At 43.5% G+C, this 72,089-nt stretch overlaps 17 non-coding genes across 17 annotated transcripts; all 17 read right to left on the bottom strand.

Moving 5' to 3' along the window:
- Nucleotides 1-11,687: 11,687 nt before the first annotated feature.
- Nucleotides 11,688-11,760, bottom strand: trnaf-gaa (transfer RNA phenylalanine (anticodon GAA)). Its single transcript has one exon. It is a non-coding gene; the product is annotated as a tRNA-Phe (tRNA).
- A 1,112-nt stretch (nucleotides 11,761-12,872) lies between these two features.
- Nucleotides 12,873-12,946, bottom strand: trnaf-gaa (transfer RNA phenylalanine (anticodon GAA)). The gene has a single exon. It is a non-coding gene; the product is annotated as a tRNA-Phe (tRNA).
- A 1,134-nt stretch (nucleotides 12,947-14,080) lies between these two features.
- On the bottom strand, nucleotides 14,081-14,153 carry trnaf-gaa (transfer RNA phenylalanine (anticodon GAA)). Its single transcript has one exon. It is a non-coding gene; the product is annotated as a tRNA-Phe (tRNA).
- Nucleotides 14,154-15,276: 1,123 nt separating this feature from the next.
- trnaf-gaa (transfer RNA phenylalanine (anticodon GAA)) lies at nucleotides 15,277-15,350 on the bottom strand. The gene has a single exon. It is a non-coding gene; the product is annotated as a tRNA-Phe (tRNA).
- Nucleotides 15,351-16,474: 1,124 nt separating this feature from the next.
- trnaf-gaa (transfer RNA phenylalanine (anticodon GAA)) lies at nucleotides 16,475-16,547 on the bottom strand. The gene has a single exon. It is a non-coding gene; the product is annotated as a tRNA-Phe (tRNA).
- A 1,123-nt stretch (nucleotides 16,548-17,670) lies between these two features.
- Nucleotides 17,671-17,743, bottom strand: trnaf-gaa (transfer RNA phenylalanine (anticodon GAA)). The gene has a single exon. It is a non-coding gene; the product is annotated as a tRNA-Phe (tRNA).
- Nucleotides 17,744-18,868: 1,125 nt separating this feature from the next.
- trnaf-gaa (transfer RNA phenylalanine (anticodon GAA)) lies at nucleotides 18,869-18,941 on the bottom strand. Its single transcript has one exon. It is a non-coding gene; the product is annotated as a tRNA-Phe (tRNA).
- Nucleotides 18,942-20,065: 1,124 nt separating this feature from the next.
- On the bottom strand, nucleotides 20,066-20,138 carry trnaf-gaa (transfer RNA phenylalanine (anticodon GAA)). Its single transcript has one exon. It is a non-coding gene; the product is annotated as a tRNA-Phe (tRNA).
- Nucleotides 20,139-21,261: 1,123 nt separating this feature from the next.
- On the bottom strand, nucleotides 21,262-21,334 carry trnaf-gaa (transfer RNA phenylalanine (anticodon GAA)). The gene has a single exon. It is a non-coding gene; the product is annotated as a tRNA-Phe (tRNA).
- A 1,135-nt stretch (nucleotides 21,335-22,469) lies between these two features.
- Nucleotides 22,470-22,542, bottom strand: trnaf-gaa (transfer RNA phenylalanine (anticodon GAA)). Its single transcript has one exon. It is a non-coding gene; the product is annotated as a tRNA-Phe (tRNA).
- A 1,142-nt stretch (nucleotides 22,543-23,684) lies between these two features.
- trnaf-gaa (transfer RNA phenylalanine (anticodon GAA)) lies at nucleotides 23,685-23,757 on the bottom strand. Its single transcript has one exon. It is a non-coding gene; the product is annotated as a tRNA-Phe (tRNA).
- Nucleotides 23,758-24,899: 1,142 nt separating this feature from the next.
- Nucleotides 24,900-24,972, bottom strand: trnaf-gaa (transfer RNA phenylalanine (anticodon GAA)). The gene has a single exon. It is a non-coding gene; the product is annotated as a tRNA-Phe (tRNA).
- Nucleotides 24,973-26,107: 1,135 nt separating this feature from the next.
- On the bottom strand, nucleotides 26,108-26,180 carry trnaf-gaa (transfer RNA phenylalanine (anticodon GAA)). Its single transcript has one exon. It is a non-coding gene; the product is annotated as a tRNA-Phe (tRNA).
- A 1,124-nt stretch (nucleotides 26,181-27,304) lies between these two features.
- trnaf-gaa (transfer RNA phenylalanine (anticodon GAA)) lies at nucleotides 27,305-27,377 on the bottom strand. The gene has a single exon. It is a non-coding gene; the product is annotated as a tRNA-Phe (tRNA).
- Nucleotides 27,378-29,498: 2,121 nt separating this feature from the next.
- On the bottom strand, nucleotides 29,499-29,571 carry trnaf-gaa (transfer RNA phenylalanine (anticodon GAA)). The gene has a single exon. It is a non-coding gene; the product is annotated as a tRNA-Phe (tRNA).
- A 1,135-nt stretch (nucleotides 29,572-30,706) lies between these two features.
- Nucleotides 30,707-30,779, bottom strand: trnaf-gaa (transfer RNA phenylalanine (anticodon GAA)). Its single transcript has one exon. It is a non-coding gene; the product is annotated as a tRNA-Phe (tRNA).
- Nucleotides 30,780-31,914: 1,135 nt separating this feature from the next.
- trnaf-gaa (transfer RNA phenylalanine (anticodon GAA)) lies at nucleotides 31,915-31,987 on the bottom strand. The gene has a single exon. It is a non-coding gene; the product is annotated as a tRNA-Phe (tRNA).
- Between the last annotated feature and the right edge of the window lie 40,102 nt (nucleotides 31,988-72,089).

Below are 72,089 nucleotides of genomic sequence, written 5' to 3' on the forward strand. Positions count from 1 at the left end.
TCAAATTGTATCTTTGTAAGTATTGTACATAACAGAAAAATAAATGATTTACTGTTGTCACTGAGAAGTTGTTCAAAAGTTTAAATTATAAATAATGTTTATATTATAAGTAATGAAACACATAATGTAACAAGGTTAGAAGAGTTTAAGAACACAAAGACAATAACAATTTAATATACAATTTAATAAATAACCATTTAAATAACACATAAAAAATCACTGCTGTCCACCATCCTCTCCAATGAGCTGAGGTCTGTCCATTCTTTCTCTGCTCTCTCTCTCTCCCTCTCTCCTCTCTCCCTCTCCCTCTCTCTCTGCTCTCCCTCCCTCTCCAGCCTCACGTCCTCCGTTATCCATTGTCAGATTTCATCTGTTTCCCTCTGCTCCTCAAACAAAATGACCGTTTGATTTAATAACGATAATATTGCTCCTCACTTGAACTATACTTTATACTTTACTACAGTAAACAGTCAAGAAACAACATTTAATCAAAACGTTTAGTTTACAGCGCCTCGTATCAACAGGATGTCATGTTTGTAAATATAAGCCGCTATCACTACTAGCATTTTAAAAATGAACCTTGAACTACTGCCTTTTACTTACATTTAAATGTGATTTCGGCACTACTGCCGCTCGCTTGGTCCGTCATTTTACTGTTGAAAAAAATGGGCCCGCAAAACATCTTGGGATATGTAAGGCCACGAAGGATGGTAGCGATGCATCCTCCGAATTCAGGCAAAAGGAGGATGCATTTGGAGGACGCATTTTAAGGACCCTTCAAATTTTGGCGAATTGGGACATCCTTTGTGCAGCGTTGTGATGTAAGCGGTCTTAAAATGCGCACTCCGAAGGATGCAGACCCTGAATTGGAACACAGCTATAGTGTTGTATTTGCTCAACTAAAAAGCTTGGTGGATTCTGCACACAGACACGCTCTTCAACTGAATAAATAAGGGCCATTCCTGTAAAAGGTTTCTCAAAAGGGGTGAGCATTTTTAGGTTATTGGACAAACCTGGGATTGAACAAGGAACCATTACGAACCTGGCATGCCTTTAACCAGGGACCTTCAGCCCTTAAAGCTAATGCTCTCCTAACTGAGCTATTTTAGCACATCTGCTATGTGTCGGGGTGAAAATCCCCTTGTTTCCTTCTGATTCCCCTGAATTAGTTTGTAGGGAAGGAGCAGATAAATTCTGGTCTCAAAATTATAATTTATTAAACAATGAGGCAAATTCTGAGTCGCAGAGCTCTGGGTTGTTGAGATACAAAGAACAAGGCAAGAACAACCATGAACAACAAAGAACAACTCATCAACAACCACTCTACATGGAATTCACACATTGATATACCCCATGGGCGTTCCCGCCTGCCGGCCCACAGGGGCATCTACTACCCCCCTGCAGACCCTGGGTCATACAGCAACTAGACCATTAGTGTTTACTGCCAAATAAGGTAAAACTTCAATTCCTTAAATCTCATAGGTTGGGAGGCTGATGTCCGGATGACCATAAACTGGGCACTCAGGAGAAAAACACATTCCTTTAGTATCTGGCTTTTATCAGGTCAAAGGTGCTGCTATCCTTGGTCTGAATTTATGACCATCTCGTACCAACCGGAGCTCTCTCCAGAGAGCAGAAAAACAAGAGAGACAGAGAGAGTCAGCTACAAATCTAAGTTATATGAGAAGAATAACATTCCACACTTCTTAATACATTCAGTATACTTACTTTCATTTTCTATAAAAGTTCCTAACATAAAAACTAATAAAAACACATTATTGAATAATAAACACTTACAAATACAATGCATATGTATAAAAATGAATAGAAACAAACTTCAATATATGTGAACACACGCTACATGGTAACACAGTGCAAAGTAAATACTTTCACCCTTCAACTCCCTCTTTTGAGCTCTTTAAAGAGCTCACAACGAAGCTTCCTCATCACCTGACACAGGCACCTCTGCTGCCAGCAGAGGCATCTGGTATGAAGGAGGATGAAAATCTGAATCCTTCTTTTCAATAGCTGACACAATTAACCTGTTACATAAACTACGCACACAAGGAACACAACAACAACCACATGCAGTCAAAATACCCAAAAATGTTGCAAGAGAAGTGAGTAATGACAATACTACCGCCTTCCAGGGTCCCAGCACCCTAATCAGCCAGTCGTCCAGGGGGTTATCTATCCCTGAGTGCTCATGTAACGTACTAGAAAGAGTCCTCAAACCTTCTAAAGCTTTAGTCACCTTACCATCAGGAGCAGTGTTATTGGGAATGAAAGTACAACACATTTCACCAAACATAGCACATACACCTCCTTTCTCTGCCAATAACATATCCAAAGCCATCCGGTTCTGTACTGAAATCAGAGAGGTGGGGGCGAGCTGTTCAGACAAACCTTCTACAGCATCCCTGGTTAAATTAGCCAACCTGAGGACATTATAATGCACATAATTAATTCTATCGACATTTTTATTAGGAGTTACTGGAAACAAAGCAGAGATAATAGGAATATTCTCAAACCCTGCTGCAACCTGGTCAGCCAATTTAAATTCATCAGGAACGCCTCTGGGCACCCCTATTGCATCTATGTAGGTGGGGCTGTCTAAAGATAAGTCAAAGTGACTTGTGTAACGCTTCATGATGACGTGTCGCCGCCGTCTACGAGTCAGCGCCGCGTTTCCTCCTTGTTGGGATGGCACCTTGGTAGTTTTCTCACCTACTATCTGCAAGGGAGACATCAATCTAACCATAGAGCATAAACCCGTTCCATCTAATCGCAGAGAAACAAACAAATGAGGCCCCCCACAATAATAATATAAATCTGCTCTAGCCTTTGATCCTAAAACTGAAGTATTACGCTGCAACACCGTCTCACACCATGATATGTTAATATTCCCATAATTAACCATTCCTGTGCCTGTCATGTTGAAACATGTATAATTACCAGTACCCTTCCATGGCTTGAAGGGTCCAGTTTTAGTTTGCTCACTAATTGGCGGAAATAAGGAGGACAACGTAGTACAATTTGGTGGGGAGACTTCACGAGTCATGGCCATAATACAACCAAATCCCCATGCATCATCTGGATATAATGGGGCAGGTTCAGTGTACAGGTGGGGCCTCGCTGATGCACAAGCAACACAATCTGACATATTTTGCTCCCTCACCTGTTTTACCATCCATCTGAGCCAAATATTATCATCCTCATAACCGGTAGATAATGCTAATACATCGAACGGGGTGAGCTTAGTGTAATCATGAACTACAATGTCCTTCTGAAAAGGAGGGGTCGGCGATGGGTTACTCAGTGTGGGTTTATCTAGCAAATTAATCTTAATTAATCCTACGGGATCCCTGCCTTTCACGTCTACTCCCACAACAATATAAAAATTATCAGGCTTGGTGTCCCAACATTGGCCAGGCACTCCAGAAGGTTTAACATAAGGGTTGTGGTCCAGGCCAATAATTGATAACATAATGGGATTCTGCGTGCAGCTCCAGTCTCTTTGTAAACGGAAATACCCACTTAACAAGATCCGCCCCCTTGCGGTGGTTTTAGCTGTTTTAGGTGCCCAATTTGTGTGCTGCCATACATGTTCCCATGAAGAACACCATCTCCAGGCCCCTGGCCACCCCAATCCACAAACATAGACGCCATACTGTCTCCACGACGCATTATATCCCCCGCAGTTGATTACTGTGCACAAATCAAAGATAAAAGAGGACTCTGAACCCTTATAGTAGTCTAACTCTATACCTCCCCCGTTTCTCACACATGCATCTCCTCCTGTCCCTGGTGCTCTCCTCACCCTGCGTGTGCTGGGCCCTGGATTTGACATACCATTGGATCCTGGAAGACCTACAAAATAATTATGTTCACACAAAAATAAGGTCAAAGATACAATAACTACAGACATGAAAACACAAGCTCCCAACACCCTACAGTTACCCCACAGTCCCATCTTGTCAGCCGGAGTCTTCTTGACACAGGAACTAGAACCTCTGCTCCTGAAACTTTAGACCTTCCTCTCGACAGCTGACCTTACTGATGACTGTGGTTCGTCTCCTGGTGGGGTGATGCGCTTAACTTCGCCTATCACCCTTAGTTGGAGTGATGCGCTTAACTTCGCCTATCACCCTTAGTTGGAGTGATGCGCTTAACTTCGCCTATCACTCTTAGTCCCACGCTGATCCTGATGATTGCTCATGTATGTGTATTCACCGTCTCATCCTCTTCAACCAAATAGGGTAGACTACCTACTGGTCACACTCCTGGTTTCAGGGGATTATTCTGCCCCTTTCATTTTCTCCTCCTGCTGCTGCTGCTGGATGTCGCTCAGCGTTCTCCCTGGTTCTGTAGCTGGGGTGCACTGGCTCCAGTGATACCAGGTGTCTCCTTTGCCTTTCAGCCGCACCGCGTGGGAGGTGCGCTCCACCACCTGGTAAGGACCTGTCCACCTTGGCTCCGACCACTTCCTCTTGATCACCTTCAGGAGGACCCACTCGGCTGTGTGTGGTGTGGCTCCGTCTGGACTCTCCGTCTCTCCTTTCACCTGTGATGCAAAAGCTGACACCAAAGCTTTAAGTTCATTAAAGTAAGGTTTATACTGATACCTTACTTCATACTCTTTCAGTTTCAGTGGGCCAGCTGGTCCGGGAAACTGTCGACCTGTAAGCAGCTCATAGGGTGTAAACTGTGTGACAGCATTAACAGAACATCTGACAGTCATTAGAGCAATAGGCAGTGCTTGAACCCATGTTAATTTGGTCTGTGCACAGATTTTAGCCAATTTTTGTTTTAAATTTTGATTCATCCTTTCCACTTTTCCCTGTGACTGTGGGTGATATACTGTACCATACCTGTGTTTTAGGCCTAAAGCCTGCTCCACCTTTTCCAGGTCTGAACTCTTAAAATGAGATCCATTGTCTGATCTGATCCGCTCTGGGAATCCATGCTGTGGAATGTAATAGTTAATCAAACACTTTATCACTGTAGCACTGTCCTCCTTCTTTGCAGGCCACGCTTCTGGCCACCCTGTGAATGAATCTACTGCCACCAGGAGATACTGATATCCCTGGTGCTTTTCCACCATGTCTGTATAATCAATGACTATTTCTTGTCCAGGGACAACTGGAAGTGGAAAACTTCCCATGTCTGGCTTCACTTTGGGTTTGGGATTATACTCTGTGCATATCTTGCACTCTTTTACCCAGTTCTTGGTCATCTCTGGCATAAATGGATGCCACCAGTGTACCAAGTTCCTCAACATCTGTTTGTGTCCCACATGACCAGGCCCATGTGCCTCGCTTAAAATGCTTTTCCTGAGCCCTGGTGGAAGCACAGGCTTTCCTTGTGGGGACCTCCATACATCTTGGCCTTTTACTGCCCCCCTCTGCACCCAGACTGTCTTTTCCTGTGGTGATGCTTTATTCTGGTCACCTGATATCACGTCTATAGAAAGTCTAGGGAGGAGTTCTGGCAGTATCTTTTCTGTGGTTACCATTTGAAGAGTACTTACATATCCTGCTGCTCCTTTTGCTGCCTGATCTGCAGCCTCATTTCCTCGGCCTATCAAAGTGTTCTCTCCACTATGACCTCTACACTTAATAATGGCCACTGCCTGTGGTTCTTGCAGAGCCTCTAACAGCTCTCTCATCTCCTGTTCATGTTTTATGGGCTTCTCATCTGCAGTCAGGAACCCTGTTCTCTGCCATTGGGGAAGTTCTGTGATGGCTGCTCCTACAACATAAGCTGAGTCAGTATAGATGTTCACTCTTTTACCTTTGCTCCATTTTAATGCTGCTATCATAGCTAAAACTTCTGCTCTCTGTGCTGACTGCCTCTCTGTAACCTCCTCTTGGCATACGACCTCAAACTCATTTTCCTTTCTTCTAACGACCGCATAGCCTGCCTGTAGCTCATTGTTGGGTTTCCTGAAGCAACAGCCATCTGTAAACACATCCTCAGCCTGTGGGAGGGGCTCTGTCTGAAGGTCTGGTCTGGCTTTAATCTCAACCTCAATCTTAGCTTGACATGTGTGTGGCTCTCCTTTTCCCATCTGATCTGCCATGTTGATGCCCTCATGAGTGAAGGTGAGATTACTCGCCTCCAAAATTTTACTCATTCTTCTCTGTCTCAATGATGTCATAGTGAATGCTTGGGATGTAACATAAGCCACTACGCTATGTGTTGTCAGTACTATTAGCGGATGTCCCATCACTAAATGAGCTGTTTTCTGCACCATTTTAGCCACTCCTGCTGCATGTCTGGTGCACTCTGGTTGTCTTTTCTCCATTGCATCCAAATGAAAACTCAGATACATCAACACCTGTCTCTTACCCCCTTTTTTCTGAAACAGAACACCATTCACAACTCCACCTGTTTCAGAAACATCAAGGTGAAACGGAACTGAGTAATCAGGAAGAGCCAACTCAACCGCTCTCGCCAGAGTTGCTTTAAGATCAATGAATGACTGTTCCGAAGCCGCTGTCCACTCCAGAGAAGCAGACAGGTTTCTCATTCCTTTGGCATTAACCATCCCTCTTAGAGGCGCAGTCAAGGTTACATAGTTTGGAATGTAATGTCTACTGTAACCAGTCAACCCTAAAAATGACAACATTTCCTTGACTGTACCTGGACGTGGATGATGTAAAATGTTTTCTTTATGTAATGGAGACACGCCTGATCCTTTCCCTGACAGAGTACGGCCCAGAAATGACACATGTCGTCTGGCCACTTGCAGCTTCTCTCTACTCACTTTAAAGCCTTTCTCAGCCAACCTAGTCAGAACAGAATGGGTTGCAACTAAACAATTCTCTGCAGATGTTGCTGCAATCAGAATGTCATCCACATATTGTACTACAGTTGTATCAGGAGGGAGAGCACACCCAGTCAACATGTCTTTAAGCACATGGTTAAACAGCCAGGCAGATCTGGGTTATTATTCAAGGCTTGTTGGACTGAGACTGGGAGGCCCTCCTCTACTGCCTTCCTGAACCACTGCTGTTGGACACCCTGCTGGCTTGGATTCATACCAGTTTTCCTTGTCCAATCCTCTCTGCACTTCACCAAATGCTCCCTAGGGGGCACTGCTGGGTCCCATGTATACTTAGGGGGACCTGTGGACACTGGCAATGGAAACAATTCACGCATAGCAAACCCTATACAGGTACTGTATGTAGTAAATCTCTCATTATCACCATGCCCAACTGTACCTGACTGTGTCTCTATCTCATGCAGCTCACTGCGTAACATCATCCTAGAAGCAATAGCCCTGAAATCTCCTAGAGCTAGGGTCTGTCCAGCTGTCATCTCAGCCAATTTATCCATCCATAAACCTCCACCCTCACTAGGGGGCGGCATTTTTTCCACCAGTGTGTTCACATCTCCTACTGAGTATGGCTTATAGCGCAGAAATGAGCCTGCCTGTACTAATGGAAACTGAGAAACAGTCTCAGTTGGTTGGGTTTGCTTATCTTGCTGTGTGTGAGATCTAAGTGTCATAGTATGTCGCCGTGGCAGATCAGACTTACTCATCTGGCGCTGCACCTCTACTATGGTTTGGTCTATCTGTTGCAGCAGACCAGTTGTGTTGGTGTGAGCACTACTATTACCGTTTACCATATCAACATTATCATCATCATCTGTATCTATCACCTCTCCTGCTAACTGAGAAGTCACTACCACCTGCCTTCCTCTTCCTGTTTTGTTTCTGGTGGATGACGTCTGTGGCAGAGAGGTGTATGATCCACAAGAAAGGTCTGGAGAGCTAGCTCTTGTGGTGTGTTCAGAATGTTGGGGCGTGACAGGTTTTGGAGATCCTGCCTCCTGAAGGCTTCTCCATAGAAATGCATCTTGTGGAAGGGGGGTGGATGAAAGCTGTATGGGTGAGGCCTGGGGATTACCACCAGGCCTCTGCACTGAGCCTAAAAGGGATTGGCCTGTCTGTCTGTCTGTTACTTCCACCCTCCCATCAGTAATAGTTATAATAGGGTACATCCCCAGAGATGGGGCCTGAGGTGGGGGTTGAGGTGGGGCAGCGGCTACCATAGAAGCGGGCGAATATGGAGGCGGTATCTCCGCCCCCTGAGTTCCCTCGCTCTCTACTTCCTGCTTGGTGTCAGTTGTAGTGTCCAACTCCTTACAGTCCTCATCAAGACAACACAAATATGCCTGGTATAGAATCTTACGTTTCTCCTCATCTGCCTTTGCTGCCTTCTTCCACTTAATTTTCTCCAACACACTCACTGTCCTACGCTTCTCCTCATTTTTATCTCGCTTTAATTTAATGTTATTCTCCGCTGTTGCAATTACGCTCTTCAGCGGCTTCCTATCATCTCCTTTCACTCCTTGCTCTATCAAAGCTGCACACACCGCAGCCTGCATGTCAGCAGCTGCTCTCTTCTTGTTGTCCGGACCTGCCTGTCCGCGACAACGGCTCAACATCTTACTCATCTGCTCGTCTATTGTCCTCCACGTAGACATGATTACCACTCACCAAATCCTTCTTGCGTACCTGCTGTATGTTAAAAATATACCTTCCTATATGTGCCTTCTTCTATTCCTCAATCTGACTCTGACGGCGCAGAGACACACTCTCATATACACACACAGACACTCATTCAACCTGCAACACACACACATAGGCCTACACACACACACTCAGTTCTCCGACGGCGCGGAGTAGACACCTTTCCTCGACGGCGCGAGGTCAAAACAGTTTAACACAATTTTCAATACATAAAACACAACTTAAACAATAGGCTATATATTTTCTTCTCTTTTCTCTTTTCTCTTTTCTCTTTTCTCGTGATCCTTTTTTTTGTCTTTATTATTTTGTGATCACTGTGACACTTTTCCTCTGTGTGACCCTTTTTTTTTATTTTTATTTTTTAGGCGGTCATCACTGTCGTTTCAGGGGTCATCAAATCCCACGGGCTTTCAACCGAGCTTTATCTATATTTGCGTCCAAATATAGCGGGGGATGCTACTCCCAATGACATAACGCTCATTCACGTTATTGTATTAACCCTTTTTTTATTCTTTTTATTTTTAATTGGTTAATATCTCTCTCAGTGTCACTTTTCCTTTTTCTCTTTTACTTCATCTCATTTTCTCTTTTACTTCATCTCATTTTCTTTTACTTATTAAGACTTACAATCTGCCTCTTATAATTTGAACTCTAAAACACCGTACCCATCACAGTGACTACTTAATTTAGATTGTCCAATGTGCAGAATTTGGTTAAACAGGTTCTGCTTACCTTGTTTTATTGTGGCCACCAGTAGTCACTCCGTCAGGCAAGATGTCATTTGACCCACACTCCTTCGAGTCCCTGTTCGGGCGCCAAATTGTCGGGGTGAAAATCCCCTTGTTTCCTTCTGATTCCCCTGAATTAGTTTGTAGGGAAGGAGCAGATAAATTCTGGTCTCAAAATTATAATTTATTAAACAATGAGGCAAATTCTGAGTCGCAGAGCTCTGGGTTGTTGAGATACAAAGAACAAGGCAAGAACAACCATGAACAACAAAGAACAACTCATCAACAACCACTCTACATGGAATTCACACATTGATATACCCCATGGGCGTTCCCGCCTGCCGGCCCACAGGGGCATCTACTACCCCCCTGCAGACCCTGGGTCATACAGCAACTAGACCATTAGTGTTTACTGCCAAATAAGGTAAAACTTCAATTCCTTAAATCTCATAGGTTGGGAGGCTGATGTCCGGATGACCATAAACTGGGCACTCAGGAGAAAAACACATTCCTTTAGTATCTGGCTTTTATCAGGTCAAAGGTGCTGCTATCCTTGGTCTGAATTTATGACCATCTCGTACCAACCGGAGCTCTCTCCAGAGAGCAGAAAAACAAGAGAGACAGAGAGAGTCAGCTACAAATCTAAGTTATATGAGAAGAATAACATTCCACACTTCTTAATACATTCAGTATACTTACTTTCATTTTCTATAAAAGTTCCTAACATAAAAACTAATAAAAACACATTATTGAATAATAAACACTTACAAATACAATGCATATGTATAAAAATGAATAGAAACAAACTTCAATATATGTGAACACACGCTACATGGTAACACAGTGCAAAGTAAATACTTTCACCCTTCATATGCCAACCTGAGCTAACAATCATGTAGTAGAAGCTACATGCGACAGTACTTGCTGTTTGATTCCCACCACAGACTGGTCAGACAGTCATAAGGACCCTGCAGCACAGCAGCAAAATTGAAAAGATCAGCGCTGATAAATTTGCTCTCGTCCCTCTGGACGGAGCAAAGACGCATGGTCAGCTGATATAGGCGCACTGATGAGAACCTCTGTGGATGATCCACTTGGTTCACCAGAAGTACACATGGGAACCTGCACAAAAAGCAAAGAGACACATAACAGACATACATACAACAAACAAGTATGTAACAACATCTCAGAGCGGAGGAAAAGGGAGCACAAAAACAAAACCCATCAACAATAGGAAGAAGGACAACAACCAGCAAAGACATTGTCACTTCAAATGTGTCAGGAGTTTTAGAAAAACTCTGCAAGAAATTTGGTGTGCCAACAGGAGCTAAAAAGCGCACGGAGAAGCTACATAAGAAGGAACACTCATCGTATGCAGGGCTAGGTCTAATCAAAGAACGCATAGGACACACACACAGACCAGTACCTGCTCTTTGATTTCCACCACCCACTGAAACATAAGCCGGGAGTCATCAGGACCCTGCAGCACAGAGCTCAAACTGTACCCACCAGCCCAGAGAGGAGGAAAAGGAGCAACATCACAACAGGAAGGCCCTTACAATTTGTGGCTATCCCATCTGGGTACCTATCATAGCCGCAAAAACAAGACCCACCAAGGATAGGAAAAAGGACAACACATTCAGCGCAGAAAGAACATTGTCACTCCATATGTGTCAGGAGTATTTGAAAAACTCCACAGCATGTTTAACCAACATGACATTCCAGTCCATTTTGAACCAAGAAAAAGACAGAAACTGGGTTACCTGAGGGACAAAACTTCCAGAGAGAAACACAGCAATGTGATATATGCAGTCCAGTGCATCGAGGAATGCTCTGATCTGTACATTGGAGAAACCAAACAACCACTCCACAGAAGAATGGCACAGCATAGGAGAGCCACCTCCACAGGACAAGACTCAGCTGTTCACCTCCATCCCAAAGAAAAGGAGACTAATTGGAGGACAATCTTCACATCTTAGACAGAGAGGACAGATAGTTTGGAAGAGTAGTCAAGGAAGCCATCTATGTTAAGTTGGAAAAACCTTCCCTTATCAGAGGTGGTGGACTCAGACATCATCATTTTTCTACCACATACAATGCAGTGCTTCTATCAATTCCCAGGACTATTCACTGCAAGTCACATGTTCACAGCAAGAACAATGGACTGTCTACCAGTCCCCTTGCAGTCTCATAGTCGTTAGACACACCAAACACAGACAGGCAGACCAAAACAGGTAAGTATGAGGTCATTAGAGCTATTGATCATGAGTTTCACAAAGTCCCATCTACTGAGGTCCTCCACCAAACAGCTAGAACTGATGAAGCCGTTTGGATGAGCAGCGACATGTCTTCAAGAAAACCCTTGCTTTAATCCTCTCAAGACTTAAAACATAGTACCAGGAGCATCTACGGGACCTTGCCGAAACCCGGGATTGAACCAGGGACCTTTAGATCTTCAGTCTAACGCTCTCCCAACTGAGCTATTTCGGCCCTTTTGCTGTGCTAACAGGAGCTAAAAAGCGCACGGAGAAGCTACATAAGAAGGAACACTCATCGTATGCAGGGCTAGGTCTAATCAAAGAACGCATAGGACACACACACAGACCAGTACCTGCTCTTTGATTTCCACCACCCACTGAAACATAAGCCGGGAGTCATCAGGACCCTGCAGCACAGAGCTCAAACTGTACCCACCAGCCCAGAGAGGAGGACAAGGAGCAACATCACAACAGGAAGGCCCTTACAATTTGTGGCTATCCCATCTGGGTACCTATCATAGCCGCAAAAACAAGACCCACCAAGGATAGGAAAAAGGACAACACATTCAGCGCAGAAAGAACATTGTCACTCCATATGTGTCAGGAGTATTTGAAAAACTCCACAGCATGTTTAACCAACATGACATTCCAGTCCATTTTGAACCAAGAAAAAGACAGAAACTGGGTTACCTGAGGGACAAAACTTCCAGAGAGAAACACAGCAATGTGATATATGCAGTCCAGTGCATCGAGGAATGCTCTGATCTGTACATTGGAGAAACCAAACAACCACTCCACAGAAGAATGGCACAGCATAGGAGAGCCACCTCCACAGGACAAGACTCAGCTGTTCACCTCCATCCCAAAGAAAAGGAGACTAATTGGAGGACAATCTTCACATCTTAGACAGAGAGGACAGATAGTTTGGAAGAGTAGTCAAGGAAGCCATCTATGTTAAGTTGGAAAAACCTTCCCTTATCAGAGGTGGTGGACTCAGACATCATCATTTTTCTACCACATACAATGCAGTGCTTCTATCAATTCCCAGGACTATTCACTGCAAGTCACATGTTCACAGCAAGAACAATGGACTGTCTACCAGTCCCCTTGCAGTCTCATAGTCGTTAGACACACCAAACACAGACAGGCAGACCAAAACAGGTAAGTATGAGGTCATTAGAGCTATTGATGATGAGTTTCACAAAGTCCCATCTACTGAGGTCCTCCACCAAACAGCTAGAACTGATGAAGCCGTTTGGATGAGCAGCGACATGTCTTCAAGAAAACCCTTGCTTTAATCCTCTCAAGACTTAAAACATAGTACCAGGAGCATCTACGGGACCTTGCCGAAACCCGGGATTCGAACCAGGGACCTTTAGATCTTCAGTCTAACGCTCTCCCAACTGAGCTATTTCGGCCCTTTTGCTGTGCTAACAGGAGCTAAAAAGCGCACGGAGAAGCTACATAAGAAGGAACACTCATCGTATGCAGGGCTAGGTCTAATCAAAGAACGCATAGGACACACACACAGACCAGTACCTGCTCTTTGATTTCCACCACCCACTGAAACATAAGCCGGGAGTCATCAGGACCCTGCAGCACAGAGCTCAAACTGTACCCACCAGCCCAGAGAGGAGGAAAAGGAGCAACATCACAACAGGAAGGCCCTTACAATTTGTGGCTATCCCATCTGGGTACTCATCATAGCCGCAAAAACAAGACCCACCAAGGATAGGAAAAAGGACAACACATTCAGCGCAGAAAGAACATTGTCACTCCATATGTGTCAGGAGTATTTGAAAAACTCCACAGCATGTTTAACCAACATGACATTCCAGTCCATTTTGAACCAAGAAAAAGACAGAAACTGGGTTACCTGAGGGACAAAACTTCCAGAGAGAAACACAGCAATGTGATATATGCAGTCCAGTGCATCGAGGAATGCTCTGATCTGTACATTGGAGAAACCAAACAACCACTCCACAGAAGAATGGCACAGCATAGGAGAGCCACCTCCACAGGACAAGACTCAGCTGTTCACCTCCATCCCAAAGAAAAGGAGACTAATTGGATGACAATCTTCACATCTTAGACAGAGAGGACAGATAGTTTGGAAGAGTAGTCAAGGAAGCCATCTATGTTAAGTTGGAAAAACCTTCCCTTATCAGAGGTGGTGGACTCAGACATCATCATTTTTCTACCACATACAATGCAGTGCTTCTATCAATTCCCAGGACTATTCACTGCAAGTCACATGTTCACAGCAAGAACAATGGACTGTCTACCAGTCCCCTTGCAGTCTCATAGCCGTTAGCCAGTCGTTAGCCAGTCGTTAGACACACCAAACACAGACAGGCAGACCAACACAGGTAAGTATGAGGTCATTAGAGCTATTGATCATGAGTTTCACAAAGTCCCATCTACTGAGGTCCTCCACCAAACAGCTAGAACTGATGAAGCCGTTTGGATGAGCAGCGACATGTCTTCAAGAAAACCCTTGCTTTAATCCTCTCAAGACTTAAAACATAGTACCAGGAGCATCTACGGGACCTTGCCGAAACCCGGGATCGAACCAGGGACCTTTAGATCTTCAGTCTAACGCTCTCCCAACTGAGCTATTTCGGCCCTTTTGCTGTGCTAACAGGAGCTAAAAAGCGCACGGAGAAGCTACATAAGAAGGAACACTCATCGTATGCAGGGCTAGGTCTAATCAAAGAACGCATAGGACACACACACAGACCAGTACCTGCTCTTTGATTTCCACCACCCACTGAAACATAAGCCGGGAGTCATCAGGACCCTGCAGCACAGAGCTCAAACTGTACCCACCAGCCCAGAGAGGAGGAAAAGGAGCAACATCACAACAGGAAGGCCCTTACAATTTGTGGCTATCCCATCTGGGTACTCATCATAGCCGCAAAAACAAGACCCACCAAGGATAGGAAAAAGGACAACACATTCAGCGCAGAAAGAACATTGTCACTCCATATGTGTCAGGAGTATTTGAAAAACTCCACAGCATGTTTAACCAACATGACATTCCAGTCCATTTTGAACCAAGAAAAAGACAGAAACTGGGTTACCTGAGGGACAAAACTTCCAGAGAGAAACACGGCAATGTGATATATGCAGTCCAGTGCATCGAGGAATGCTCTGATCTGTACATTGGAGAAACCAAACAACCACTCCACAGAAGAATGGCACAGCATAGGAGAGCCACCTCCACAGGACAAGACTCAGCTGTTCACCTCCATCCCAAAGAAAAGGAGACTAATTGGAGGACAATCTTCACATCTTAGACAGAGAGGACAGATAGTTTGGAAGAGTAGTCAAGGAAGCCATCTATGTTAAGTTGGAAAAACCTTCCCTTATCAGAGGTGGTGGACTCAGACATCATCATTTTTCTACCACATACAATGCAGTGCTTCTATCAATTCCCAGGACTATTCACTGCAAGTCACATGTTCACAGCAAGAACAATGGACTGTCTACCAGTCCCCTTGCAGTCTCATAGTCGTTAGCCAGTCGTTAGACACACCAAACACAGACAGGCAGACCAAAACAGGTAAGTATGAGGTCATTAGAGCTATTGATCATGAGTTTCACAAAGTCCCATCTACTGAGGTCCTCCACCAAACAGCTAGAACTGATGAAGCCGTTTGGATGAGCAGCGACATGTCTTCAAGAAAACCCTTGCTTTAATCCTCTCAAGACTTAAAACATAGTACCAGGAGCATCTACGGGACCTTGCCGAAACCCGGGATTCGAACCAGGGACCTTTAGATCTTCAGTCTAACGCTCTCCCAACTGAGCTATTTCGGCCCTTTTGCTGTGCTAACAGGAGCTAAAAAGCGCACGGAGAAGCTACATAAGAAGGAACACTCATCATATGCAGGGCTAGGTCTAATCAAAGAACGCATAGGACACACACACAGACCAGTACCTGCTCTTTGATTTCCACCACCCACTGAAACATAAGCCGGGAGTCATCAGGACCCTGCAGCACAGAGCTCAAACTGTACCCACCAGCCCAGAGAGGAGGAAAAGGAGCAACATCACAACAGGAAGGCCCTTACAATTTGTGGCTATCCCATCTGGGTACTCATCATAGCCGCAAAAACAAGACCCACCAAGGATAGGAAAAAGGACAACACATTCAGCGCAGAAAGAACATTGTCACTCCATATGTGTCAGGAGTATTTGAAAAACTCCACAGCATGTTTAACCAACATGACATTCCAGTCCATTTTGAACCAAGAAAAAGACAGAAACTGGGTTACCTGAGGGACAAAACTTCCAGAGAGAAACACAGGCAATGTGATATATGCAGTCCAGTGCATCGAGGAATGCTCTGATCTGTACATTGGAGAAACCAAACAACCACTCCACAGAAGAATGGCACAGCATAGGAGAGCCACCTCCACAGGACAAGACTCAGCTGTTCACCTCCATCCCAAAGAAAAGGAGACTAATTGGATGACAATCTTCACATCTTAGACAGAGAGGACAGATAGTTTGGAAGAGTAGTCAAGGAAGCCATCTATGTTAAGTTGGAAAAACCTTCCCTTATCAGAGGTGGTGGACTCAGACATCATCATTTTTCTACCACATACAATGCAGTGCTTCTATCAATTCCCAGGACTATTCACTGCAAGTCACATGTTCACAGCAAGAACAATGGACTGTCTACCAGTCCCCTTGCAGTCTCATAGTCGTTAGCCAGTCGTTAGACACACCAAACACAGACAGGCAGACCAAAACAGGTAAGTATGAGGTCATTAGAGCTATTGATCATGAGTTTCACAAAGTCCCATCTACTGAGGTCCTCCACCAAACAGCTAGAACTGATGAAGCCGTTTGGATGAGCAGCGACATGTCTTCAAGAAAACCCTTGCTTTAATCCTCTCAAGACTTAAAACATAGTACCAGGAGCATCTACGGGACCTTGCCGAAACCCGGGATCGAACCAGGGACCTTTAGATCTTCAGTCTAACGCTCTCCCAACTGAGCTATTTCGGCCCTTTTGCTGTGCTAACAGGAGCTAAAAAGCGCACGGAGAAGCTACATAAGAAGGAACACTCATCGTATGCAGGGCTAGGTCTAATCAAAGAACGCATAGGACACACACACAGACCAGTACCTGCTCTTTGATTTCCACCACCCACTGAAACATAAGCCGGGAGTCATCAGGACCCTGCAGCACAGAGCTCAAACTGTACCCACCAGCCCAGAGAGGAGGAAAAGGAGCAACATCACAACAGGAAGGCCCTTACAATTTGTGGCTATCCCATCTGGGTACTCATCATAGCCGCAAAAACAAGACCCACCAAGGATAGGAAAAAGGACAACACATTCAGCGCAGAAAGAACATTGTCACTCCATATGTGTCAGGAGTATTTGAAAAACTCCACAGCATGTTTAACCAACATGACATTCCAGTCCATTTTGAACCAAGAAAAAGACAGAAACTGGGTTACCTGAGGGACAAAACTTCCAGAGAGAAACACGGCAATGTGATATATGCAGTCCAGTGCATCGAGGAATGCTCTGATCTGTACATTGGAGAAACCAAACAACCACTCCACAGAAGAATGGCACAGCATAGGAGAGCCACCTCCACAGGACAAGACTCAGCTGTTCACCTCCATCCCAAAGAAAAGGAGACTAATTGGAGGACAATCTTCACATCTTAGACAGAGAGGACAGATAGTTTGGAAGAGTAGTCAAGGAAGCCATCTATGTTAAGTTGGAAAAACCTTCCCTTATCAGAGGTGGTGGACTCAGACATCATCATTTTTCTACCACATACAATGCAGTGCTTCTATCAATTCCCAGGACTATTCACTGCAAGTCACATGTTCACAGCAAGAACAATGGACTGTCTACCAGTCCCCTTGCAGTCTCATAGTCGTTAGCCAGTCGTTAGACACACCAAACACAGACAGGCAGACCAAAACAGGTAAGTATGAGGTCATTAGAGCTATTGATCATGAGTTTCACAAAGTCCCATCTACTGAGGTCCTCCACCAAACAGCTAGAACTGATGAAGCCGTTTGGATGAGCAGCGACATGTCTTCAAGAAAACCCTTGCTTTAATCCTCTCAAGACTTAAAACATAGTACCAGGAGCATTTACGGGACCTTGCCGAAACCCGGGATCGAACCAGGGACCTTTAGATCTTCAGTCTAACGCTCTCCCAACTGAGCTATTTCGGCCCTTTTGCTGTGCTAACAGGAGCTAAAAAGCGCACGGAGAAGCTACATAAGAAGGAACACTCATCGTATGCAGGGCTAGGTCTAATCAAAGAACGCATAGGACACACACACAGGACCAGTACCTGCTCTTTGATTTCCACCACCCACTGAAACATAAGCCGGGAGTCATCAGGACCCTGCAGCACAGAGCTCAAACTGTACCCACCAGCCCAGAGAGGAGGAAAAGGAGCAACATCACAACAGGAAGGCCCTTACAATTTGTGGCTATCCCATCTGGGTACTCATCATAGCCGCAAAAACAAGACCCACCAAGGATAGGAAAAAGGACAACACATTCAGCGCAGAAAGAACATTGTCACTCCATATGTGTCAGGAGTATTTGAAAAACTCCACAGCATGTTTAACCAACATGACATTCCAGTCCATTTTGAACCAAGAAAAAGACAGAAACTGGGTTACCTGAGGGACAAAACTTCCAGAGAGAAACACAGGCAATGTGATATATGCAGTCCAGTGCATCGAGGAATGCTCTGATCTGTACATTGGAGAAACCAAACAACCACTCCACAGAAGAATGGCACAGCATAGGAGAGCCACCTCCACAGGACAAGACTCAGCTGTTCACCTCCATCCCAAAGAAAAGGAGACTAATTGGAGGACAATCTTCACATCTTAGACAGAGAGGACAGATAGTTTGGAAGAGTAGTCAAGGAAGCCATCTATGTTAAGTTGGAAAAACCTTCCCTTATCAGAGGTGGTGGACTCAGACATCATCATTTTTCTACCACATACAATGCAGTGCTTCTATCAATTCCCAGGACTATTCACTGCAAGTCACATGTTCACAGCAAGAACAATGGACTGTCTACCAGTCCCCTTGCAGTCTCATAGTCGTTAGCCAGTCGTTAGACACACCAAACACAGACAGGCAGACCAAAACAGGTAAGTATGAGGTCATTAGAGCTATTGATCATGAGTTTCACAAAGTCCCATCTACTGAGGTCCTCCACCAAACAGCTAGAACTGATGAAGCCGTTTGGATGAGCAGCGACATGTCTTCAAGAAAACCCTTGCTTTAATCCTCTCAAGACTTAAAACATAGTACCAGGAGCATTTACGGGACCTTGCCGAAACCCGGGATCGAACCAGGGACCTTTAGATCTTCAGTCTAACGCTCTCCCAACTGAGCTATTTCGGCCCTTTTGCTGTGCTAACAGGAGCTAAAAAGCGCACGGAGAAGCTACATAAGAAGGAACACTCATCGTATGCAGGGCTAGGTCTAATCAAAGAACGCATAGGACACACACACGGACCAGTACCTGCTCTTTGATTTCCACCACCCACTGAAACATAAGCCGGGAGTCATCAGGACCCTGCAGCACAGAGCTCAAACTGTACCCACCAGCCCAGAGAGGAGGAAAAGGAGCAACATCACAACAGGAAGGCCCTTACAATTTGTGGCTATCCCATCTGGGTACTCATCATAGCCGCAAAAACAAGACCCACCAAGGATAGGAAAAAGGACAACACATTCAGCGCAGAAAGAACATTGTCACTCCATATGTGTCAGGAGTATTTGAAAAACTCCACAGCATGTTTAACCAACATGACATTCCAGTCCATTTTGAACCAAGAAAAAGACAGAAACTGGGTTACCTGAGGGACAAAACTTCCAGAGAGAAACACAGCAATGTGATATATGCAGTCCAGTGCATCGAGGAATGCTCTGATCTGTACATTGGAGAAACCAAACAACCACTCCACAGAAGAATGGCACAGCATAGGAGAGCCACCTCCACAGGACAAGACTCAGCTGTTCACCTCCATCCCAAAGAAAAGGAGACTAATTGGAGGACAATCTTCACATCTTAGACAGAGAGGACAGATAGTTTGGAAGAGTAGTCAAGGAAGCCATCTATGTTAAGTTGGAAAAACCTTCCCTTATCAGAGGTGGTGGACTCAGACATCATCATTTTTCTACCACATACAATGCAGTGCTTCTATCAATTCCCAGGACTATTCACTGCAAGTCACATGTTCACAGCAAGAACAATGGACTGTCTACCAGTCCCCCTTGCAGTCTCATAGTCGTTAGCCAGTCGTTAGACACACCAAACACAGACAGGCAGACCAACACAGGTAAGTATGAGGTCATTAGAGCTATTGATCATGAGTTTCACAAAGTCCCATCTACTGAGGTCCTCCACCAAACAGCTAGAAGTGATGAAGCCGTTTGGATGAGCAGCGACATGTCTTCAAGAAAACCCTTGCTTTAATCCTCTCAAGACTTAAAACATAGTACCAGGAGCATCTACGGGACCTTGCCGAAACCCGGGATCGAACCAGGGACCTTTAGATCTTCAGTCTAACGCTCTCCCAACTGAGCTATTTCGGCCCTTTTGCTGTGCTAACAGGAGCTAAAAAGCGCACGGAGAAGCTACATAAGAAGGAACACTCATCGTATGCAGGGCTAGGTCTAATCAAAGAACGCATAGGACACACACACGGACCAGTACCTGCTCTTTGATTTCCACCACCCACTGAAACATAAGCCGGGAGTCATCAGGACCCTGCAGCACAGAGCTCAAACTGTACCCACCAGCCCAGAGAGGAGGAAAAGGAGCAACATCACAACAGGAAGGCCCTTACAATTTGTGGCTATCCCATCTGGGTACTCATCATAGCCGCAAAAACAAGACCCACCAAGGATAGGAAAAAGGACAACACATTCAGCGCAGAAAGAACATTGTCACTCCATATGTGTCAGGAGTATTTGAAAAACTCCACAGCATGTTTAACCAACATGACATTCCAGTCCATTTTGAACCAAGAAAAAGACAGAAACTGGGTTACCTGAGGGACAAAACTTCCAGAGAGAAACACAGCAATGTGATATATGCAGTCCAGTGCATCGAGGAATGCTCTGATCTGTACATTGGAGAAACCAAACAACCACTCCACAGAAGAATGGCACAGCATAGGAGAGCCACCTCCACAGGACAAGACTCAGCTGTTCACCTCCATCCCAAAGAAAAGGAGACTAATTGGAAGACAATCTTCACATCTTAGACAGAGAGGACAGATAGTTTGGAAGAGTAGTCAAGGAAGCCATCTATGTTAAGTTGGAAAAACCTTCCCTTATCAGAGGTGGTGGACTCAGACATCATCATTTTTCTACCACATACAATGCAGTGCTTCTATCAATTCCCAGGACTATTCACTGCAAGTCACATGTTCACAGCAAGAACAATGGACTGTCTACCAGTCCCCTTGCAGTCTCATAGTCGTTAGCCAGTCGTTAGACACACCAAACACAGACAGGCAGACCAAAACAGGTAAGTATGAGGTCATTAGAGCTATTGATCATGAGTTTCACAAAGTCCCATCTACTGAGGTCCTCCACCAAACAGCTAGAACTGATGAAGCCATTTGGATGAGCAGCGACATGTCTTCAAGAAAACCCTTGCTTTAATCCTCTCAAGACTTAAAACATAGTACCAGGAGCATCTACGGGACCTTGCCGAAACCCGGGATCGAACCAGGGACCTTTAGATCTTCAGTCTAACGCTCTCCCAACTGAGCTATTTCGGCCCTTTTGCTGTGCTAACAGGAGCTAAAAAGCGCACGGAGAAGCTACATAAGAAGGAACACTCATCGTATGCAGGGCTAGGTCTAATCAAAGAACGCATAGGACACACACACAGACCAGTACCTGCTCTTTGATTTCCACCACCCACTGAAACATAAGCCGGGAGTCATCAGGACCCTGCAGCACAGAGCTCAAACTGTACCCACCAGCCCAGAGAGGAGGAAAAGGAGCAACATCACAACAGGAAGGCCCTTACAATTTGTGGCTATCCCATCTGGGTACTCATCATAGCCGCAAAAACAAGACCCACCAAGGATAGGAAAAAGGACAACACATTCAGCGCAGAAAGAACATTGTCACTCCATATGTGTCAGGAGTATTTGAAAAACTCCACAGCATGTTTAACCAACATGACATTCCAGTCCATTTTGAACCAAGAAAAAGACAGAAACTGGGTTACCTGAGGGACAAAACTTCCAGAGAGAAACACAGCAATGTGATATATGCAGTCCAGTGCATCGAGGAATGCTCTGATCTGTACATTGGAGAAACCAAACAACCACTCCACAGAAGAATGGCACAGCATAGGAGAGCCACCTCCACAGGACAAGACTCAGCTGTTCACCTCCATCCCAAAGAAAAGGAGACTAATTGGAGGACAATCTTCACATCTTAGACAGAGAGGACAGATAGTTTGGAAGAGTAGTCAAGGAAGCCATCTATGTTAAGTTGGAAAAACCTTCCCTTATCAGAGGTGGTGGACTCAGACATCATCATTTTTCTACCACATACAATGCAGTGCTTCTATCAATTCCCAGGACTATTCACTGCAAGTCACATGTTCACAGCAAGAACAATGGACTGTCTACCAGTCCCCCTTGCAGTCTCATAGTCGTTAGCCAGTCGTTAGCCAGTCGTTAGACACACCAAACACAGACAGGCAGACCAACACAGGTAAGTATGAGGTCATTAGAGCTATTGATCATGAGTTTCACAAAGTCCCATCTACTGAGGTCCTCCACCAAACAGCTAGAAGTGATGAAGCCGTTTGGATGAGCAGCGACATGTCTTCAAGAAAACCCTTGCTTTAATCCTCTCAAGACTTAAAACATAGTACCAGGAGCATCTACGGGACCTTGCCGAAACCCGGGATCGAACCAGGGACCTTTAGATCTTCAGTCTAACGCTCTCCCAACTGAGCTATTTCGGCCCTTTTGCTGTGCTAACAGGAGCTAAAAAGCGCACGGAGAAGCTACATAAGAAGGAACACTCATCGTATGCAGGGCTAGGTCTAATCAAAGAACGCATAGGACACACACACGGACCAGTACCTGCTCTTTGATTTCCACCACCCACTGAAACATAAGCCGGGAGTCATCAGGACCCTGCAGCACAGAGCTCAAACTGTACCCACCAGCCCAGAGAGGAGGAAAAGGAGCAACATCACAACAGGAAGGCCCTTACAATTTGTGGCTATCCCATCTGGGTACTCATCATAGCCGCAAAAACAAGACCCACCAAGGATAGGAAAAAGGACAACACATTCAGCGCAGAAAGAACATTGTCACTCCATATGTGTCAGGAGTATTTGAAAAACTCCACAGCATGTTTAACCAACATGACATTCCAGTCCATTTTGAACCAAGAAAAAGACAGAAACTGGGTTACCTGAGGGACAAAACTTCCAGAGAGAAACACAGGCAATGTGATATATGCAGTCCAGTGCATCGAGGAATGCTCTGATCTGTACATTGGAGAAACCAAACAACCACTCCACAGAAGAATGGCACAGCATAGGAGAGCCACCTCCACAGGACAAGACTCAGCTGTTCACCTCCATCCCAAAGAAAAGGAGACTAATTGGATGACAATCTTCACATCTTAGACAGAGAGGACAGATAGTTTGGAAGAGTAGTCAAGGAAGCCATCTATGTTAAGTTGGAAAAACCTTCCCTTATCAGAGGTGGTGGACTCAGACATCATCATTTTTCTACCACATACAATGCAGTGCTTCTATGAATTCCCAGGACTATTCACTGCAAGTCACATGTTCACAGCAAGAACAATGGACTGTCTACCAGTCCCCTTGCAGTCTCATAGCCGTTAGCCAGTCGTTAGCCAGTCGTTAGACACACCAAACACAGACAGGCAGACCAACACAGGTAAGTATGAGGTCATTAGAGCTATTGATCATGAGTTTCACAAAGTCCCATCTACTGAGGTCCTCCACCAAACAGCTAGAAGTGATGAAGCCGTTTGGATGAGCAGCGACATGTCTTCAAGAAAACCCTTGCTTTAATCCTCTCAAGACTTAAAACATAGTACCAGGAGCATTGAGCATCTACGGGATCTTGCCGAAACCCGGGATCGAACCAGGGACCTTTAGATCTTCAGTCTAACGCTCTCCCAACTGAGCTATTTCGGCCCTTTTGCTTTGCTAACAGGAGCTAAAAAGCGCACGGAGAAGCTACATAAGAAGGAACACTCATCGTATGCAGGGCTAGGTCTAATCAAAGAACGCATAGGACACACACACGGACCAGTACCTGCTCTTTGATTTCCACCACCCACTGAAACATAAGCCGGGAGTCATCAGGACCCTGCAGCACAGAGCTCAAACTGTACCCACCAGCCCAGAGAGGAGGAAAAGGAGCAACATCACAACAGGAAGGCCCTTACAATTTGTGGCTATCCCATCTGGGTACTCATCATAGCCGCAAAAACAAGACCCACCAAGGATAGGAAAAAGGACAACACATTCAGCGCAGAAAGAACATTGTCACTCCATATGTGTCAGGAGTATTTGAAAAACTCCACAGCATGTTTAACCAACATGACATTCCAGTCCATTTTGAACCAAGAAAAAGACAGAAACTGGGTTACCTGAGGGACAAAACTTCCAGAGAGAAACACGGCAATGTGATATATGCAGTCCAGTGCATCGAGGAATGCTCTGATCTGTACATTGGAGAAACCAAACAACCACTCCACAGAAGAATGGCACAGCATAGGAGAGCCACCTCCACAGGACAAGACTCAGCTGTTCACCTCCATCCCAAAGAAAAGGAGACTAATTGGAGGACAATCTTCACATCTTAGACAGAGAGGACAGATAGTTTGGAAGAGTAGTCAAGGAAGCCATCTATGTTAAGTTGGAAAAACCTTCCCTTATCAGAGGTGGTGGACTCAGACATCATCATTTTTCTACCACATACAATGCAGTGCTTCTATCAATTCCCAGGACTATTCACTGCAAGTCACATGTTCACAGCAAGAACAATGGACTGTCTACCAGTCCCCCTTGCAGTCTCATAGTCGTTAGCCAGTCGTTAGCCAGTCGTTAGACACACCAAACACAGACAGGCAGACCAACACAGGTAAGTATGAGGTCATTAGAGCTATTGATCATGAGTTTCACAAAGTCCCATCTACTGAGGTCCTCCACCAAACAGCTAGAAGTGATGAAGCCGTTTGGATGAGCAGCGACATGTCTTCAAGAAAACCCTTGCTTTAATCCTCTCAAGACTTAAAACATAGTACCAGGAGCATTGAGCATCTACGGGATCTTGCCGAAACCCGGGATCGAACCAGGGACCTTTAGATCTTCAGTCTAACGCTCTCCCAACTGAGCTATTTCGGCCCTTTTGCTTTGCTAACAGGAGCTAAAAAGCGCACGGAGAAGCTACATAAGAAGGAACACTCATCGTATGCAGGGCTAGGTCTAATCAAAGAACGCATAGGACACACACACGGACCAGTACCTGCTCTTTGATTTCCACCACCCACTGAAACATAAGCCGGGAGTCATCAGGACCCTGCAGCACAGAGCTCAAACTGTACCCACCAGCCCAGAGAGGAGGAAAAGGAGCAACATCACAACAGGAAGGCCCTTACAATTTGTGGCTATCCCATCTGGGTACTCATCATAGCCGCAAAAACAAGACCCACCAAGGATAGGAAAAAGGACAACACATTCAGCGCAGAAAGAACATTGTCACTCCATATGTGTCAGGAGTATTTGAAAAACTCCACAGCATGTTTAACCAACATGACATTCCAGTCCATTTTGAACCAAGAAAAAGACAGAAACTGGGTTACCTGAGGGACAAAACTTCCAGAGAGAAACACAGCAATGTGATATATGCAGTCCAGTGCATCGAGGAATGCTCTGATCTGTACATTGGAGAAACCAAACAACCACTCCACAGAAGAATGGCACAGCATAGGAGAGCCACCTCCACAGGACAAGACTCAGCTGTTCACCTCCATCCCAAAGAAAAGGAGACTAATTGGAGGACAATCTTCACATCTTAGACAGAGAGGACAGATAGTTTGGAAGAGTAGTCAAGGAAGCCATCTATGTTAAGTTGGAAAAACCTTCCCTTATCAGAGGTGGTGGACTCAGACATCATCATTTTTCTACCACATACAATGCAGTGCTTCTATCAATTCCCAGGACTATTCACTGCAAGTCACATGTTCACAGCAAGAACAATGGACTGTCTACCAGTCCCCCTTGCAGTCTCATAGTCGTTAGCCAGTCGTTAGCCAGTCGTTAGACACACCAAACACAGACAGGCAGACCAACACAGGTAAGTATGAGGTCATTAGAGCTATTGATCATGAGTTTCACAAAGTCCCATCTACTGAGGTCCTCCACCAAACAGCTAGAAGTGATGAAGCCGTTTGGATGAGCAGCGACATGTCTTCAAGAAAACCCTTGCTTTAATCCTCTCAAGACTTAAAACATAGTACCAGGAGCATCTACGGGACCTTGCCGAAACCCGGGATCGAACCAGGGACCTTTAGATCTTCAGTCTAACGCTCTCCCAACTGAGCTATTTCGGCCCTTTTGCTGTGCTAACAGGAGCTAAAAAGCGCACGGAGAAGCTACATAAGAAGGAACACTCATCGTATGCAGGGCTAGGTCTAATCAAAGAACGCATAGGACACACACACGGACCAGTACCTGCTCTTTGATTTCCACCACCCACTGAAACATAAGCCGGGAGTCATCAGGACCCTGCAGCACAGAGCTCAAACTGTACCCACCAGCCCAGAGAGGAGGAAAAGGAGCAACATCACAACAGGAAGGCCCTTACAATTTGTGGCTATCCCATCTGGGTACTCATCATAGCCGCAAAAACAAGACCCACCAAGGATAGGAAAAAGGACAACACATTCAGCGCAGAAAGAACATTGTCACTCCATATGTGTCAGGAGTATTTGAAAAACTCCACAGCATGTTTAACCAACATGACATTCCAGTCCATTTTGAACCAAGAAAAAGACAGAAACTGGGTTACCTGAGGGACAAAACTTCCAGAGAGAAACACAGCAATGTGATATATGCAGTCCAGTGCATCGAGGAATGCTCTGATCTGTACATTGGAGAAACCAAACAACCACTCCACAGAAGAATGGCACAGCATAGGAGAGCCACCTCCACAGGACAAGACTCAGCTGTTCACCTCCATCCCAAAGAAAAGGAGACTAATTGGAGGACAATCTTCACATCTTAGACAGAGAGGACAGATAGTTTGGAAGAGTAGTCAAGGAAGCCATCTATGTTAAGTTGGAAAAACCTTCCCTTATCAGAGGTGGTGGACTCAGACATCATCATTTTTCTACCACATACAATGCAGTGCTTCTATCAATTCCCAGGACTATTCACTGCAAGTCACATGTTCACAGCAAGAACAATGGACTGTCTACCAGTCCCTCTTGCAGTCTCATAGTCGTTAGCCAGTCGTTAGACACACCAAACACAGACAGGCAGACCAAAACAGGTAAGTATGAGGTCATTAGAGCTATTGATCATGAGTTTCACAAAGTCCCATCTACTGAGGTCCTCCACCAAACAGCTAGAACTGATGAAGCCGTTTGGATGAGCAGCGACATGTCTTCAAGAAAACCCTTGCTTTAATCCTCTCAAGACTTAAAACATAGTACCAGGAGCATCTACGGGATCTTGCCGAAACCCGGGATCGAACCAGGGACCTTTAGATCTTCAGTCTAACGCTCTCCCAACTGAGCTATTTCGGCCCTTTTGCTTTGCTAACAGGAGCTAAAAAGCGCACGGAGAAGCTACATAAGAAGGAACACTCATCGTATGCAGGGCTAGGTCTAATCAAAGAACGCATAGGACACACACACGGACCAGTACCTGCTCTTTGATTTCCACCACCCACTGAAACATAAGCCGGGAGTCATCAGGACCCTGCAGCACAGAGCTCAAACTGTACCCACCAGCCCAGAGAGGAGGAAAAGGAGCAACATCACAACAGGAAGGCCCTTACAATTTGTGGCTATCCCATCTGGGTACTCATCATAGCCGCAAAAACAAGACCCACCAAGGATAGGAAAAAGGACAACACATTCAGCACAGAAAGAACATTGTCACTCCATATGTGTCAGGAGTATTTGAAAAACTCCACAGCATGTTTAACCAACATGACATTCCAGTCCATTTTGAACCAAGAAAAAGACAGAAACTGGGTTACCTGAGGGACAAAACTTCCAGAGAGAAACACAGCAATGTGATATATGCAGTCCAGTGCATCGAGGAATGCTCTGATCTGTACATTGGAGAAACCAAACAACCACTCCACAGAAGAATGGCACAGCATAGGAGAGCCACCTCCACAGGACAAGACTCAGCTGTTCACCTCCATCCCAAAGAAAAGGAGACTAATTGGAGGACAATCTTCACATCTTAGACAGAGAGGACAGATAGTTTGGAAGAGTAGTCAAGGAAGCCATCTATGTTAAGTTGGAAAAACCTTCCCTTATCAGAGGTGGTGGACTCAGACATCATCATTTTTCTACCACATACAATGCAGTGCTTCTATCAATTCCCAGGACTATTCACTGCAAGTCACATGTTCACAGCAAGAACAATGGACTGTCTACCAGTCCCCCTTGCAGTCTCATAGTCGTTAGCCAGTCGTTAGCCAGTCGTTAGACACACCAAACACAGACAGGCAGACCAACACAGGTAAGTATGAGGTCATTAGAGCTATTGATCATGAGTTTCACAAAGTCCCATCTACTGAGGTCCTCCACCAAACAGCTAGAAGTGATGAAGCCGTTTGGATGAGCAGCGACATGTCTTCAAGAAAACCCTTGCTTTAATCCTCTCAAGACTTAAAACATAGTACCAGGAGCATTGAGCATCTACGGGATCTTGCCGAAGTCATCAGGACCCTGCAGCACAGAGCTCAAACTGTACCCACCAGCCCAGAGAGGAGGAAAAGGAGCAACATCACAACAGGAAGGCCCTTACAATTTGTGGCTATCCCATCTGGGTACTCATCATAGCCGCAAAAACAAGACCCACCAAGGATAGGAAAAAGGACAACACATTCAGCACAGAAAGAACATTGTCACTCCATATGTGTCAGGAGTATTTGAAAAACTCCACAGCATGTTTAACCAACATGACATTCCAGTCCATTTTGAACCAAGAAAAAGACAGAAACTGGGTTACCTGAGGGACAAAACTTCCAGAGAGAAACACAGCAATGTGATATATGCAGTCCAGTGCATCGAGGAATGCTCTGATCTGTACATTGGAGAAACCAAACAACCACTCCACAGAAGAATGGCACAGCATAGGAGAGCCACCTCCACAGGACAAGACTCAGCTGTTCACCTCCATCCCAAAGAAAAGGAGACTAATTGGAGGACAATCTTCACATCTTAGACAGAGAGGACAGATAGTTTGGAAGAGTAGTCAAGGAAGCCATCTATGTTAAGTTGGAAAAACCTTCCCTTATCAGAGGTGGTGGACTCAGACATCATCATTTTTCTACCACATACAATGCAGTGCTTCTATCAATTCCCAGGACTATTCACTGCAAGTCACATGTTCACAGCAAGAACAATGGACTGTCTACCAGTCCCCCTTGCAGTCTCATAGTCGTTAGCCAGTCGTTAGCCAGTCGTTAGACACACCAAACACAGACAGGCAGACCAACACAGGTAAGTATGAGGTCATTAGAGCTATTGATCATGAGTTTCACAAAGTCCCATCTACTGAGGTCCTCCACCAAACAGCTAGAAGTGATGAAGCCGTTTGGATGAGCAGCGACATGTCTTCAAGAAAACCCTTGCTTTAATCCTCTCAAGACTTAAAACATAGTACCAGGAGCATCTACGGGACCTTGCCGAAACCCGGGATCGAACCAGGGACCTTTAGATCTTCAGTCTAACGCTCTCCCAACTGAGCTATTTCGGCCCTTTTGCTGTGCTAACAGGAGCTAAAAAGCGCACGGAGAAGCTACATAAGAAGGAACACTCATCGTATGCAGGGCTAGGTCTAATCAAAGAACGCATAGGACACACACACGGACCAGTACCTGCTCTTTGATTTCCACCACCCACTGAAACATAAGCCGGGAGTCATCAGGACCCTGCAGCACAGAGCTCAAACTGTACCCACCAGCCCAGAGAGGAGGAAAAGGAGCAACATCACAACAGGAAGGCCCTTACAATTTGTGGCTATCCCATCTGGGTACTCATCATAGCCGCAAAAACAAGACCCACCAAGGATAGGAAAAAGGACAACACATTCAGCGCAGAAAGAACATTGTCACTCCATATGTGTCAGGAGTATTTGAAAAACTCCACAGCATGTTTAACCAACATGACATTCCAGTCCATTTTGAACCAAGAAAAAGACAGAAACTGGGTTACCTGAGGGACAAAACTTCCAGAGAGAAACACAGCAATGTGATATATGCAGTCCAGTGCATCGAGGAATGCTCTGATCTGTACATTGGAGAAACCAAACAACCACTCCACAGAAGAATGGCACAGCATAGGAGAGCCACCTCCACAGGACAAGACTCAGCTGTTCACCTCCATCCCAAAGAAAAGGAGACTAATTGGAGGACAATCTTCACATCTTAGACAGAGAGGACAGATAGTTTGGAAGAGTAGTCAAGGAAGCCATCTATGTTAAGTTGGAAAAACCTTCCCTTATCAGAGGTGGTGGACTCAGACATTATCATTTTTCTACCACATACAATGCAGTGCTTCTATCAATTCCCAGGACTATTCACTGCAAGTCACATGTTCACAGCAAGAACAATGGACTGTCTACCAGTCCCCCTTGCAGTCTCATAGTCGTTAGCCAGTCGTTAGCCAGTCGTTAGACACACCAAACACAGACAGGCAGACCAACACAGGTAAGTATGAGGTCATTAGAGCTATTGATCATGAGTTTCACAAAGTCCCATCTACTGAGGTCCTCCACCAAACAGCTAGAAGTGATGAAGCCGTTTGGATGAGCAGCGACATGTCTTCAAGAAAACCCTTGCTTTAATCCTCTCAAGACTTAAAACATAGTACCAGGAGCATCTACGGGACCTTGCCGAAACCCGGGATCGAACCAGGGACCTTTAGATCTTCAGTCTAACGCTCTCCCAACTGAGCTATTTCGGCCCTTTTGCTGTGCTAACAGGAGCTAAAAAGCGCACGGAGAAGCTACATAAGAAGGAACACTCATCGTATGCAGGGCTAGGTCTAATCAAAGAACGCATAGGACACACACACGGACCAGTACCTGCTCTTTGATTTCCACCACCCACTGAAACATAAGCCGGGAGTCATCAGGACCCTGCAGCACAGAGCTCAAACTGTACCCACCAGCCCAGAGAGGAGGAAAAGGAGCAACATCACAACAGGAAGGCCCTTACAATTTGTGGCTATCCCATCTGGGTACTCATCATAGCCGCAAAAACAAGACCCACCAAGGATAGGAAAAAGGACAACACATTCAGCACAGAAAGAACATTGTCACTCCATATGTGTCAGGAGTATTTGAAAAACTCCACAGCATGTTTAACCAACATGACATTCCAGTCCATTTTGAACCAAGAAAAAGACAGAAACTGGGTTACCTGAGGGACAAAACTTCCAGAGAGAAACACAGCAATGTGATATATGCAGTCCAGTGCATCGAGGAATGCTCTGATCTGTACATTGGAGAAACCAAACAACCACTCCACAGAAGAATGGCACAGCATAGGAGAGCCACCTCCACAGGACAAGACTCAGCTGTTCACCTCCATCCCAAAGAAAAGGAGACTAATTGGAGGACAATCTTCACATCTTAGACAGAGAGGACAGATAGTTTGGAAGAGTAGTCAAGGAAGCCATCTATGTTAAGTTGGAAAAACCTTCCCTTATCAGAGGTGGTGGACTCAGACATCATCATTTTTCTACCACATACAATGCAGTGCTTCTATCAATTCCCAGGACTATTCACTGCAAGTCACATGTTCACAGCAAGAACAATGGACTGTCTACCAGTCCCCCTTGCAGTCTCATAGTCGTTAGCCAGTCGTTAGCCAGTCGTTAGACACACCAAACACAGACAGGCAGACCAACACAGGTAAGTATGAGGTCATTAGAGCTATTGATCATGAGTTTCACAAAGTCCCATCTACTGAGGTCCTCCACCAAACAGCTAGAAGTGATGAAGCCGTTTGGATGAGCAGCGACATGTCTTCAAGAAAACCCTTGCTTTAATCCTCTCAAGACTTAAAACATAGTACCAGGAGCATCTACGGGACCTTGCCGAAACCCGGGATCGAACCAGGGACCTTTAGATCTTCAGTCTAACGCTCTCCCAACTGAGCTATTTCGGCCCTTTTGCTGTGCTAACAGGAGCTAAAAAGCGCACGGAGAAGCTACATAAGAAGGAACACTCATCGTATGCAGGGCTAGGTCTAATCAAAGAACGCATAGGACACACACACGGACCAGTACCTGCTCTTTGATTTCCACCACCCACTGAAACATAAGCCGGGAGTCATCAGGACCCTGCAGCACAGAGCTCAAACTGTACCCACCAGCCCAGAGAGGAGGAAAAGGAGCAACATCACAACAGGAAGGCCCTTACAATTTGTGGCTATCCCATCTGGGTACTCATCATAGCCGCAAAAACAAGACCCACCAAGGATAGGAAAAAGGACAACACATTCAGCACAGAAAGAACATTGTCACTCCATATGTGTCAGGAGTATTTGAAAAACTCCACAGCATGTTTAACCAACATGACATTCCAGTCCATTTTGAACCAAGAAAAAGAAAAACTGGGTTACCTGAGGGACAAAACTTCCAGAGAGAAACACAGCAATGTGATATATGCAGTCCAGTGCATCGAGGAATGCTCTGATCTGTACATTGGAGAAACCAAACAACCACTCCACAGAAGAATGGCACAGCATAGGAGAGCCACCTCCACAGGACAAGACTCAGCTGTTCACCTCCATCCCAAAGAAAAGGAGACTAATTGGAGGACAATCTTCACATCTTAGACAGAGAGGACAGATAGTTTGGAAGAATGCTTATCGAATGCAAAGTCGCATAAAACTTATCGCTTTATGCGACTTTGACATGATAGTCCAGCTGACAAGAAACAGAACTCACAGTGAAAAGTCAATATAATAATAAACACAAACAACATAAGAATAACATCGTCCTTACTGCTACTATAGTCATTGGGTAGTTGCAACATCATGACAGAAGCAAAGGTTTTCTTGGTACTTTGTTTACTAGCATAATAACATGCACCGGGAAAAAGTCTGACTTACTGCTGACAATGCAAACCAAACTCTGTGATCTTGCTGGGGGACTTCAATGCCCATGTAGGCAATGACAGTAACACCTGGAGAGGCATGACTGGGTTATGTTATTATATATATATATATATATATATATATATATATATATATATATATATATATATATATATATATATATGTATATATATATATATGTATATATATACATATATATATATACATATATATATATATATATAATAACATAACCCAGTCATGCCTCTCCAGGTGTTACTGTCATTGCCTACATGGGCATTGAAGTCCCCCAGTAAGATCACAGAGTTTGGTTTGCATTGTCAGCAGTAAGTCAGACTTTTTCCCGGTGCATGTTAGACTCTGGCGGGGTTTCCCTTTGTAGCATGGTTACATGCTGTTACCTCCATTGTATGAATATTGTTGTAGGAGACAGAACATAATGAGCACTTAAAGAGTGCCACATTTTGTGTACAAATGGATGCAGCCATCATTACATGCTATTCCCCCATTGTTTCCATCCACACTGATCATTTCTCATACATGGGCTATAATAGCATTGACTCATAAGGTTGATGAGTTAGCTGCATGCACTGGTCTGCAGTCGGCTAAAGATGATACATGTTGTTATACCAGGAGGTGAGATGAGATGCTAAATGGTTGGGAATTATTGTAAATTAACCACAAAGCCAAATTTATGTGTGTTAAACTTACCAGAGGTAATTAACATGTGGGTGTTTTACACAAATGGGTGTCATTCCGACCATATCATTTTAGATGAGAAAACAAGCTCATGATTTAATTTCTGATCGCTGATGGAGATGATGCGTTTGCTGTGCGTAGTAAACACACTTCAAACACACAACACATCCTCTCCCACCTGAGGCATAAAACCGCAATCATTATCAAAGCACCGCTCTCTGACAAGGACACTGTTTGAGTTCAACCCTGTCATGGACAACATGGAGCCTGTCTGATTATGATTAGGAAAGTAATCAGAGGTAATTGCAGTTCTGTCAAACTATTCATGCTGCACATCTCTCTTGGTCATGATTTGCAGGTAGAAAATTAATCTGAAAACCTAAACCATTTGTCTTTGTGACCATGTCAAGATGTAAATTTGGAATGAATTAACATCTAGATCAGCCTTTAATGACACAATCACAACAAGAATGTGTCATTCCTTCCATTTAACAGCAATTATAAGTTTCTAACAACAAACTACTAATAACAAATTCCCTGTTTGAAGGTTTAAAAGAGAAATTACAAACACTGGTTTGTTAATTCGGTCTGTCCACAATATAATATGCCCATATTACTGTATGATTGAGGTGCTGGTATGAAAACCCATTTGCGCACACTAAAATTACAAGTAATTTCAGGGGGAAATTGATTTAGCCTTCTACGAGAGCTATCGCAGGAGATTTACATTACATCACATCGGCCTTGTGGAAAACCTAAGTATACCTTGTAGTCTGGACCAAACAGAAGGTTTTTTGGCTAATTAGTCACTGGATCAAGTTAAGAAATTGAATAAATTGTTTGCTAACCCTGAGCTTAGCGGGTTCTACACAGAAGTTGAAACAAAGAGTCACAGACATAAGGCTAATTTATACTTCTGCGTTGAACCGATGGCGCACCCCTGTAGAATCAGGTCTTTCCATCATGGTTAAATGTTCTAGTCAGTGGAAGTATTCCTGTTTATCGTGATGTATTGCTTTTGTCACCTAGACACCTGCAGTTGATATTTACATACAAAGGTTTACTCTTAGGCTAGTCTGTTTCTGAAGTAGTTGCATTCTATTGTTAAAAAGAAACAAAAAGTTGGATGTCAATGGTCCACCTGATTCCTCTTTTGCTACCAGGGAATAGAAGGAACCTTAAAAATGAGGCAGCATTGTAACACTTGGTGATTAATATTGCTACAAATGCTTCCTTAGCAAGATGCAAGTCAGCTTTAGTCAACATGATGACATGACTGTGTGACTGCTGCACCACACAAACTAAGTAATTTACTGTCATTTATATCCAACTAAACTCACAAAGCTAAGGTTAATTGCTGTTATATAACGTATTAAGACTTCCGAGCAAAAGATGCTTTGGAAATACAGTCGATAAATCTGACCTGAAGTAAAGCTGTGAAAGTCATGATTTTCATTATTATCAATACATAAAATAACAGAGAAAACACAGGAGTATCCCCAGTTTCCTGATGCACCGTGTTTTTCAGGAAATCTAGCTGTTTTTCTGCCACTGCTTGCATCCTCTGAGTCTTCCATTTGATTTAGCTCCTTGTCCTCATAATGGCCCATAGGTTAATCTGCCTTCCCATTTAAGTGCTGAGTTTTCTCAGAAGACTGTGACCTAGAGTCTAAAAAACAAACAGATGGGTGTGGATGAATATGATGGTGATTAGGTCAGCTGGACGTGGATGGAGTTAGGTGCCTAAATATATTTATGATCTATTTTAATACAAGTGATGTCACTGTCACAGCCTAAAACTTCCTCATGAAGAAGTCTGTTATATGACTCCTTTCAATGTTAAGGAGAAAGTCTATTTCAACTCATTTTCCTCCTGGATGGCTGTGCTCCATCCACCCTGCAGAGGTCACTTTTTTGGTCACATGGAACATAAATTCTACCAGAGACATGCCTTTCAGCCAAGCTATCTCCCTTCACCATGACAGATGGAGCAGTGCGTGCATCACTGTGGACGCTGCACCAGTCTGCCTGTCTTATCTCACTCATGAACATGACCCCAAGATACTTCAACTCCTCTTCTTGAGGTGGGAACTAATCCCCAACCCAGAGAGTGCCGTCCACCCTTTTCTGACTGAGAACCATGGCCTCAGACGCTAACACAAAGATCTAAGTTCATAACAAACATGTAAAACCAATTTTTACATGTAGTACATACAACAACAATATTTAAGATTTATATTTGCATTATATTCTGTAACAATATATTTACACAAAGTAAGTTGACATTGGTTCCAGAAATAGTCTCCCTAATTATTTTAACTATTTAAATTTTATCTTTAGTGACAGGTGCAATCTGATGAGCTTTTTGGACTTTATTTAACAGAACCTACTTACATATTCAAAAAGAGGAACCAGGTTTCTAAAAAGGGGTGTATAAAGTTTGTAAATATATGCACATATACTGTATGATTTACTTCACTCTAAATGTGGACCTTTAATATACGTACACATATTGCAAACAGGATGGAATAAACTGAATTCAATTTAAAAAAAGAAACACTGCTGGGCCATGAAACCTCTAAAATAGATGCTCCATGGATACATGGCCTTAAGTTGATGCACTAAAACATTAGCATGTGTTAGCATTTGCACAGCCAGAAGCAGTGAGGATCTTGTCCAATAATACTCCCTTTGCAAGGCTTCCCATTTTTTCTGTTGCTTCAGTGTAGGTGGTAAATCAACATTTGAAAAGTTTACTCAGTTGTGAAAAAATTGCTCAGTTGGAAAACAAAGCAGCAAACACAACAAAGAATCTGTTGGCTCCACAAATGAACAACTTTCTTCCTCAGCATATTCATTTTAATATGTTACATCCCTTCAGTGAAATGTTTCATTCCTTGTTGCAGATTCACCCTTCACTGATTCTTTCTTTTTTTTTAGCAGATGAAGTTTTTGTTTTATGAGCTCGGTGAATAACAGCAGGGCCTTTGATTAAACACTGTAAAGCAGCAGACAAAAGTAAAACGTCTCACAGAGAACAATAAATGTGTTTGAAAAGCTGATTTGAATACAATTACTTTTGAAGTGTGGAATCACAGCAGTACGGCCTAGAATCTGCAGAAATGTATGAACAAAAAAGGGAGGGGGTGTGTTTGTTTGTTTGTTTGTATGTGTGTGGGCGCAATTGTTTAAAGGCTCCCGGTTGGGCTGTGACGTCCTGGCTGGGTAGAGTCAGCCTCCTGGCAGCAGCCTGCGAACATGCCTCTATGGTGTGAAACAGCAATGAAACAAACAGCCCCACAGTGGATTATAAACAGTCTGGCTAGAAAGCAGCAGTGAAATCACTCAGATTGGAACAACATTTAAAACTAGCACATGCTAATGGAAAACATTCCTGATTGGTATTATGATGATATCAGTTGTAAAGAAGCAGACATTGTTGGATGGTTTGATGATATAACTCGAGAAAATGCATGGAACCCCTGAATCTGAATTCAGATAATAATGTTATCATCTGACTTAAAATATCTGTAGCAGGTAGACATTTATTAAATTTGTATTAATTATTTCAGAAACTATTTAAGGAATTGTAAAATTGTATATTTCTAGTACACAGGCAAACGGTCCTGATTTCATCAGACAAGGCAGTGTTTGGCCAATGTTCTATTGTCCAGTGTTGATCATTTTGCATGTGAAGTGTGGCAGCCGGTGCGCTCTGCATTTTCTGCTTCAAGGTTGTAGTGTAGTGATCAGGCTCTAACCAGTTTGACCATTCTCCTATGAACTCTGACATCAACACAGAACTGCTGCTCTTTTTCAGAACATTCTCCGTAAACCCTAAACCTAAAACACTCTGACACATTAGGTCGTCTTCACTGTAAATAAGTAAATTGAGGTTCTACCATGTGATTGGCTGATCCCATAACATCTCTCCTCCAATCCTCTGGGTTAAACATGACAGCTGGTAAGTCCACACTAGCACATATAAGATGAAACATGTTGAAAGTACCTTTAAAACAATGTTTAATATATTTACATCTGTTGTTTCCTTGAAGATAATTTTAAGGTTTATGAAATCCTGGATATTTCATCCACCTCCACCAGCAGGTAGATTTTTTTCAGAGCAAAACTTCCTGGTAATTATAGGATGGACTGTGTGCTGAGCCTTTGTATTGTCGCTGAGCTGGGTTACCAGTCCTTCCACACAACAACCACCACATGATCATGAGCTTTGGTTTGTGACCAAAAGAATGAGACACAAAGAGCAGAAGCAATTTCCTCTGCAAGGTGGCTGGGGTCAGTCTAAAGCTGAGAACACACTTAACAACTTTCACAGATTTTTAAAAGACAGGACACACTAACAGAATGGCCTCAGCAGAGTTTTTTGCAAAGACTGGGGGATCACACGCTTATCAACTGCGCCTGATGATGGGTCACAGACTACATGATTTGTCAAACCAAACTCTTGCTCAAACTCTGTTGAGGATGACAGTTTAAATGGTAAACAAACATACCAGGTGGGGTTAAAGAATCAATTTGTTGTTTGCCAACAACTAACAAACTAAAAAAAAAGAAGGAAGAGGTAGAAGAAGAAGTAAACAAACATGGATGACAACTGGCTTGCTGCTGCTGCTGTCTGCGCAGCTATAGTATCACAGCTAAACAGGTTTGGATCAAGTAGTGGTGGAGTCGATCGTTCGTTTGTCTGTGACAGATCATGTCGGGTCTGTTCCCCTCACACACTAACAGTTTTTTGTGCCAACTACATATGATGACTGTCCCTAACTATTGAAGACTGGTGCAGACTTTGCCCAACTGAGAATCATCTTGTAGTGTGTCCCCAGCAATGATCCTTTGCACCAAAAGCTGAGGTGGCATCTGATAGGATATATCATATTGGCTTAGAGATGAAGACAGAAGATGTGGCTATCACTGCAACACAATGTTGTAGGAGCAGGAGAGAATGGACGATTGGACTAAAATCACAGAATACAGCATACCTAAAATAATATTTCCATGAGTAGTTCCAGCAGCAGACAGCAGTAAGTTCCTAGCACACTGCTTTAATACACATACAAATACTCAATTCTAATCAGTCAATAACTGCCTTATTACACAACACTAGTGGGCCCACCACCACCACCCACAAGAGTGGCCGTAGAGGTTGGGTAAATTGTCTTATTGGGGTGGTCAAAGGCAGGGACCATGGAGGTCGGAGCCTCCGCTGCTGAACCTGGTTGAGGATTATGTCCAATTTAAGTAATCATCATTTCGTGTAAAATAATTGATTTCTTTACTAAGTAGCTGCGTATTAAGTGTGATAGTATACAAACACGTTGACAGAAGAAGCTGGCATGTGCGCATACATCTGTACTGAGGCTTGTAGTGACATCAACATCTGCCTAAACACAGCCTCACATTCCCCAGAGTTGTATAATACTCTTGTTTATATTAAAATAAATACCCGCAGCATAAAGGCTGTCATGTTGTAATTACAGGAGCTTACAACCTCCACGATTACCATGCAGAGGAGAGTGGCTAGAAGCAACAATACCACTCCCTCCTCCTCCCCTCAAAGACGTCCTTTGGGTCAAACATTTTGGGACGCACTGTGCACTGCTGTAGGTCTCACATCCCACTGAGTATGTGACCATGTGCTCCTAAAGAGATCAACTATTAACAAGAACATCACACGTGTGTTAAAGAGCCAGAACATTTAGATGTCAGTCTGCGTGTGTCTGTGGGTTGATGATTGATGATCAGCATGATGATAAAAGTAGTAATCACCCTGCCAGAGAAGTAAACACACAGTTGTTGCTGCTTTAAAAAAATGGTATGCTCTTGTGTGTTTGTGTGGGTTCACAAACAGATGACATTTGTGTGTATCTCTCATCAACACCCCCTCGCCCAACTGTCAAACCATCAAGATGTTCTCTGGCAGAAGTTTGTGCATGTGTGTGTGTGTGTGTGTGGCCTTTGGACCACCGTGTGTCGCCTGCTACTACAGCAGAGCGTCTGTGTGCACGCATGAGCCGCCATCGAGCATGTGTGACATCTTAAAATTAGACAACGATCCTGGATGCAAAACCACTCAACCCTGCCAAGCACAACACGGACAGTGCCATTCATGTGTGGCAGACTGTGATGACTAGACGCGTGCGGGCACACACACACGCAAACACGCAAGCAGACACAGTGACTCATACATCTTAATTAGGAGCTAAGCAGCAGCGTGTTAGCATTAGCAAGGAGAGGCGAGGCTGTCACTGCAGGCAAATGAGAAGGGCATGAATACATGCGCCTGCACACACATTTATGCATATGAGGCAAATGGATGGCCTAAAATCCAATTAGTTAAATACCTGAGTAATCTGCAGGTGTGTATGTGTGTGTGTGTCCACATTTTGTTCTTAACTATTTGTGTAAACTTTTTGAAAAAAAACAAGAAACAGAAAGGAGAGGTAAGCAGAATCCCTGGCCACTCTCTCTCTTTCTCTCTCTCTCTCTCTCTCTTTCTGTCTGTGTGTGTGTCCACAGCTCTGTAAAAGCCAGACCTCTTAACACGATCTGAAAACCCTACCAAGACCCCGTTGTTTGGTTTGATGGTGTCATTGGTCAGTGGCATTTGTTGAAGTTCAGGAAACACACAATTACATGCACACGCATGCACACACACTGATGGTGGCATTTGGTTGGAGTCGTGCGGGGGTTTTGAGGGTGGGGTGGTGGGTTCACTGATGATCCTGTTGCTACGGGGACAAAGTGACCTTAAACAGCCTGTAGTGATGAAGGTACGGGGGAGTTTCCGGTGACTGATCAGCTCACCTTAACGTCAAACACTACGCACACACACAGACACACACACAACTGTTGAGCATGGTATTATAACTATGAGCTCTATCCATTACACGTCACGGTTTTCCACCACCGCTCCTTCGTCTGTCCTCACATCCACTTCTAACATCCTTCTCCTTCAGACCTCTGATTTTTCATTATCATCTTTCCATCTACAGCTTCCCTCCATCTGTCCCTCAGCCTTCTCCATCCTTCTTAGTATCTCCTTTTCCATGTTCCTTTCTTATAATCCACATTCCTCCATTCTATCTCTCCATCTTTCCATCAGCTTCACCTCCTTTGCACTCTAATTCGCTCCAATGCACATCCAATACACGGCTGCTAGTGGGCTTTTTAAAAATGAGCTACATGAAAGAAAATCCATTTAGCATGGAAATAATTATACAAAATACCTACAAGAAGTTATTGTATTTCTGCCAGAGGTGGCAATACAAGCCTCTTCTCCCTTTCCTCAGGAAAATACTACGTGTATTGATAATTTCAGACGATTAATAATTGTTTGATTCCTTGTGTTTTGGTAGCTCCATGTGGGGTTTTTTAGGGTTAAGTTTGGACAAATGTGCTAGCCACCCCACTGTGGTTTGTTCTGTTCACTTCCTAGGTGCCTGTGATCCAACCCCCCTTAAAAAATATTTCTCCTAGAGGTAGTCTACTGCTTGTTAGATAGTTTTTATCATGCTGATATAAACAAGAATTTAATGTACATATACAATCCTGCAGATCACTCAGACACTTTTAGTCATTTTCTTAAATGTTGTAGAATAAAGTGGTTGGAATAAAATATTGCAATGTTCAAGCTTAGATGTTGATGCACTTCCCATAAGAATATGGGCATATATTATACATGGTATGTTCAAGTGCCATTGGAAAGTTCAGGTTTATTTGGAGATTTTCAAAATAAAACCTGTGAGGTTCTTGGGGGGTGTTGAAAAAAACTGTGCTGAAATATTCACTAGCCACTATATTTACTGACTTCTATGGATTATATTTTTTATTTAAGATGTCTGGAGTAACCAAAAAAGAAAACAACATAAAGACAACTTATTGACTAATGGTGGATTTGCAGTACTTTTTGAAAAATATAAAGAGGTCAAAATTTCAGTTATCAATAAACATGCAGGAGATAAAAACATATTAACAGTTTTAAGAGATCAGTTTATTTCTCTTTACTGTGACAAGTTACTGTAAACACACACACACACACACACACACACACATATATATGAATTTCATGACTTTAGATTCTAATGATCAGAATTTGATTTCTTTGGTGTCACAGCAAAAACACGACCATGGAGTGTTTTTCCATCATGTAGACAAAGCACTGCATTATATAGGGATCAGTACAATATCAAATTCTTGGCCTGTGCAGATTCATACTGACTGACACCACTTAAGCTTGATCCTCTAGAAATATTTTTTTATGTGAAATAAGGCCCAACCAGATTTTACCACATTTACCAGATTTTGTAAATATTCTTTATATCAACACCTATTTCAACTATGTTAGCTCCTCATAAATAACTATTCCATCCTTTCCTACCAAGCTCTGTCCTTCATCCAGCTCTTTTCTTACTAGAGTTTGATATTTTCTCACTTGTTCAGAGTCTGTTCACCCATATTACACCTCCCCTTCCCCTCTCCGCTGATGAGCCGAGATGCAGCTCCACTCATCAGATTGCCTGTCTCTCCTCCCTGCTTTCTTTAACACTTGTAGAAATGACCTGACACATCCAATCCCAGGTTATTACACAGATGTGCCAACTCTCTCTCTCTCACACACACACACACACACACTCACTCACACACACAAGAATATTTAGACCAAGAAAAAGCACAACCCAAGTGGCTGCACAGACACACAAACACACTCAGCCTATTACAGGAGCCCAAATGAAAATGAATTATGCATTCTGTCCTGCCACTCGTAACAAGTATATGATACATCCCCTGTTTCCACACAATTGGGCACACAGAAACATGCACAGAATGGAAAAAAGTAGTCAACACACATTCATGTGCACACATAAGAGTGGTAAAAACAAAAGCGTGGACGCGTTATTGATGCTAATCTCAAACAAGCACAGGCGCATTATTCAGAAACATGTTGCTGATTTTCCTCAAATTTGACACTCACATACATACACACACATACAAAGCTATCATTGTTTTCAGTGAATGATGTGCCACCCACAACCAGCTCCTCCTCCTCCTCTTCCTCCTCTACCCTCCAAGTCCATACCAAGGTCGTTGGCCTCCCTCCTGGCTTTAGCATTCCCCTCGTATGCCCTGTAATCCTCACTGTTTAAGCCCGAGGTACAAATACATTCTATTCAACCCGCACCAAGGGGTCTGCTAATACTCAGCAGAGTGTGTGTTTGTGCGTGTGCTTATGTGTTGTTGAGTTATACAGACCTCTGTGAGTGTGTGTGTGTGAACACCGGCGTCTGTGCTGGGCTTTGTGTTAAACACCCATCGGTGCTTAGTATTCTCTCCGCCACGCGTCCTTGCATCCCCATGCTTATTCTTTCCTTCTCTTCTCTCCTTTCAGATGAAACGACTGATGGAGAGAGGGTTAAAAAAAGGCGGAGGCAGACAGAAACGGAGGAGCTAGTAACAAAATGCAGGTGGATAAAGTTTATACAGCATGACTGATGTAACCTTGGTGCTATAGTGTTCATTCTTTAATAGACAATTAAAGCAGATGCAGCTGTTAGGAGTGCTGAATAGGACGCTATATTACCCACCCTAGTGTGTAGAACAAAGGGAATGCAGCGGAAGATAAACCCACCTTGATCCAACCAGCGTACAACACGACCGAATCTAAATGTTGAAACTGATACAATCTTTTACGATCCAAACTTTAGCCCGCAGTATGCTTTGTAATCACAGGTGATTAGCTTTATCCCAACAGAGAGGAAATAGAACAACAGTTTACTCCAAACAAATTCTAATTTGCTGTGTTCTCAGGCTGCTGCCGAAATGTGTCCCCACCAGATGGTAAGGCTCGCAAGTCATAGTGGGAGCAGACATGCCTTACAACGTCCTCGAAGCAAAACACAGGAGATATACTAAAAAGTAGGCAATCACAAATATGCAAGAATTTAACTATGATTATAGTCATCTGAAAGAAACAATTTAGTTTGTTCACAGATGAATGAAGGTGTTAAACAGGAGTAACTGAAGAGGGAAACTTCACTCAGTCTTTAAAACCAGAAAAAGAGGCCTTTTTATTTTGAATCACAAAATACCACTTCTGGGTCAGTAAAAGAACTGCAGGGTGGGGTTCAATGCTGGTAGGTTAAACAGTCTGGCCTCAGCAGAAAATGTGACATGAAGTTGATATTTGTGCTGGTCGCATCTCTACATGTTCATGGGGGCAGGGACTTGTCATGATAGCAGCTGAAAATGGCAACCGTACCAATCATGGTTGTCTAAGCCCTCACCCTGATTTCTAGCCTAACCTTAACCAGCAGTGTCTTTATGCCAAATCCAACTGCAACTAACAAACAACAGCAGGTTAAAACATACAACTCACTTTGTAAGGGAGACTGGAACCCTGGGGTCCCCCTACCACCCCCCTCCCCCTTCTTACATGGACTTTTATCAGTCCCATGTTTGGATGACATTGAATGACATGTTCCATAAATATAATATAATGTTGTATGTCAAGCAATACATCAATATGTCCCATAACCATGTGTCATATCTGGTGGATGTATTATTGTGTGGCCAAATGTGGTGGTGTTTTTTGTGAGGTTGTAGGTTAAACATGTAAACACCTACTGCTTTAGGTGTCTTGAGCTTTTAACAATCTTGTTAAATTTGTTTCAGTATAGATCAGGTGCAGTTTTGTACTTTTGCACTTCATGTGACAGGGGCTCTGCTCTGACCACACCAAAAAATTAGTCACTTACTTACTGTTGTGCATACAAGATACATATATAAGTTGCTCAAAAACACTGCAATTCCTATGTCAACTAGCAATAGGAGCTAACATTGCTAAGTTACCGCATGGTGAAACAACACACATTATGGATGATATCATGGCTAACTAATTATATTTGGTAGTAATAACCCAGACCAGACCTAGAAGTCATTCAGGTACATTTAACCTATATATATATATATCAGATGTGAATTATGCCTCTTTCATTAATGCATAGTGGCTTAATTAAAAATGCTAATAATGAAGCCAAGTTGTGTTGTGAAGCTTAGCTTGCAGCCATCTTGTAAGTGCTTTTTAACTACAAGGGAAGTTGTTGATGTGTTAAAGGTGCAAGTTTGAATGTAATTTCCTGTAATAATAAAAATGACACCTCTTTATTCACATGGCTGGTAAGGTATGAACTGAGAGCCTTCAGAGCCTTCCAGTGGTAGAATTGGTCAATTTGTATAGACTACAGTCTATGACTACAGTGTAATGAGCCCTTGTGGGCAGTTTGGTGTAGCAACAGTTTGATAACATATTGTACTAATAACAAGAGGACAGAATCAGCACTGAACATAGCTGAGCCGCTTTAAACTGAATATTGTACCGCACGCACAGTTACAATACAATACAATAAGTACTGAGATGGATAGGATTGTGCATTAGTACTTCTGACAAAATGGTGATTGTTCTTCAAGCTTTTTATTGAACATCAAATTGCCCATTTACCAGTTTATGTGTGTGCCAAATTCCATTTCATTAGACACGTTACAGCATGGGCAGAGAGGGCACGTGCCCAGGTCCCTGCAATCACAGAGGGCACTTGACCTTAAGAAGCGGATGGAATTATGAATAAAACACAGGAACAGGCCATCACATTAAAAGGATCTAATATAATGCATGGGTGTTTTATAATTATATCGCTTGCTGAGAAGAAGTGAAGTACCACTAATGTCAAGTGTCAGCAGCAATTTTGATATGGAAAAACATTTCCAGTGGGTCTGAAACTCTGAAAGAAAAAAAAAAGAAGATAAAGATACTGGCTGGATAGAGCCAGAATCCAAGAAATATGGTGTGTCAGAGTGTAGTATTAGAAGATGGCAAGCCAACACGTCCTAAAAGTGGCTGCTTCAAAGAAATTGACAAGCTAGTGCCCAAAAAAATAACCATGGCCATGACCACAGCCGTCATCCAGCTGAAGGGCCTGGATATCACCAGAGAGCTGAACATACCCACCAGCCAGCTCAAAGCCAGGCTGTGCTAGCACAGTAAATTAACAGCAGCATAACGGTTTGACTTGAAAGAAACAAGAAGAGGTTTTGCTTTCTCCACTTAGAAAAAGGTCTTATCTCTGTCTCATTGTCTAAATGTCTCATCTCTGCATACTTGGCTCCTCATATATGTAACCTATTATCCTCTGTGGAGAGCATTGTGGGATATAATAGCCACAAAAGTACACTTGCTTACTGTACATACTATGGAACTTTTTTTCCCCAAGAGTTCAAATCGACGCAACTAGACTCAAGGATTGTTTTTTGAAGACGTTTTACCACTCCCCCAAGTGGCTTCTTCAGTTCTGCTGGTGAAATGTCTTCAAAAATGAATGAGAGCATACACAGACATACTATGGAACGCAAGCCGATAGCAGAACATCCTGGTACTTCTAACTACTAGATGGTAGATGTATTGATTGCGTTTGCAAGTAAAGAATGTACAATGATTTTTGACCACCAGATTTTTTTCATAATGTACATTATGCTGTTTTCAGTAGCAACAATGTACAGTTAGAATAATACAGTCATTTTTAACAAGAATCACAGTGCATGTACTGTATGTTCATACAGTAAACCAATGTCTCCCGTAAACTTGCAATGTGACAGCACTGCCAGAGGAGGAGCCCTTGAGCCAATTGCGCTACACGACAGATCAGCCAATATGCAAGTGGAATCTCAACGCAAACATTGTTAAACCTGCATGAGTGTTAGCTGTAGCAACATTAGCCAAGACAGACTGGCTGCAGACCTCCACTGCTGGGACACATTCGGTGCAACTCTCAGGACGCCTTCATTGTCAGTACAGGAAGTGCACTGAAACCCAACAAATTATCATCAAATAGATGGAAGGAAATGCATACAAGACATAGACAGTAAAGTTATGTAGCTTTAAGATGACAAACATGTGTAACATGGGTTAACTTGCCTGATTTACACATATTGATAGCAATAGTTGTTTCAAACATACACACATTAGTAGGCTACTTATCACTATTTTGGACAATACAATCAATCACCTACAATCAATCACCTACTTGGTTTACAAACAATTCATCCTTAATCATCATCTTCTGCTTCCTGTTTTGGTATGACACACTTTCTTACGAAGAGTATGGAACCAGAGTTTGCTAGATTATTTCAATCCAGATTATTTAGATTCAGTTCTAAATCTGAATGAACCGTGCCAAAAAGGAAAAATAACTAAAGTTGAATAAAAATAGACTAAAGCCTGTAGGTGTGAAAGCACCCATAATGTCTGTGGGCACAGCTGTTGTTACTGCGGAGGCATAAAAACAGACCTCAGAAAGCTGAACATAGTTTTGATGAAGCAGGCTGTTCAGCCAATAAAACGCTGCATACCATTCTCAGACTTAACATGACCATGATTCCCTGGGTTTTAACTGTTGTTTCCCAGACTGGACATGCACACGTTGAAAGCACTTCCACTGATTGTTTAAACGCAGGTCTTTGTAAGACAACTCTATGTCTACACAGACAGCTGCTGGAGCCATCCTTTCTATTTTAATCATTCCAGCTGTCTATAAAGGAGGTGCAACACCTGATGTGTCTTGTACCACACACCTACACACAGCTATTTCTTAACACGTGTGATTGCGTGTCTGCCAAACCGCAGGTGACACACACACAAACAGCTCAGTGCTGTTCCTGAACGCATCCAGTCAGAACGCCTGCTGCTCTGTTGCCATGCTGCTCACGCTATGCCTTCTACGGTATGTAGACACAGTGATGCACCTCTGGGCCCATTGTAAAAAAGCAGTGTGAACACAAACTGTTTTGACAGGGAACAGTCTATCCTCCTCTTCAGGATAAAATGAACCAATTTATATTGATTTTTATTTGACCTCTTGCAGGGGACCACTGATTCAGTGGCTTGTGGATTAAGAGGATAAACAAGCCCAAATACAGAGAAAAGGCCACACTTGAACACAATATGTAAGCTTTGACCAAATAAATGTGAGCAACAGCTACGTGCCACAGGCCAAATCTGCACGCAACAGCACTTTAGACACAAAAAATGACATTTTTTCCAAAGGATTGTGCGGCTGGAACTTATTTTTGTGTCCCGAATGAGGGTTTCTTTCCAGTGTCCAGGACGTCAAGCAGCACCTCTGGGGTGAGGCGACCAGCGAAAGCACTGAAGGCATCTGCTTATTGCATCCATGGCTCATCCTCATAACCGCAGTATTTACTACATCTGAATATGTGTGTTAGAGCCTCTACGGAGCACATTACGAGCCACACCGGACCGACCCTAATGCAGTCTGGCTTGTAGCATACAGAATGTGACATTGGTTGGGTCTGAAGAATATTGATCTAGAACGGTTCTTGCCAAGCGTAGATATGAGGGGGAGAGGGGGGTGGCTGGGTTTGTATTGATGTTCAGTATGGCTCTCATTTCAAGCTCATCTCACCCTGTCTCTATGTGTGCGTGTGTGTGTGTGAGGCAGAAGCTGCGCCTGAGGCTACTCGAGTGTGAAATCGCGTGACGTTTTCTCCATTGCGCTTCATTTAGCCACACATCGCCCATCTCTCATTCCTGACAAGTTTCTTAACTGCTCTAAAATGCAAGCCCCTCGGGGCAGGATGGCAATGTAGCCCCGACAGTGTACAATAAGGTGTGTGTGTGTGTGTGTGTTTGTGTGGGGGGGCTAAAGTCTAATAAAGCCAGCAGCTGCCATGGAAACCAGGGCAGAGGCTAACTCATCTTCTCTGTCTGGGGACCCATCAGGGCCTCGACTATAGTACAAACACATGCATGAACACACACACATGCGCGCACAATCATGTACCAGACAGAGCAGCATGGTAAATAACTCTTAGAGGGAGTACACTGGTACACACTCACATACAAGCAGCGGACGGAGAGCTGTGAAATAAGATGTGGCACCACAATAGGAAAGCAAGCTGCCTGTTCAATAACCACTGTGATTCCTCTCTCTCTCTCTCTCTCTCTCTCTCTCTCACACACACACACACACACAGACTACTGCTACTCCAGCAGACATAAGAGTCAGGATGGCTTAAGATGCTCAATATTCAGCTGTAATCCTTCCTCCTTCCTTATCAAAAATGTGTGTGTGTGTGTTTGTGTGTAAAATACATAGATAAGAGTGATGGCGCACTCGGGTTGACACCATGACAGCAACATTCTTCATGTGACAGGTTTATTGCATTTCTAATCTCTGTTTACATAAACCCACAACATCCAGCCACACACACCTATGTATGTATCCACACAAACATTCAGACACACACACACCTCATCATTCATCCCCTCACTGTCGCACAGACAATAAAAAGGGCAGAGGAAGCCAATCAAAATGATCTAATAAGAATATTACCCATCAGGATGTGTGTGTGTGTGCGGATGGATGGATGGGTGTGGGGGTGGCGGGAACGACTGGCCGTCTGACATTTATAAAATGAATTGCAGGGCATACGCCGAGAAAATATCGTATGTCTACGCGTTACAGGTTCTCCCCCGGTCTCGCACTTGACAAATCCCATATCCTCACTGCAGACTGACATGCCAGCAGAGAATTAGACGATTGCAATTGAAAGTGTGATTGAAAGGCAGATGTTGGCGAAGGAGACGCTGAGCGCCACTCTGGTTGTCACTGAGGTGTCAAGAGATGAGGAAAGATGACAACAGTTAAAGCAGGCGACTGACTTGTTTCCTTGACTGGACTGCAGATTCAGATAGGTCAGATGAGATGAGGCTTAAATGACCCCCGCGGGGATATCAGCTCATCGGCAGTGAGAAAAAAAAAACAAGCCTCTCCTCTCATGTTTTTGTTAAACAGATAATAAAGTCATTGAAAGCTTTGTGGGCCTTCCACCATGATCTGTACCCATATACTTAAAGATATAGTCATGTTTGCACTGGAAGAAGTGAGGTATATTCTCAGATGGTTTGTCGCCTACACAATGAAGCAGTAAATGAAAATGGCATCCCGGTCTTAAACCCACTATGAGAACAAGAGATACCACCCACCAAGGCCTTATTAAGTAAAGAAGAAAGATAAACTTTCTCATAGACTGTGGAAAATGTACAAGCACAGAGAGTGAGCAGTCAGAGAGTTGTGGTAAATTGGAACAATCAAGATTTTCTATTGGATTGCTGGAGATTATTATATAATAGTACATTTAGGACTTTTGTGGAGCACTCAACTGATGGCAAGATTCCTATGGATGTGTTTTATTTTGGACAAAATCTGCATGATCAACCTATTTACAAAAATCCACCAGGACCCAGTAACTATCAGGATTGTGTCTGCTAGGGATAATTGTAAATTCAGTTGCAGCTGTTGTCAGATGAGACCAGAATGTAGGCTTAGGCACAAGGTTTTCAGCTGGAGTGTTACATTGTACTAAACTATAGACTGTAAATAAATGTGGACAAACTGATCGTGACAGCACCCATAGGTTCCTGAAGAGCTGTTTTCAGTCTCTGTGGAAGGCTCTAAATGCCGCCATGTTGGCAGCATCGAGTCCACCTAAACTCCAGTTAATCTGAATACAGGTATAAAGGTGGAGCGACAGTAGAGTCACAGAAATGGGAAGATTTCCATTATCATTTAGTAAAATAATAAGATAATAATAATAAATTAATAAATAAGAAAAAAAATCACTTTCTTGTCATTCAATATGGATAATTATATGTGGAGGCCTATATGTAGGGAGCTTATCAGCAAAATTAAAGACACACACTTTCAGACATTACTCACATCTTCCCATTGTGTTACTGTTTTAAATTTGGGTTTAATTGTTCTCACTAAATATTCAGCCCTACAAAATACATAAAATATATAGGAGGGGTTTATTGACACAAAATACATCAAACATGTTCATATGGGAACTGTGCTTCCTTAGACATTTTCTCAAAAGGCCTCCTCCAGACTCACAAAATCTTACAAAAACAACTGCCAATAATTCCTTAGTCAAGATAAGCAACTAGAAGAAATAGTGCTGCAAAGATTCAACACACTATATTGGACAAATAGCCACTGACAAGAGTTCAACTAGTGCTAGCTGTGTTATCTAAAAAAATAAGAATCCATCATAAGCAGTTTTTAAACTGATGAAGTAATACTTTGGTCTTTTTTATATGAGCTGTGGGGGTTACATCAGTTATCACAGCACAGAAAACACTGGCTTAAACTTGGATCTATACAGTATATTAGCTAGATTACATTATTCTCCTGCTTATCCTACATAAATCACATAATGTATGCCAAAAAATTGGCTCAGATTAGCTTTGTCCAATTTATTTAATCCATGTCTAAATCTGGTCTCTTCATGTCAGACAGATGGGGTAGGGCTTAGGAACAAGACTGTGAGTGAAGAGTCAAGGACAAGGTCAGCTTTTCTAAACGGAGGAGATCTGCACAGAAATCCCTGCCCATCTGAGCGGGATGAGTCATCAGAGCACATGACACAAGGACTAACAGCTGACTTTCATGACCCTGACACACATATGACAGGAAAGGTGACTTTTCTGACAGTCACTTCTGTGCCAGTTATATTCCTACACTTTCCTGAGATTTCTTTTCAAACAGTAAGAACAGGATGCTGTTGTTCTGTTGACCTTTGGAGTTACTGTGGATATTGGATGCTGTAACTCTCCTAACAACTCTTGTATTTATTCTGGCCAATGCTCACACAAACAAATTAAATCTCTTCCTATACGCCGGGGTGCTTTTTCTTGCAGCCATATTTGTTGGTCTGAAAGTTATTTACTCCTGTAACTGGTTGGTAGTTTTGTTGTACAATCTCTGTGCTTTGAGTGGCGCAGCTGTGGTTGTACTTGTTTTATGAATTGCAACTCTCACAGCCACTGTGATGATGTCACATATGAGGGATGATTGCTCCTGACACATGCATGTCAGCTCGTCCCTTTATTATAGAGATTTTTTATGGTGTGCGATTTTTGGGTGATGCACTGATCCAATGTTGACTTACAACAAGCTATGTCAGCAAATTTGCTGTTTATTTACAATATCTTGATAGAAAAGGATCTTGGATTTGCATTCTATGATGCAGGGCTCAAGGTATTGGTTTTGTTTTTGGGACATCGCTTGCCTTATCACCCAAAAAATGTCCATTGTAGTGCTAATAGAGGGCGCATTTTCTTGCAGCACGCTGAAGGAATCTAGGCTTAAAGATGACATTTGTCCCGGAAGGCTGGTTACTACCACCTCACAGGAGTCCATGGACAAGATGAACTGGTTAGGGTTAGGGCCAAAAACAACTTTAGAAAACACATTATGGTTTGAGTCTTTTGAGTATTGGTTACCACAATAACAACTCATGCCTCTTCCATGAAGAGATTTTGTGATGTGATGTCACAATTTCAAGGCCATTTCTATTACTCAAGAACTTCTATTGAATAAAAGTGTATTGCACTTGAAAACAGACAACAATGGACTAACTTCAGCTTTATATTTGATGCTAACAATGCATTCCACCACAGTGGTTCCTGCAATTATACACAAGAAACTCCAAAGAACAAACATGTTAGGTCACTGGGCACAGAACCTCCCTAGGCCTGAGAAGAATCAGACCATGGTGCAAATATCTTCAAAGGTTTCTGCAGCTTTTTAACCATGAATGAGACTTGGGTTTACCACTTCCAACCAGAGACAAAACAAAACCCCAGAAACCACAGAAACTTGCAAGAAGGCCATATAAATGAGTTTTTTGATGCCGAAATAATGCTGCGATCTGAAAACCATCAGGGTCCAGACAATCAAGAAGATTTAGCACATGAAGATGACAAAAGGAGTCTACCAAGATAATGCTACAGCCCACATGTCCATAGTTGTTATGGCTGCCTTCCAGAAATGTGGATGTGAACTTCATCATTGTGAACCTTCAATCATAAGTCACCTGCTACTGTAAGAGTAAGAACATGTTGCTGCTTCCGTGGACGCCTTTGTGGTACTCCACCAGTTTTTCTTTTTATATTCATTTTTTGGGCCACAAACTTATCAATCACATTTTGCATATTGTATGTTGTTTGTTCAGGCACAGACAGTTTGGCCTTTTAAAAAAACAAAATAGTGACTCAGACTTTAACCTGAACCAGAAAGTTAACTTAGATTTGACCTTTTGATGTACAATTCTTCATATGTTTGTGTTTTCATAATGTCTTTAGATGATGTGTGGGTAAAGACACACACACACTTAACAAATATGTACAATATTGTGGAAGGTATTTTAGCAGATTGATGAAGATCAGGCGGAGTCCATATGAACCTGATATTGATAGTGTGCTTGTTCATTATGATAAGGTGAACAGGTGATAAGGTGGTCAAAAGCATTCACAGCTTAAGCATTGTTACAGTATTTAATAGGTACTTAACAAAAGCTTTTAGAGCCAACTAAATTGATTAATTCCATTTAACTGGTACTTACCTGCCAGCTATGTAATCTCATTAAAGTAGACCCATGCAGCTCTCCATTAGATTGTTCAGTACAGTACTGTAGCTGCCAACATAGGTGGAGTGAAAACATGTACCAACAACAGGTTAGTAGTGTGAAAACATACTAGTGTTTCACCAGCTAAATCACATGTTTCAATGCTGCTTATTCTGACCTTTCGTAATGTCACAGTGTAGTATGTACAGAACACAGTTTTATACAAAACCCTCTGCTCTGTCTGGAAATGAACTAACTTTGGTGTTGTCTGACAAAAAAGCTAACAAAAACAGCTAACAGCGGGATTTCTCTAGCAAATGTTAATTTTTTTTATTGTTAATAACTGTTTCACTGTAGATCCCTGCTTTTAAACACTACGCTGATAGGTCAAACTGACTGCAGCTGAAGTGTACAGACATTGGAGTGGTGTCGTGAATTCAAGTATTCACTGCATTTACAGGTACAATTGAGAATTCATTGATCCATCTTGGGTCAGAAAATCAGATCCCAGTAAATGTAGTAGTATTAAACCACCATGTTTAACAGATAGGATAGGATCTATTCTGGACTCATTTGTGGACACAAAATATTTTCCCGGCAGCCCCCTGGTTTATCCACATGATCTTGCGGCATTGCCATGCACACCATGGTTGTTCAGTGTTATCCAACGTTTACATTGACCAATGTGAGAGACATCTTTAGGTGTTTTGACTGGGTTCTATTGTAGCCTCACAGACTGTTACACAGACGTCTTGTATTTGGAGTAATCTTTGTTGATAGAACACTGCTGTAGAGGTAACAATGGACTTGAATTTCCTCCATTTGTTGGTTCAAACTCTTTAGAGGTGGTTGTGTAACCTTTTCCAGCCTGATGAGCAGCAGCAGCAGCTGTTTGTATGAGGTCCTCAGAAATGTCATTTGATTATGTCATTATACACTTCCACATGTTGTGAAGATCAGACTCTGATAGATCACTGTTTGAGTTAAACAGGGTCCACTGACATCTATTGACTGAAAACACCTCTGAACAGAGGGTAAATAAACTGTGAATCCTTCAGGTTCACACACTTTCACCTGCTTACATTAAGTCATGCTGGATCATTTTCTTTAATACATAAACAACAGTCTGATATTTCTGTCATTTGTTTTACTGGGTTCTCTTTTTTGCTTACAATAATGTGAAAATTAGGTGTATGGTTCACCTTAAAGCACTCGCTATGTGAATATCATATATCGAACAGGATGGGGGCTTCACACGAGGTTCCTGGTTTAAAGTTGGGGAATTCTCATGTTCTCCCCTTGCCTGTGTGGGTACTCCAGCTTCCTACCACATTCCAAAGACATACATAAAAGGTTAATTGGTAACTCTTTGCTCATAGGTATAAGTGTGAGTGACTGATTGTTTGTTTCTCCATGCATCCCTGTGATAAACAGGTGGACTTTCCAGGGTGTAGCTCACCTTTTGCTCATTAACCCCTGGGATAGGCTCCAGCCCCTCCATGACCCTGCAGTACAGGTCAAAGCATGTGAAGAAAATGGACGGATGGAACAGGATGGATGAGATCTGTGTGATGTAATTGGTTTGTAGTTCTCATAATTTTCCTGACTGATCTTCCTCTCACGTTGTGAAGTCTGCGCAATGCAGTCTGAATCACTGCTTCCCACAGTGTGTCTGACAACAGTTGAAATGCGTGTTGGCTTGGTTGGTGTCACAAAACGTGAAGTGAAGATTTTTGAACTGTCTGTCACACACACACAGACACACACACACAGACAGGGAAATTCTGTGAGAAACTGCTGATTGCTTGTCATACTTTTTGTTTTAGTTGAAAAGTTTGGATCTCAGAATAGAAGTGGAGTTTAGACAGATGCACATGAGCGTCATTTTAGCTACTTCACCAGAAGAAAACGTGCTCATGCTTACACACACACACACACGCTGACTGGGAACAATAGATACAGAGGGGACACCTGCTCGCCTCCTCCCTCTTTGCTCCTCCATTAGGATTCAGTTCAGGGCTCTGTCTCCGTGAGTAGGTTAGCCATGCGTGTCATGGTGAAATCCAGTGAATGATAATGAACTGAGAAAAATGTGTGTGTGTGTGTGAAGGGAGGAGGAGAGGAGGTGCTGAATCACTCCCTCCATCCACCTATGTATCTATCCGTCTATTCCTTCTCCTCCTCTTCCTCCTCCTCCTCCTCCTGCTCCTCCACCACCTCTCAGTCGTTGGTGGTGTGTCGGCTGGAAGGACGGCCCCTGTGCTCTGACACACACACACAGGCAGACACACACCTCCGCGATGTGTCACTACCCATTCCACCTGCCTCTTCCCGTCATTCCCCGCTCGCCTTTCCGTCTACCTACACTTGCTCTTTTCCTCCCTCCATCCGTCCGCCCATCCGTTCGTCAGCTTCTCCTTTTATTATTTATTTAGTTTGTTCTCTCTTAGTCTTTCTCTCCACCCATCCGTGTCCTCAAACTCCCCCCCTACGCTGTGTGTCACCGCTGCTGGGAAGAAAAGGAAAATGCTCCGGCCGGCGAGAGTGAAAAGAGAAAGAAGAAAACGGAGAAAAGATAGTGAAGGCAGCACGGAAGAACAGCAATGCCTCCATCCACCATGAGTCGGACTCTTCTCCTTCTTCTTCTTCTTCTTTGATGGAATATCCCGGACGGAGGAGGGCAGAAGAAGAAGGAGAAGAAGAAGAAGCTGGAGAGAAGAATAACAGGACTGAAAAGACAGGACAGCCAGCAATCGCCTCAGGAGGGTACGGAGACACAAAATGAAAAGAAAGAAAAAAAAACATGACATACTCTTGCCAATCATTTCTTTAACAACTTTAGCTCTTCTGTCCCTTTTGGCATTTTTCATTTGGGTTTTTCATCTCTCTCTCTCTCTCTCTCTCACACACACACACACACTCTTTCTCTCTTTCTGCCTCTCTCTTTCTCTGATGAGTTGTGTCCACAGGCTCTGTTTGGGACTAATTGTGAAACTATTCTCCGGACTCAGGCAAAGACTTTTCTATTCCTCTCCATTTCTTTTTCATTCTAATTAATTCCCCCCTGTGCGGACCCTCAAAGAGCCCCTCTCTTCTCTCACTCTCTGTAACTCTAACTCTGCCTCTCTCTCTCTCCATCTGTCTGCCTTTGAGAAGCAAATAATTGGATGTGGAGATTGGCTTCTCTTTGGCTGAGCCAGAGGATTGAGGCTGCACGGCACACAAAAACACAATTACACACACACACACACACACACACACACCCACACCTGGAGCTCAGGATGTGGTGGACAAAAAATGTTTTTTAAAAAAAGTCTGTATTATTCTTTTCATTCTTCAGTCTGTAAAGTTTTTTTTACAATAATGATTTTCTTATGTTGCTACACGCTGTAGTTTGTATGTTTTTCTGTGGACTATTTTCAACTGTGGATAAATACATATTTGTAAGTTTTAGAGGAAGCTGATGTCTTTTTGAAGCACAATTGTCATTTCAAGCACATGAGATATATGTATCATTATGAATATATAACTGTGATGTGATTGATGCGCTTTTTTTTACCTGTTTTATTGAAATGAGGCATTTTGACTTAAAGTTATTTGACAATGCAAGTTTTTACAGTGCAGTGTAGAGAGTGTAAGAGAGAATGTGGAGTGGCCGAGAGACCTCTGAAGAGATTAGTGACAGAGGTATTTCCCAGGAGAGAGAGAAAGAGGGAGGGATGAAGAAGACGTAGAGGAGGCTTCTAACAGAAGAGGACATGAGACGTGTTGTGATGCTGGCGAGCTACAGGCTGACTGAGTGAAGCTGCTTTCGCTATACTTTCTTCTCCGAGGCAGGGCGCCAAGTCTCAAGAGAGATGCGCGCATACAAACACGCACACAGTAACCTTAACTTACTTTACACACTGAACACACACATTCACAAAATGGATGAGGAGACCCTTTTTTCTTTTCTTTACTTCTTTTACAGTCACTTGTGTTTTTTCCTTGTGCTGTATTTTATTCACTTTCTCTCTCTCTCCCTCTTCACCTTCCCGCCCAACCACATCTCCCTCCTCCTCCTCCTCCTCCTTGTTCTCCTCCTCCTCCTTCTCCTCCTCCTCCTCCTACTGCTTAGCTCCATCCAGTCCAGCCTCATTGTCCTCACACACACCTCTCGCTGCGGAGTGTGTGTGTGTGTATGCACAAGTGTGCATGTGCCTGTGCGAGGACAGAGGGTGCACAGCCGGTTATTTCTACACAGCGGCGTGGCGGAGCACCGGGTTCCACTCTGAGGTGAGTGTGAACACACTTCTTGTTCTTAATAATTTGATAATTCTGCATTTGTGTGTGTGTTATTATGATCGTACAGCCCGTGACAGCAGCGGTGTAGAGTGTGTGTTTGTTTGTGTTAACAGGGGGTCAAAGGTGCCGGCGGTGACATTTGGATGGCTGGAGGATTAGATATGGAGCTGAGATTTTGTCTTAGACTGCTGCAGAGAAAGTGTGTGTGTGAATGGGTTTTGATCCGTGTGTGTGTGTTGCCGGAGGGTGAGCTCAGCTCAGTCCGTACGTGCTCTGCTTATGAATTACTGACCACAGCGAGTCTTACTCTTTGAGTCTTACTCTCTGATAGAGTCCCTCTTTTGTTTCATTTTGTACACTTTGGTCTCTTTTTGCCTGATTTGAGTTGGCACACCTGCTCATAGTAAACCAAAGCTGGCACAACAAGTCTGTAGGTACACATGCTTTTTTTCTCTCACTCTCTCTCTTTCTCTGTCACACGCACACACATGTATATACACACATTCCACGGCAGATTTAAATATTTCCCGGCGGGGTTGGAGGGTGTACAGAAATAGATCTAATTCTAAATCAGGACGGAAAGCTCGGGCTCCAGCAGCCTCGTCACCCTCCCTCCCACCCTCCTCTCCCTCTCTCTCCCTCTCCCCTCTCCCACTACAACCAGCAGCTATCACACTTGTACTCCAAAAGAAAGAAAGACAGAAAAAAGTTCAAAGATAGGCTGTAAAATTCACCAGAAGAATTATACAGAGTGTGGATGTAGAGCAACTCTGAAATCTCAGCTAGGATGCTGGAAGGGACACAAAGAGGGGAAGAATGGGGGGGGGGGGTTCACTGCTGCAAAAGAATGAAAAAAAATGTTCAGAAAAGATGTCACCAATTGACAAAATGGCTGATTTGCTTTATAGAAACTTGACTTTGGAGCGATTTCGGGCAGCTTAAGCTTTATGGATTTGTCTTGTTCCGCTTCTTGGCTTCTACAGTAGCTGGTTTGCGGACGGATTAAGACTCTAAGACTGGAGTTAAGATACAGATCTGGAGCTGATGAGTTTCTAGCTGCCTGTCTGACTGCCTGCCTGCCTACCTGTCTGCCTGCATGTCACGCCTGATTCCAGAGCAGTAGATAGGATAGGTCACGGCCCGCCGGCTGCCTCCAGTGGTCCTAACATAGAGAAAGAGAGAGGTGAAAAAAGAGGGTGATGATGGGTGGGGGAGAGCAGGTTAAAGGAGTGTGTGTGTGTGTGTGTGTTCATGTGTTCATAGTATGTATGTTCACATATGTTCATAGTTTGTGACGACGGTGAGAGAGATAAAGCAGGATGGGGGCGGAGGGGTAGGATAAGGATAAGCAGCACCTGGTTTGAGAGAGAAAATAAAAGATAAGAATGCACAAAGAGAGACGCGGGGAAGTGAGTGAGGAGTGGGGTGGAGGGTCGCATAAGTGGGTGAAGCCTTTAGTATCTACCTACTGTCAGGACAGACGTCACGTCAAGACCCACTCATCCTCTACCTCGCCCTCTTCCTCTTCACTCTTTCTTTTCTTTTTTTTTGACAATGAGCTGACAGCAAAGAACAAAAGGAGACATAATACATGCAAACACTCCTCTCCCTGCAGTCAGGAAGGAGAGAAGGAGAGGTATGAGTAAGGCATAATATGCCAGATAATTGCCATAATCAAATTATTTGTGAAAAAAAAACATTTAGACAGCCTACAAAAAGGCAAACTTTGAGAAACATTACAGCGTTAAATCAAGTTTAAAGTGAGAAATCTAATGATTAGTTTTGAAAAGATGTTAAAAGTTAAAAGTGTCCTCATCTTGTGTTCAAAGAGTGCAGACCGCACCACCAATAATAATCCATCCTCAGTAAGGTGACAGCTTTATAATGGCAACAGGAATTTGTAGTGATCTACAAAGACATTCTCCACAATTAGCACTTAGCTAAACAATGTAGCTATACACTGCAGTTTGTTGGAATAGTAGTACAGTATAAATTCTTTAGCCATTTCATATATTAACCTGACCTAGCAAAAAGTTGAATTGCAATGCTTAAGCAATTGGTAATTGCTAATACATTTTTTATTTTTACAATACCCTAGGAAGTTTCCAGAACATGTTGTTTGAATGAATAATTTTATAAATCCAACATTTCCAACATGAGAAGTCAAATGCGCAATCTGCTAATATGCTAACAAAACATTAGTTGGCTAAAAACCATCACATTTCACTATGTGATATTTTTATTAGCAAGCCAATGTATGTCTGCTATTGTGTTAGCTACACTTAATGTCCACATTCTATTGCATTGTAGACTGGACTGCCAAAACATGTAAGCTATCCAGCTTAATTTGTAGAAATACAATACTATAAAAATGACATTTGGATATTTTGTTGCTAATGCTAATTCTGTATAGCTGCATTGAAAGTTGTCCTGCTGATGTGATCACGTCTTATTTGCATGCATCATTACTGACATCCTTAAAAACAACTTTAGTTCAGTATCGAACTAAAAGTAAAGTTTGAGAAGTAGTAGCTAAATGCTAGCTACAACAATTTGACTGTTAAAGGTTTATTTTAGCACCTGATGTACCTTTTGTAGTTAGCTAAGCCACTTCGTCATTATCAAGTCTACACTTTGCACAGTTCAAAACGGAGCTAATGCAAAGCATTCGTCACCACGTATGCAGATGATGTTATCATATTAACACTAATCCATATAGGTTTTTATTGTAAATGTTAATTAAAAACTGCAGAGGTCATGCAGCAGATGTAAAGAGCAATAATTATGATGTTTACATACAGATTTAACAGGGGAATTCACAGATGCGGGGATTATATAGCTTCCACAACAGTGCCTGGCTTGTCCTTTTGGCCGGCCTCACTTATTCTGCCTACGAGATAATTAATGGTTGCAGAGTATTACATATATTAGAGACCTCTACACACACACAGTGATCACACTCAGCCAGTGATTTCAGCTGTGGTAATTAAAGAAGTGTTAGCTGTGAGTGAATAAAAAATGCATCATTCCTCTTCCCTTCATTTGAACTCCCCCTCCTCCATTCTCTCCGCTGGTTGTTTCTTCTTCTTCTTCTTCTTCTTCTTCTTCTTCCCATTCCTTTTTCATTTATCTCATCCTTTCTCCCATCCTCATCTTATTCTCCTTCATCTTCCCCTTTTCTCTTGCTGATCTCCTCTTTTCCCCTCCTCATCCCCATTATCCTACTCCTTCCCTATCCCTGTTGTTTCTCTCTCCTCTCCCTCATTTCCTCTTTTATCATTGTCTCCCTCCTCAGCTCCTCCTCTCTACCTCCATCCTCTCCTCTCCAGTATTCCCCAGAGATGAACCAGTGTGTGCAAGCTGTTGCAGTAAGAGCAGCCCTGGTAGTTTAGCACGGATGAGATATATATATATACACTTAGTGTGTAGACACTTGAAAACACACACTTTGTTTCCGGCACACACACACACACCTTGTCTGACACTGCAGGTGCTGCATCAAGATAAATGAGCCGTCATTAGCCAATCAGGTCAACCGGTGGGAGGGCGATGGAATAGCAAGGAGCGAGATCATCTTGTGGAGGTCAAGCCTATGACAGGGGAGATGTGTGTATATGTGTGTGTGTGTACCACATGGTGATATTGAGAAGGAGGATTCCCTGATTAGATCTGAGCTATCACAAACTTTTCTTCCTCCTCTCCTCTTCCTCCTTGCTGCACGAGCTTCCCCTTTCTTCCCCCCCACCCCACCCAGCACTCCTCTTGGGAAGTAGAGGAGCACTGAAGACTGTTGTACTGCCATTTGACAGCCTAATTGCTATCTGCGGCCTGTATTTTTTTTTATCTCTTCATCGGCGACTCTTTATCGGCGACTCTTCACAACGATAGGAGACGGATGTTGAGGATACAGTCTGGTTTCCACAGGAGGAAAATGTAGACGGTTCTCAGAGGTAGTTGTTCAGGGAAAAGGCTATGAATCCAATTAGAGAGAAAGTTAGACTGGCATATATTCTCATTACAGCACTGTAATCAATCAATGTGTGTGTGAATGTGTGTGTTTGCCCTCTTAACATTTAATGCAAATGTATTTATGCATAACATGCTCATTCTCACAGCTAATGTGCTGCTGAGAACGAAGAAAGGTAAATGATTAACCCCATTGGAAAAAAAAATCTTCCTCATACTCTTTCTCTGGGAATGTATGTTTGTGATGTCCAGCAGGCTTCTTTGATTACTAATCCTTTCTCTGGCCTCACTTTCTGTCCTGTGTTCTTTTTTTTCTCTGCCCATCTCTCCGCTTTCCTCTCATCTCCCCTCGTTTCTGCGCTCGCCTCTCGCGGCCCGTTGCCATGTCTGCATTGTGAGAAGCTTACAGGAAGATATCTAGGGCAGGGTGCCCTCTTCCCCCGTCTCTCTGTCTGTCGCTCCCACTCTCACCTCTGCTTTTATTTTCTCTGATTTCTTCAACTTTTCATGAAATACAGTAACATCAGTAATATTCGGATCATTTGTTGTTGTTATTATTACATAGATGTAGTGCCACTACAAAAAGTGATGGGATGTCAACAAATGACTGGTCATTTGAAGACACAACATGTTGTTTTTTAGCCCACATTATTCCATACAAATGAATGGAAAAAAGGATCAACAATAATTTAGTGGTAAAGACAGGACGTGTATGTGAAAGTGAGCCCCTGAAGGGTCATAGTAAGAAAAAAAGGCAACAAAAAAACAACAGTACCTATACATGGGAGGCACATAGATTCCAGCTTTGTCTCAAATACGAAGAAAGTGCTACTCTTTGCCAATAAGAAAAACTAAGTGAGTTTAATTCATAAAGTTCCAAAAATGTCTGTCTTGACCTTGCAAATGTAGTTGAAACTCTAGTGCTGTTTTTTCCTTTCTCCATGTCCCTTCCAGGCCTCTGTAGAATCTTCTCTTGAAGCTTTTTTTTGTAAATGCACTTTGTCCTTTACTACTCAGTGCTCTTGGCATAGGTAGCTTGTAGCATGTCTTGAGCCTGCTCCATTAATCAGCAGTAGCATACTTTTCCTTCTCCACCTCTTTTTGTTTGTGAGACCGCTGTGACTTTTCTGTCCTTTTTCCTGCTTTCTCTCTCACTCACTATCTTTCTTTCTTTTTTTCTTCCTCTCAGTTTCAGGTAATCTGTCCAACCAGCTGAGGCAAGAAATCTCTCAACCGCAGCACACATACACAAACTTCTCTCTCTCTCTCTCTCTCTCTCTCTCTGTCTGTCTGCCGCTCTCTTCCTCTCAGTGTCCACAGCTCTTGTAAGGGTTCTGCCATTGCCTTGCAGCATTATTGTTCAGCACGTTCCTTAGCTTTGCAGAGGAGCGCTGTGGTTGGCCAGACAGTTGTTGTAGTGCTACTGAGACCTCGTAATCTCTCTGCTCTGTATGCGGCGGGCTTGTTAAGCCTTATTCCCTCACTGGGGAAAGTGGAGGGTATAATTAATGTACCTCTTGTGCAGACCTCAGGATCACCTCGCCGGCTCTATGTGTCGCTGCAAAAAAAAAAAAAAAAAAAAAAAAAAAAAAAGCAAGCCAGACACCTACAGAGATAACTTCTCTCATGTAACAGGTCAATTAGTTCCGTGTACAGTTGGTGACTGTGTGGACTTTCTGGTGCAAGCTGCTTGAAATTCCAAAAGACATTTCTCCACCTAGCAATTTTAAAGGTAAGAAGAAGTACATGCTGGCTTACCTGATCATGTTGTTTAAGAGTGTCTGTGGATCAGCAATCACAATTTAGAGGATGTTAGTCAAGTGATAGTAATAAAGGGTGCAGAGTTAGCATGGCCAACAGAGCTAAGAAGCGTCTTTTGGCTAGCCATGTTTTAAGATGGAAGAAGAAGGCACAGGATTGTACAAAAGATGTGCGATATAGACAGTCCTCTCTAGAAAAAAAGTGATTTTGTGGAGAAAAACATACAGCTTGATGAAGGTTTGGATCCTTTCTGGCATTTGAGCACCTGTGCTGAAGTGTGATGTGACTACTCTTCTGGAGTTCTTTAGAGGCATTTACCACATAGACAACTGCAACAAGCAGTTACTGTTCCCTTCCACCCGTTAAGTGACACCAAATCCACTTCTGAAGGACGTTTATTGTTGAGTAACTACACAATTTTACACTATTTGGTTGTTTTTTTATGGCGAAACATAAGGATCTATTGTCTGATCGGCTTTTAACTCTGAAGTCTAGGGTTATGCTAAAAGAATGGGCAGTGGTGTTATTCATATGCTGTTTGGTTGATAACAGGTTGCTGAGACCATGATACAGCCAGGCAATGTATTGAGGTACAAGGTAAAGCCATTTTCAACTAAGGTGGATCAAAATTTATCAACACTGTTTGTTGTTAAAAGTAATGTCATTAAACCTTCCGTGTTATTGTGAAAAAAAAAAATCTCAGGTGAGGACATTGGACCCATCCTTGGGGGGTGGGGGGCAGACCTAGGAGCAGGTGGAATGACGGTGCGGGTGTATCTGCGAGGTGGGGTGGGGGTGTGGGACACACACAAAGCAGTGGCCTGTGGAGAAGAGAGAAAGCTCCTATGTGTTATGGAGTCAATAGGCTCTTTGTTCGATGGGGCCTGGGAGACAGTTAGCCATGAGGACACACTGAGACTCACTCTAACACACCATAACAGACACACACACACACACAATTTAAGTACCTGACTCTGACAGGATGTCATTCAATCTCCAACGTACCTGATCACCTTCTTTAAAAACCTTATCGGTTTTTTCCTCTTCCTGGACATATATGCGTCTTTCCCTCCCTCGTCGTGCCCTCCTCAGCCTCAGCCTCAGCCCAGTCTTTGTCTTTAGAACAACAGAAAACCTTAGCTTGGCTTTTTCAGTCCTTTCATTTATCTGGGCCGAGAAGGGGTGGGGGTGGGGGGGAGTTAGGTCTACCTGAGATCTGGACAGAGAGCATTTTGTGTTGTGGACAAGGGAGCAACAGACAGCAAGAAGGAGAAGAGAGAGAAACAGTGGGAGGGAAGGAATGTTAACAGAAACAGGTAGATACCAGGATCAAGTGCTGGAATCCGTGATACACACTGGTGGAGGGTGAAACGAGGGGAAGAGGATGGTTGCCTCGGCAAGAGAAAAGGCTTGGTTAAAAAAGTGCAGAGGACAATCAGGAAAACACCATAACAGCGAGAGGGGAAATGTGTCCTGGACTGCTGTGAGTAAATCTGCAGGCATTTCTGATCACTTTTAAAAAAGCAATCTTTGAATTCTGTGTTTGTACCACTGCTGCCTTTAATGACCTAAAAAAAAGGCTGCACGGTGGGATTTGTGAGGCCAGTGCAGGATGAAACCTCTGGTTTATATACACCGTGTAGAGAGCGCTTGATGGGAAATGTTCTGGACGGGAGGTTTCTCAGCGGCTACTTATATTCCATGAGAGGAAGTCAGGCACATGTCAGCACGGATCACACTCAGGATTTCTGCTTTGTATGTATGTGTGTAAGTGAAGGCAGGCTAGGTATAAATAATGGATAAAGGGTCTAATAAGCTTTCTGTGGAACGTCTCTGGGCTGTTGACCATTGGGATCAGCATTAGGATTCTGTCACTCATACTCACACAAGGCACAACACTCAGCTTATCTATGGTCTGTGCACACACACACACTCACAAACACACACACACATACATTGGCGTGCGCCCCGGCAAACACTGATCACCTTATCTCGACATCCAAACAAGAAGATAACAAATAAACCACATTGTCTGTTTCCACAGAGGATCTCGATAAGACACAAATCAGCTTACACATGCGGACAAATGCACACACATGTATAAGTATATATATATAAGGCACATACGAGAAGGCAGAGAGCGAGTTTTCACAGGGATGAGGTTGAAAAAGACGGATTAATACAAGGATGGATGACTTTGACATTAATCCTACCTGCTTCAAACTCTCTCTGACTGCCCCTCTCGCTTTATTCTCAAACTCCAGCTTTTTTTTTTATCTCTCATTTTCTCTTATCTCTGTGTGCTTTTCCAGCCTTCTGACTTTCCCATTCCCATGCCCTGTTGCTAGAGCAGCCACTCAAAAGGAGGGAATCCCCCCTCTAAACCTCAAAGTAACTCTTTGTTTACCAGTTCCAGAATATACAGATACTACTGTCTGTTTGTGACTTAAAATGATCACATTGTGTGTTTGATGTATTTAAACATCACTTTTTGAAATACATTTGCTCTTTGTGTATGGTAAATACCAGGCTAAATGCCAGTTAGCATAGCTTCATAAGAATGTCATGTGTGAACTGATCCACAAGACCTAATATTTTTAGGCTAATGTAGCTATAGCTCATGGAGTAGGCTATTAGGTGTTGCTCTTAAAATTAGCAGGCAATCTTTACCTTTGCATTGCACAGTTTTTATTTAAATGAAATTATATATTACTTGTATTGAGAATCGATTATCAGCTTCCTGGGAGCATCCCTTAGTCTGATGACTGCTCTCAATATTTTGTAACCCAGAACCATCTGCAAAGAGTTTAAAAAAGAGCACACACTTTTGAAATATGTTTGGCTTTTTGGCTGGGTGGACCATCTTTTTATACTGTCTATCATAGTCACAAGCCTGTGGCTATATGATACTATAAAATCCAGAAAATTAAAAACAGGAAGGAGAGACATCCCTAGCTTTAAAGGTGGTGATCTTGTATTTACTATAGTATGCTGGTGTAGGCTACCTGCTGTCTTTTTGCTATGCTATGCTAACCAGCTGTGGGCTGTGACCTTGCATTGACAGGAAATACGTATCTGATTTAACTCTGCTGAAGAGTGGAAACACATATTTTCCACATTTTCCAACAGTGACATCAGTTTCTGCAGCCTGTTTCTCAGAGGTATATGCTTGATATTTGCTCAAAGATAAGTCCACTTAGATTACCCAAAACATATTGTATTGAACACCAGAATGTTAGTCTTTTATTAAACGGATAAGTTGCAACTTGCATACCTGCACAGCCTGTCTCTGCTTCAGGTAGCTGTGCTTTTGTAGGTTGCGCCGATCATGTTGCCATAACAACGTAATCCTTGTCAAAGTCACTCCTGTCATTACACCTGTACCCATTTATCCTGCAGCCAACAAGCGGACAATTATAATACAGATATTAAGGTGTAATTATGAATCCTTCTATGAGTGGTTATACTTGTATGTTTAAATGATATAATAATCTCAAAATGTACAATTGTAAATTGATGGGTTGATAAGATAATTTCACTCTCAACTACCCTATCAGCCTAAAATACATTATCAGTCCAGGGGAGCCTAAAAATCTCTATTGTTCAAGCTGACTGAGCCAATTAGCCATTCTGTGGCTGGGATAGTTGGGTGTATCACTGCCTTGAAATGAATAATTTACAAAGTGAAACTTTTATCAGAGTATTAAATTATTCACATTCACTGCTGATCCTTTTTTTTTTCCTCCGCAAAAAGTGATCAGTCTTACCCCCAGTTTGGATCCCACCGCACTTGTGGCTCAGTCATTTATTTGTGTATTTGTGGATGCACGCGGGCAGCTCCGCCTCCCACTCTCTCTCTCTCTCTCTCTCTCTGTGTGTTTGTGTGTGTTAACGTTGACTCATCCGTTTTCAGCCAGTTAATAATTTAGAGGGTCTGCGGGCTGCGGTTTCATCTGTCTCATCTCACTGCGCTCTCGCCATGTGAATGAACCCCGCGGAAGTTACACACCGCCAAAAACAGAGGGCACACAACGACTGCGATGGCTGGCGGGGGGGGGGGGGGGGGGGCGTGGCGAGGGAGGGATGGAGAGTGTGTGCGAGTGGCTGGAGGGGGGTGGGGGGAGAGAAGAGGAGGAGCAAGAGTTGAAAGTGAGTGGAGAAGAGATGGAAGGACAAGGAGGGGAGGGATTGGAGGATACATGGGAGACAAGAAGGATACACAGTGGTGAGAGGTGTCTCAGCACTGTTGTAAATCCTCTGCAGGGCCTTGTAAGCTGTCAGACAAGCTGAGGGTGTTAGAGGCGTGACGTGAGAGCTACACACACACAGATCAGATTGTGGAGAGAAAAGTTTACTCCTGCTATAGGCGTGACTGGCTCGCTGCTGTGTTTTATGGCTTTCTATTCCTATGTGATTTTCTCTGGCATGTCACATAGGGTCTAAAGCCATTGGACACAGAGTGGGAGATCTGCAAACAAGGATTAGATGGGATAGCAGGGAAGGGATGAAAGAGGAGCACATGGGGGTTTAATAGTATATATGTACACACACACACGCACACACACACACACACATATATATACTGCATGGCCTGAGGCATTTCTGTCTCTGCTCGCAGGCAGCCCAGAGTTGAGCTAAGCTAATTGTCCCCATATGAGACAGGTTAAAGTGTGCATCAATCCCTAAAGCCACACACACACACACAGACACACACACACACACATGAATTTTATGTTTGGTCTGTGCCTGTGTTTTTGTCACCCACTCTCTCACTTGCCTCACACACACACATGCACACACAGAGTATACTCTCCCCAGCCGGGCCTGCTGGTGCTGCTGACTCAGGTTGGTACTTAATGAAGCTCTCAGTTTCACCGTCTCCTAATCTCAGTGCTCATTTGTGATTGGCTGCGAGCACGGTAGGGAAAAAATGTTAACGTTGGGAGTTTAGTGAGCCTTAAAGACTACTTTTCCTGTGTGTGTGTGTGTGTGTGTGTGTGTGTGCTGATGGGAGATGGAGACACACTTGGATTGAGAGAAAGAGGAACTGAAGTGCAAATATGGATATGGGGGAAACAAATTGTGAAAAGAAGCGTGATGTGAACAGGTTTTTCCTCCTTGTTGAGCGACAGCGCTCAATAGACCGCCGTGCTAGTCTTTACTGCAGTGAGTGTGTGTAGTGACCTATTGACTGAACGTCAGTAACTTTCCCTGTACTGGGTTTCTTGCTGAGAGCTCCGCAAAAATGTGGAGAACAAGAACACAGACTAACACGCTACCTTGAGTAATGTGTCGACAGCTGTCTGTTAAACTAGATTAAACCAGAAGCTTGATGTTTATGGTACATAAAATGATGAAGACAACAACGCTAGCTGGGACGTTAATTCTGTGAAGACTGTGAAAATGCCAGAGTGGCACAGATACAGGAAGTGCTTTCATTTTTTAGAAGATCCATTCACTCACACTCTGCACTCTCATAACTCACAGTGCCTCCTATTGTGTATACTATATGAATAATATTTCGTAACTGGCAGCATAATTCATAACAAATGTCACTTACAATGTGAATTGTTGACATTATAAATTGCTTGACTGGCATATTCTCCACAACAATTGTGGTTTGAGTGTAACCTAGAATAAAGCCACCACCACCACCCAAATGTTTCCATGTTTAGGAACATTCATGACAAGAAAGCCGCTCATTGACAGTAGCGAAGAATACTCCTGGGACTCCTCCCACAAAGCAGCTATGTTGCTGTAGCTTTTTCTATCTCCAATTTAATATAACCAGATTTTCACTATGGGGGTTTCTCATGGAATAGATAAGGTGCAACACTGTGGCTCACTGGGAGCCTCACTAATATTATATAAGACAGAAAAAACGAAAATTGCTAGCTAAAGATGAGCATTTTATGATGCAGAACAACAGCATATCCCAAAAATTAAAACCCATATCATGATCATTTGAGGGACAATGGTAGATGTGGCTGGTAGTGTAGGAAGTTCAGAACCTGAATTTGATAGCAGAGCTCTGACATGCCTGCCAGAGCTGTTTGATGTTTATACTGGACTGAAAGCAGTCCACTGGTAAAATTCTCTCGTTTCATGTACGATCCAGCTGCTTGGCTAGTCTGTTTAATCCAAAAAAATCCTAGATTGTGTTAAAGGATGAGAGCATTCATGCTACTTACCCACGCACACACAATTAGAAGAAATCATCTCTTCATCAGAGCTTGGTTAACAGTTCACATCAGAAACTGAGCTCACTTTGCCTCCACATGTAAAAAATAATGAGTCTCCTTTCTTCTTCTTTTGATTCCAGATATCTGTGTATGTTCAAAGAGCTCCTCAGCAGATTGCTAGATGAAGGGGGGTATGTTCTAAGGTCTGTCTTTATCTCCCTCCGCAGGTCCGCCACGTGGCTACGGTGCGTCAGCTAGGCCATGCCCTTCACCTGCGCTTGCTTCTGTGGCCTGAACGGCTTCTGCCGCAGACGGAAGAAGAAGAAAAGGGAGCAGTTGGAGGAAGAGGAGGGTGAGGAGGTAGAACAGTGGAGGGATCAGGAGACAGAGGTGTGACAGGAGCGCTGTCAGGCGAGCTCACCGGGGCTTTACCCTTTAATGGACTCACTGGGATGCACGGCCTGGCTCGCTGCTTGGTGATGGTAAAAGTGGGCTTCAGCAAGCACAGGCTTTTTACTTGATAAGTCTGAATTTGCACCAGATGCTCTGTTGTAATGGTATCTGTGATTTCAGGTTCTACTTGTTTTCTACTTTTTAATTGCCTAAACTCAACAAACCGAGCCATAAAGTGAATCAGACTGATGAAAATAAAAACCTGTGAACTCTCAGCTCATCCCCATTAGCAATCGCAGCAGCACTCTAATTTTCCCTTGGCAGCTGACTGAGAACTTTTTTGCTGGTGTTATTATAAAAAAAAAAACATCATTTCTTATCTTTTTGATTAATTTCTTGCTGTAGCCCATGTGCTTGTACCATGGTGTGAAGAGGCTACCGGTAACGCCCCATCTCACAGTAATCACAGCTCTTCCAGCTCTTGAATTGGAACTCCTCACCTACCTGCTCATGTCAGATCAACTTAGTGAAAACTTCAGCCTAGCGAGAAAGTGTATAGTAATTTCCTGAGTCATCCATGGAGGGCTGGAGCCCATCTCGGCTCTTCACGCTGAGCTGGGCTCGATCTAAAGCAGCTGTCCAATCAGCGACTTAGCTGGAGTGTGAAGATAGCAGTCATAGGTCAGAGTGAGGGGATTTTTTTTTTTTGCCAGGAGTTCCTCCTCTGATGCCGTCGCGTCTCATTAAAAAGCAGGGAAGTAATTACAACTACACGCACACACTGATGCAGAGCCATCGATTAATGTCCCCCTGTGGGAGTGGAGTGTGTGTCCGTAAATGCCACTGCGGTGCACTTCCACCTGTTTGAGTGTATGACTCAGTGAGTGTGTGTGTGTGTGTGTGTGCTTGTATTTCATCTCAGCTGCAACAATAGACTTTCAAAGCTGAAACAAGTGGTTAAGATATCTACTCAGCCTGCTATAGTGCAGCCTTTCCAAAATGCACATCAAGTCACAAAGACAAAGACACACACACAGGTCTCATTAGCATGTGTGATTATGCATGGCACGTCCAGTCAGGCAGTGGAGATGTAATTAACCTTTTCCAGCAGGAAACAGATGCCTGGATGTAACACACACACACAAACACTCACAAACGCAGACACACACACACACACGTCTGCTGTCAGGGAAACAAAGCCAACGTCACGGTGTCACGGAAACAAAGCCCCAAAAGCGCCGCCTGGCACTCTGTGATAATCCCCTCACGCATATTTACATTCAGGGCTTAGAATACGCCTCGGTGCCGCCGTCTCCACCCCTCCTCCATCCCTCCTCCATCCCTCCCTACTGCCTCCCGCTGCAGGCTCTGCTCCCGCCTCCATCCTCTACCTTTCGGCCTTTCCTTCCGCCGTCATTCTCCCTCCTCCTCCACCTCCTCTTCCATCTCCCCTTAAACTCCCTCCTAGGTCGGATTCTTCTGTCTATTATCAGTGGATAGTACATGGCCTTGCATGGCAGCGCCCACAGATTAGCCCTCTCTTTCTTTCTCTGACTCTGGATATCAGGGATTTCTTCAGGCAGGCAAAAAGCTGCTTTACGACAGATTAATGGACGACCCTGATTGTGTCTGTCGGTGTGTGTCTGTGCCTGCATGGAATAGATTGTCTGTTTACTCATTCTCCCGCTACAAGCGGCGAAATGAGACAAAGCTAAAGCCATTTCACAGTATAGAGCACCTATTATGATTCACTGTGTTACGACGCAGCCCTAATGAGAAAGCGAGAGAATAAGAGGAGGAGGAGGAGGAGGAAGAGGAGGAAGAGAGGCGGTAATGAGAGCGAGCGTTGGATACGGAAGAGGGGGGCTAATGCTAGACAGAGCAGTCATGCTAATTGGCTACAGTGGATAACTTTCTGAAGCAGGGGATGAGTGTGTGTGTGTTTTTGGAGGAAAGAGTGAGGGGGGGGTGGCGGCGAAAAGAACAGCCCGATCTGTCGGCATTACACTCGTTTAACGCTCCTTCCATTTCACCTCTTTAATGAGAGGAATATTCGCTCCAGTAATGGTGAAAGGCTTAGAATTGGTAACGATTTGTTGCACACACACACACACACACACACACATGCTTGGAGGTGGCGAGATGTGGTGGTGGCAGTGCGGAGTGGGAAATAGTGTTGACAAGAGAGTGTGTGTGTGTTTTTCCTAATCCCCCACAACCCACTCTTTTGACCACTGGAAATGTTGGTCCTTACGTGTGACCAAAAAACTGCTGGGTCTCACAATTGACAAATGCAAGAATGAGTGTGTGTGTGTGTGTGTTATCCCTCAAGCATCACAACCCTCTCCTTTATGGATCATGGC

This window comes from Parambassis ranga, chromosome 5, assembly GCF_900634625.1.
Source record: "Parambassis ranga chromosome 5, fParRan2.1, whole genome shotgun sequence".
Taxonomy (NCBI): domain Eukaryota; kingdom Metazoa; phylum Chordata; class Actinopteri; family Ambassidae; genus Parambassis; species Parambassis ranga.